This window comes from Coffea eugenioides, chromosome 11, assembly GCF_003713205.1.
Source record: "Coffea eugenioides isolate CCC68of chromosome 11, Ceug_1.0, whole genome shotgun sequence".
NCBI classification, from domain to species: Eukaryota; Viridiplantae; Streptophyta; class Magnoliopsida; order Gentianales; family Rubiaceae; genus Coffea; species Coffea eugenioides.
This window is the reverse complement of record NC_040045.1, coordinates 44,956,753-45,017,700: the sequence shown is the minus strand read 5'-3', so window position 1 is coordinate 45,017,700 and position 60,948 is coordinate 44,956,753. Positions and strand designations below refer to the sequence as shown.

The 60,948-nt window shown below is 36.8% G+C and overlaps 6 protein-coding genes across 7 annotated transcripts; 3 read left to right on the top strand and 3 right to left on the bottom strand.

Moving 5' to 3' along the window:
• Window positions 1–798: 798 nt before the first annotated feature.
• LOC113751454 (carbonic anhydrase 2-like) lies at window positions 799–7,573 on the bottom strand. 2 transcript variants are annotated; one of them, XM_027295471.1, is made up of 10 exons: window positions 7,417–7,573; window positions 7,106–7,178; window positions 5,022–5,083; window positions 4,406–4,546; window positions 3,276–3,324; window positions 2,988–3,104; window positions 2,531–2,584; window positions 1,942–2,027; window positions 1,277–1,382; window positions 799–1,099 (listed from the first exon to the last, which is right to left on the bottom strand). In XM_027295471.1, the coding sequence occupies exons 2-10, from the start codon at window positions 7,160–7,162 to the stop codon at window positions 935–937; spliced, it is 837 nt and encodes a 278-aa protein (XP_027151272.1). In that variant the 5' UTR covers window positions 7,163–7,178; window positions 7,417–7,573; the 3' UTR covers window positions 799–934. The 2 variants fall into 2 exon arrangements, with proteins under 2 accessions (XP_027151272.1, XP_027151273.1); XM_027295472.1 differs by lacking the exons at window positions 7,106–7,178; window positions 7,417–7,573 and adding an exon at window positions 5,547–5,731.
• A 1,788-nt stretch (window positions 7,574–9,361) lies between these two features.
• LOC113751699 (uncharacterized protein At4g28440-like) lies at window positions 9,362–11,753 on the top strand. Its single transcript, XM_027295804.1, has 2 exons — window positions 9,362–9,566; window positions 11,255–11,753. The coding sequence occupies exons 1-2, from the start codon at window positions 9,362–9,364 to the stop codon at window positions 11,443–11,445; spliced, it is 396 nt and encodes a 131-aa protein (XP_027151605.1). The 3' UTR covers window positions 11,446–11,753.
• Window positions 11,754–23,654: 11,901 nt separating this feature from the next.
• Window positions 23,655–26,178, top strand: LOC113753550 (polygalacturonase-1 non-catalytic subunit beta-like). Its single transcript, XM_027297729.1, has 2 exons — window positions 23,655–23,853; window positions 24,045–26,178. Exons 1-2 carry the CDS (start codon window positions 23,779–23,781, stop codon window positions 25,896–25,898), a joined length of 1,929 nt encoding a protein of 642 aa, XP_027153530.1. The 5' UTR covers window positions 23,655–23,778; the 3' UTR covers window positions 25,899–26,178.
• A 9,640-nt stretch (window positions 26,179–35,818) lies between these two features.
• LOC113752697 (polygalacturonase-1 non-catalytic subunit beta-like) lies at window positions 35,819–37,727 on the top strand. The gene is made up of 2 exons (XM_027296777.1): window positions 35,819–36,944; window positions 36,975–37,727. The coding sequence occupies exons 1-2, from the start codon at window positions 35,819–35,821 to the stop codon at window positions 37,679–37,681; spliced, it is 1,833 nt and encodes a 610-aa protein (XP_027152578.1). The 3' UTR covers window positions 37,682–37,727.
• Window positions 37,728–45,433: 7,706 nt separating this feature from the next.
• On the bottom strand, window positions 45,434–46,914 carry LOC113752696 (transcription factor bHLH168-like). The gene is made up of 3 exons (XM_027296776.1): window positions 46,795–46,914; window positions 46,180–46,473; window positions 45,434–45,559 (listed from the first exon to the last, which is right to left on the bottom strand). The coding sequence occupies exons 1-3, from the start codon at window positions 46,912–46,914 to the stop codon at window positions 45,434–45,436; spliced, it is 540 nt and encodes a 179-aa protein (XP_027152577.1).
• A 7,499-nt stretch (window positions 46,915–54,413) lies between these two features.
• Window positions 54,414–55,281, bottom strand: LOC113751037 (transcription factor bHLH168-like). Its single transcript, XM_027294886.1, has 3 exons — window positions 55,172–55,281; window positions 54,759–55,073; window positions 54,414–54,626 (listed from the first exon to the last, which is right to left on the bottom strand). The coding sequence occupies exons 1-3, from the start codon at window positions 55,247–55,249 to the stop codon at window positions 54,534–54,536; spliced, it is 486 nt and encodes a 161-aa protein (XP_027150687.1). The 5' UTR covers window positions 55,250–55,281; the 3' UTR covers window positions 54,414–54,533.
• Between the last annotated feature and the right edge of the window lie 5,667 nt (window positions 55,282–60,948).

Below are 60,948 nucleotides of genomic sequence, written 5' to 3'. Positions count from 1 at the left end.
ATTTTGGAGTTGGTGAAAATATCACATGCGCTAATCTTGAAGAACCGCAAGAAATAGGATCCGATACATTTAATACTAGAGCTGTTTTGCTGGAACTTAATGGAGTACGGGTATAGGGTCGAGTTAGTGGTTATTTTTATTTAAAAATAAAATAATTTTCTAACTACTCAAATATTGTCAATTTGGAAAGTTAAAAGAATTAATTGTATAATAAAAAAGTAAACAAGTTTATTTAAAAATATATTTAGTTATCAAATAAAAATTAAGTAAATGGTAAAGTTTTTTTAAATGAAGATTCTATGTATAAATGCTGTTAAATGCGTACATACACTTTGTTTTAAAAATAAATACCCACAATTATTTTGAAAAATCAGATTAGCTGAACAATTTTCAGTTGAACCGGTAGGTTAAATGAATTTGATCGGTCAAACTAGAGACCCCCTGGCTTGATGCTTGATCATTGGGCCGACCAGTACAATTTGCACCCAGAGGCTTCCTTTGATTCCAATTCCCAAGATACCTTCCGGTTTAATTGATAAGCAAATTTGGATAATCTTTTGTTTGGCTTATTATTAATTTCTTCAAATGAAGAAATAAGAGTCACAAGTGGGACGATGCGAATCATGGTAATGTTTGGAAACAACAAACAAAAATCTCTGCCAGCTGTTTGGTAGACTATCCATGTTTTGACTAACTAGAAAAACAAAATCCTTAATCGTTACTTGCATACTTGTGGAAATGTTATAGTGTTGTTAATCATCATCAGTTCAATTTTTTTTTCGTTTTATATGTTAGATAGTAAACTTGGATTCAATAGAAAATGATAAAAGGAAAAAGGAAACATTTATCCTTGTCACGAGAGCAGAAGCTACCCATTGTTCATGACAACACTATATGGCAGTACAATCTTTTACGTGAAAGACGGCAAAGCTTATTATATTGTTAAGGCAGGCAGCAGGTTAAAGTCAAGATCCCAAAGCTCAAAAGAGCCCTTAACGAAGTCGTAGTGTCCCCCTCTCAATGCTAGCGTTTTCTTGGCAACAGCCTCTCTCACAAAAGGATATGTCAACAAGTTCCCCAACGATATGTTCACTGCCTCCTGTTCATTGACAAAACAAAAGAAGAATTTTTTTTTTATATAAAAAAAAATTAGCTGTAAATCATTCGAAAATAATAACAGCTTAAAAAGGAACGTCAATACCACATTAAAAGAAAGTAAATAAATTAATTTCGAAATTTCTAATATCAGTATACGTGGCATGAGCATTTCAGTTACCTTCTCCAAATTTGTGCATTGTTCTGCAAAATCCAAGCCACTGCAAGTTGATTTAATCTTGGCCTTGGCTGGCAAGCAAATTTTCACCCAGTCCTCGATAAAATCACTGTTGTTCCCAAGTGTGAAAATTAAAATTAGTCCGGATTAAGTAGGCTAGCTTTGTGACTGAATCATCACCAAGGATTACGCAGCCTGTGATTTCCCCACTCAGTTGCTTACCCCTTGTGATTATTTATAAGGCTCCGATCCTCAAGAATGAAAAAGAAAATAAAAGGAGAAAAAAAGAAAGAGAGAACTTGCAAACTTAGAGAGCAACATTTAACTAAGTTGGTGAGAGTACTAGTAAGGACTAATTTTACTCGATAACTAAGAAAAACTAGAATTGGTTTTTAGACAGAGACAACAATTAACAAAGCTGATAAGAATTGTTGCTGTTCTCATTCCGATGTAGTACTTGGAAAAAAGAGAGGTAAAAAAAAGGAATTGTTGCTGTTCTCACGTAAATAGCACAACAATTATATGATCCGTAGTCTCCTCCACTCGTAGATGTAGTAAAGAAACAAAAATGATAAATAAATACAAGGGTTTGACATCTCCAGAATACCCACATGAGTCGGTCTGATTAATACGTCCACAAACCCCAAATAAAAGGCAGAAAGAGTTACCTGGAAGTGGTCCCATCATCAGGAATGGACATCAGCCCCTTTATCCCTCCACAACAGCTATGTCCTATAACCAGAATGTTCTCTACCTGACAATGATACTCCCGATTTTAAAGGCCATAACAATATATAAAGAACAAAATATGAAACAAGAGAAAATCGAGATAAAAGATTCATCACTTTACAAAAACTTCACTTCCATCACCAGTTCATATACATATTGATTCCAAGGCGTCTGGGAGGGAATGTGAATGACAAATCCACTAAACAAGCTGGAAACTAGCTCTCCTTGTGTGAGTTGGCTATTAGGTGAAACGTTAAGGTATTGGATCAATTGGAGGTCAGAAGTTCAAATTTTTGCACCCAGAGTAAAATTCAAAAGATGTGCGATAATACACTCCTTTAGTCTAAAGGTGGGATTTTTCTCCACTAGTTCCCCTTGGCCTCGTTGGAGTTTGCGGAAGTTGGCTTCATTCCTAATTTTTAGTAATTAACAAGTTACCTCGACAGGAGATCTACAGTTGTTATGTACCTAACGAATCAGACGTGCACAAATAAAGTGGAATACAAACAATATATTCATGCGTTTCACCTTGAGATGCAGCACTGCGTATTCAACAGCCGCGCCTGCTCCAGAATATTTTGTCTGTGGCATTATTGATAATGATTAGCGAGACAAACATTAGTACAGGTCTAAGTACAAAAAAAAGGGAAGGAAGGACGCTTCAAGAATCAAAATTTAAAGATATGTATGTATTGGTTAAGGAGAAATATATTACAAAATGAAGTCATGATATTTACTTTTTTTTTCCTTTTATAGAAATACATGTAATTCCAAACTATATCATTAAAATTACAAACAACAAGTTCAAAGAAAAGGAAGCCCTACTGTCCTGTTGTTTAGTAAGTCGAAAGGTCAACATGGCACAGGACGCTGTGTAAATTCAAGAAGTCTTAGTCCTAGACGATTATGTATCGGATAACATTAACCATAGTTAGCATGCAGAAAACATTAATATTATGTATCGGAACTAGTCAATATTATATACCTTATCATATGGAGGGACCATATTAGCAATGTTTCGCACCACAAATGCCTCCCCTGGTCGAAAATTGAGGATAACCGAAGGGCAAACTCTGGAGTCGGCACATGCAAAGACCATGAACTGCGAGTAATTTTTAGTAGTATTAGAACAAGTCTATATCAACTCTAAAAAGCCAATGTACATATGAATCTAAGAAGTCAGATAAGGTTTTTCTTTTTGGTTCCCCGAGCCCAGCCTTGTTTTACGTCCAATTGAAACGGTTAGGTATACCAATTTAACAGTATAACTAACCTTGGGACTTTGACCTTTGGCAAGTTCACCAAACAAACCAGGGTTCTTCCTGTAGAGCAAAGGCAATTTTATTATCATTATTACCTAAAAATGTTTGATCAAGTCATGGAAAGGCAAATTCAGGCAGATTTTTCTTACACCCACCAACCCCCCCTCCCCTCCTTCCCAAAAAAAATAAATAAAAATTTTCAGGCATCATTTAGACTACTTGAGACCGTCATTCTTCGGTTACAAGTCAATTATACCAATTACGATTGATTGCGTCCCCCAAGTCAAGTTTTTTTATTTCCCCTCTATTTTGTTCCTAAAACACATCACACGTTTAATAAAATAAAAGGTTACTAGCCAATTCTCGATCACCATTCCTTTCTTCATCGAGAATGTGGAACTCCAATAGTGGTATGTTCATTCAATCAAAGTGGCGACATATAATAAAGTAATGGAACAAGAAGAAAAGTGCCTTTTTTATACATCCTCTCTCGTCTAAGCTTTCATGAAGCAAGTAAAGCAAGCTGTTCTTACTAAAACACATCACACGTTTAATAAAATAAAAGGTTAAGCCAATTCTCGAACCATTCCTTGAGAATGTGGAACTCCAATAGTGGTATGTTCATTCAATTGGCGAGTAATTGCCTTGTCTCTCGTCTAAGCTTTCATGAAGCCTAGTTGTTCTTAACAAAGTTCTCAAACCGAACATTGGAAAAAAAAAAAACCCGAATTTTGATGTTTTTGTTTCTTAGAATTCAGACACCAAAGCTTTACAAATTTCAGACAACTTTACATTCTAAAACTAAAACTCGACATGTTGGAGTCAATCACTTTAACGACAACTTTAGGCTTAGTGAGGTACAAATCAGCAACAGTTTCTCTCTAGTATTATCCTCCATAACTTTTGGAGCATGAGTAGAGTACAGACCAGAATAAAGTTCATATTCATTCCACCACATATAAAAGCCCGAAGACAGAGACGCAACCAAAATGGGGTTGACAACAAGTGGATAAAAATTAAGGCCTACATTTTCAATCAATGACAAATACACCAGCATATCCCAAGAATCTATGGAATTATAATATTCTACAAGAGTTCTCAAATTATTATTATTTTGTTAAACTTATTTGAGCGCACTTACTCGTAGATCTCTTTCTTGAAGTGTCCAAACCCGGTTTTGATCCTCTCCACCGGGTCAAACGGCTTCTTGGCGGTGGCTTCCAAGTCAGCCGTCAACTGCCTTATCTTAGCGGCTGCCACGTCCTCAAGCTGTTCTTTCTCGCTGCCACATTTCACAAACATCAAGATAACGGAAATGCCGGCCAGTCAGAAATTGAGACATCAAACAATACAATACGACCCATCTGTGGGACCACATTATTATTTATTACATCAAACTTACCTAAGCTGTCCCAAAGTCACAAACCGTGAGGTCCCACGTGGAAGATAAACAGAGAAGAAAGGAAAAGAAACGAAGACAAAAAACAGTTGAAACTCGGAAAATAATTTTTACTACTTGGAAAAAATGGTGCACGGCAAACCTATGACGCTTAGTAACGTTGCCCGACGGACTCCTTGGTGAATGTGAAATGAAAGTACCACATCTTTTTGTGAACCGAATGCGAAATGACAGTTCAGGACAGGTTTTGATAGAAATTTCACGTGGGAATTGCTTTGACTATCTCGGTTGGGATCCCAACGATTTTCAGAAAGGACAGAAAGGGAAAAAGACACTGGCAGGCAGAGCAGGCAGGTACCTGAGAAGCTTCTGCAGCCCAGCAATGGCTTCCTCGTATTTATCTTTCCCCATCTCCCCTGTCTGCAAAATGCAGGATTACTCTTTTCGGAAAGATTCAAACAAAAAAATTATATACTCCTCATTTTCCGATTTTCGTGACTTAGAAACATGAAATTCGTATGCCTGAGCTCTTTATATGAAGATCAACAAATATATATATATATACTTCATATAGATGCGTTCTTATGTAATTATCTGCTTTTTGATTACCTAAGTATAACCTAAAAATTTCTGAAAATTTTTGCCATAATCTATGTAACTTCAACCATTTGGACATGATATCTGCTTGCGTATCTAACATGATATTGTATAAGCTTTTCAAATCTTTGGGTGTATTTTCCTCTCCCTTGGGAATAAGATTGTAATATCCACCCAACGTTGAATAAATTAGGAAAGCAGAGGAATACTCCATAAATTTGGAGAAAGGTGACTTACACAGGACAAGATGGGATATCATGATTGCATGGGGGGAAATGAATCTTACCTGTTTGAGAATTCTGATTCAAAATTCTGAAATGGGGGGTATGGAAAGGTTGCAGCAGAGACAAAGATGATGATGGGGGATTTTTTGGTCCTTTCTCCGCTGGCCTGCCCGGACTCAAGGGAGACGGAGAAAGGAAAGAAACAGACGGCTAGGACACGGCTTCCTTCTTGCCTTCTTGTTTAAAAGTTGAGCTAAAGAGGCCCTGCTTTTATAGAAAGGATTAATCATGGTTAAGGAGATGGCCATCGGAAATTCACCTCTGGTTTTCCCAAAATAGTTAGTACTCAATCGTATTGTCCTAGTTAGTAATATGCTTTTTTTTTTTAATTAATTGTTATATGTCACAAATGGAACACTGGGGAGGGAGGGATGGATGGATGGATGGATATCCGGAATCCGGAAGCCATTGTGGACGGAAGAAAATTTAATGCACGGATGAAAAGTGGATGGTAACTAGGGCAGGTGACTGCCGCTGTCATGTCATATACGGGGCGGTCAAGGTGTGTCTACGTGTTTGTTGTATTGGTCCAACTTCCTTCAGTCGCTGGTGGGATTAGGATTTAGGAGCCCCTTCAAATTAAACCTACTTAGATAGCAAGTAGATCAGCATTTCTTGTGCTGCTTTGTCTTTTATTTTGTTTCACCATGAATGGAAGTTTTTTGGACGAAATGAGCTGTAGAAATGGACCTTTCGCCTCCTAATGGACTTTACTCAGTCATGACGACTAGTACCAGAAATTTCATAGTTCATCCTTCTTATTGATCATCAAGTACCTACTACAAGTCTTTCACGTGAAAACTGCGGTGAATCAATTAGTCTTTGGATTGATGAAATCGCTACCGTGTCCTTGGTAAACAAAAGGCTTACGTACCCAAAAAACTAAGTCGCATCTGCCAATAGAGACTCCCTATCCGGACAGCAGTCCTCTCTAGACCAGACTACAAAGGCGTATTGTTTGGGACAGTGAAAGGACACCAAGTTGAAGATGAGCGATCCCCAGAAGAGCCGGACGGCCCTTCCCCATTTTCATAACATATATTCCCTACTCATAAACAGTAGTACCACTGTACACTGTCAAACTGCATGGTGCAAGAAAATGATAGCATAGGAAATTATAAGCCACCGATTCAAACGCAATCTCCGCCCGCGGCCCACGCACTCCCTCACCTTTGGTGACTGTAGTATATATGCAATAATTCTTGAATAGAATAAGCCGTAAGGACTTGGGTGGCCTCTGGGCCTTTCCCTGGGGCAGGTCAACCATCAGTTATCACTTCACTAATCAGCCTTTCCTGGAGGACTGGTTGACAGCACGGCAACGAGCCGCAATTTGACATAATTAAAAATTGCTCAATTTGGGTTCTTGATATTCAACGTTACAGGCTTTTTTCCTTTTAATAAATGTAAGTGGAAATTGTGATCGATGATATTTAATTTCATTCCAGAAGGGCAAGATTGACATATAGTCAAAAGATTATTATGACATTAAATTAAGCTGGAGTTTTCACAATAGTAATATTACTACCACGGAGATGGAGGGAATTGAAAAGGTGCTTACCACCACAGGCTTTCTTGAACAGCATAGCCCCATAAATTTCCTAAATTTTTCAGCCATTCTGAGTGAAATCTACCTGTTCCATTTTTCAAAGTATAAACCATTAGAAGAATTTGTTATAGCCACGAATTCTGAGATAATCAAAGGACAATCAAAGTCAACTATCATGCTCTCTCTCTCTCTCTTAAATTTCAGGTTCCAGTGTCATGCACTGATGCAAGCAAATGTACAACTTAAAACAATATTCATTGAAGGGCAACATTAAGATGCTTCCCAGTTGAAAAATTAGAAAGAGACAGAGAATGGAGAGGCACCTAAAAGGGAGTCAAGTATGCAGCTATTGGCTGTGCAGGAGTGGTGGAATGGCCGTCCTCATGCATGCCCCACCGCTTACGGTTGCTGCAGCACCACCATTTGAGACTCTGGGAAATTAAAAAACGCTCATTTCTGTTTTTGGGCCATTCTTTGTTTTATTTATCAGTTTTTATGTGGTTATGGTGAGGCTTTGAACATTGGACAACAGCTACAGGCATTGAGAAGGGGTGTATTACAGACAAATTCAGAGAATTTGGAGGTGGAGCTGCGTCCTGGATAAAGAAAGCGACAGGACTGGTGATTGGATTGGAATCAAGCCTTTTCTCTTTGCAAAATTCTTTCAGACCACATAAACCTGTGATAGAATTTGAGAACTGACAAAACCTTTGATCAACTCACATCCTGCTAGTGCTAGAGCTTTGTTTACAGTATTCGTTTCGACTTTGGATTGGATAAACCTTAAATCACGCAGCTACAACATCCAAGATTTTTTTTTCTTTGCCTAGCTAGCCATCAAACAATTATCGCCACTCAAATTTCTGATTGAAATTTAGAGCGGGGGATATCGGGGGGAGGTGGGATCAAACTAGAATGTTATAGCATCACTAAGAATAGCTAATAAGTTAGAAGTAGGAAAAAGAACCCCAAAATACCCATCAGATGACTTTGCATCAACACGAGATGCCCCCCCCCAAATACAAGGAAATAACATGATGTTGACATAACATATTCTATGTGCTCTTGGGCAAGAGTAAACATAAGGAAAAGACACAATTAGGTCTACTACTATAAAATTCGGATAATATATAGTATTTTATTTTCCTCCCTAATGGGGGTACATTTTCAAATAAAATATTTTAAATTTTTACAGACAAATAATGACTTGGGCCACATTTTATTTTGGACAACCCATTGTGCGTATGAATCCGGACTAACTAAATGCTGTGTAGTTTTCGAAGTGCAGGCTAGCCCAGTCCTTGACAAGGTAGACAATTCTATTCCTTTTAGAGTATGCGTAAACGCAAATGAATAAATAAAGCGAAAAGAAAATCTGTTTGCCTTCATGGGAAAAAAGCGGTCCTGCTTATCACGTTTCTCAATTGTCACCTGGGTTCTCTTTTCTTTTAAGGAAAAAGAGGTCTTCATAACAACGTTGACAACTTGTGTTCTGAGAATCACCAGCGGTCGGCCAGGTCACCTCAAACAACTAAACAAAGTGCTTGCGCCTTCGGATCTGATACACTTCTCCACTCCGCCACTCGCGTAAACGCAAATGAATAAATAAAGCGAAAAGAAAATCTGTTTGCCTTCATGGGAAAAAAGCGGTCCTGCCACGGTCACCTGGGTTCTCTTTTCTTTTAAGGAAAAAGAGGTCTTCATAACAACGTTGACAAAGAATCACCAGCGGTTCACCTCAAACAACTCAAAGTGCATCTGATACACTTCTCCACTCCGCCACTCTTAATTTCTGTTTAATTCTGTTCAAGTATGCATGTATAAATATTTCTCCTTTTCTTTTCTCTTTTTTTTTTCCTGGCCAGAATTACAGAGATCTCTGTATTGGAAGATCCCAACACGATCTTCGGACCCTTTTCTTGCCTTGATCGTTGCTAATCGTACCACGATCAAAATTGTTTCTTTTTATTCCTACTTTTTAGATTTGGGATTAATTTTCCACTCCCAAAAGCTTTTCCGGTAATTTCAGAAAATCGGATTTGTTTCTGCGATTTATGCCTTATCTGTTTGTTTTTGTTTTTGATCTTTTCCTCTCATTGCATGGTTTCTGTTTTCATTGATTTCTTATGATTTTAAATTTGGTTGCGTCTGTTAATTATTGTATGGTTATTTATTAGATGAATTGCAGGGGGATATGTGTTAAAGTTGTAATTTTTGTTCGTAAGCTGAGTCCAATGTTTTCATTCTTTATCTTTTCCATTGATAGGGATGGCTGAACAAAAGAAAAAGCAACCAGTTTTTACTAAGGTTGAGCAGCTCCGCCCAATGGCAAATGGGCTTAATCTGACTGTAAAGGTTGTAAATTCAAAGTTGATAGTTCAGAGGGGTGCTCAGGCGCGCCAAATGCGGCTTGCTGAATGCTTGGTTGGTGATGAGACTGGAATGATTATCTTCACTGCTCGGAATGATCAAGGTTCAACATTCATCTTCCTATATTTTGATTACTTGAGTTTTGCAACATTCGTCTTTCTATATCTTGATTACTTGAGTTTTGCACGTATTGCTGTTCCCATTATTATTTTAGGGTAACCATCATGCATGCGTGCTATTGTTTTTATTGTACGGGTGGTTCTATTTGAATAGTTGTTGACCATTTGCATGTTGGTGAAACGAGAGTAACAAAGGAAGAAAGAGCTGTGGTTAAGTGGTGATTAGTGTTTTCAATAAAACTTGTACTGAACAGAAAGAATAATAATGGCACGAAATGTTCTATTCAAGAAGGTACTGAGATCTTGGTGAAGACAAGAAAGGAACTTTGAGACGTAAGTTGGTGTGTTTGGTGGGAAATTGGCACATATCTTTACCTTTATAGGAAACTTTTGTCGGGGGATGTATAGGCAGTTTATGGTACATGTGGAGCACAAGACTTGCGTATTTGATGGATTGACAGGTAAAAAGGATTATGTTGCACCGAAATGATTGGTAGCAGGATATTTTTTGTCAGCTTGCTGTTGTCATTAATAAGTTCCTTATGAAGAGGCAAGCAATTAACTAGGGATTTTAAACTGCTTAGCAGTAATTATCTTATCCATTATCCTATTTATTTTTTGGGTCACTGTCACTTATCCATCTTCACTATTTACGTGAGGATTCTTTAATGAAGTTTAAGGAAAACCAGAACATTGTAAGACGTAGTGTGGCATGATTATGCTTGCGGTCTAACTGATGAAGAAGTAAAAGAAATATCTGGATCAGAATTTAAAAAATGCCTCCAATCTTCTGTTTTCCAAAAGGGTCATTTTGTTGTTCACGAATTCTTATTTACGTACTGAAATCCAATGGTGATGTTGTTTACTTTCTCTGGTTCCAATTTGGTAATTCTCATCAGAAGGTCCTTTTAAAAGAGACTGTTCTTCCATTTATGACATGCGCTCTTCGAGCTTTTACTAGTGAATGTGAGAGAGGCTGGAGTAGTGGTGTGTCAATTATACCGGAAGAAATACACTGGCATTCTGTGACGTGGGTTGGGGTTTTTACTCTTTGGAGGGGGGGAAAAGTTTTGTATTGCAGATTTTGTGGCACGTTAGCATGATTTTAACTTTGTCACCTATATGTCTGATTTAACTGTGTTCACCCGCCAGATGGTCTGAGATCCTTTATATCGCTTCTTAGATTGATTACTTTTATTGGGTATATCAGCATATGCTGATGAAAGTGTTCTTAATTAGATTTCAACCTCTACTTGGCCTGGAATTCATAACAATTTTATCCACTTCAAGTGTGATTTATTTATTGGTGGGCATTGAAGCAGACATGTCTGTAATCTGCTTTCCGGGAAGTTAAAAGTACGACGGGGAGGGATCTATGCAGCACTAGCTGATTACCTTTACAAGTAGCACTGCAGGAATCACTTGAATTGTTGAATATTAGTATGTAGCAAACAACTGCACAGAATACAAGTGTATTACTTGTTTTCTCTTCTGTTAGGTTATTGCCTTTATAGTATGCCTGTAGGAATGACTGGATCGTAGAAGACATGACAACTGGATTACTTGAATTGCTTCCTTTCTTTTGTCCCTTCCACCTAGAAACTGCTGAAGTTTTGTATTCATCAAATTGATTATTGATGAATTAACTGACAAGATGTGTATTGTACAATAGTTGATTTGATGAAGGAGGGTACCACCGTTATCCTGAGAAATGCAAAAATCGACATGTTCAAGGGATCACTGAGGCTTGCGGTGGACAAGTGGGGAAGGGTTGAAGTCACTGAACCTGCCGATTTTTCTGTTAAAGAAGACAATAACATCTCTCTGATCGAGTTTGAGCTAGTGAATGTTGTCGAAGAGTAAATTCCAGCATGGGAAAGGCTCTTGTGCAATAGAAGAGCAAAAATGGTAGTAGCATATATACTACCATGCTGCATCAGTATTAAGGAAAGTATTGGTTGTATCCAAGCAAGCTTTCTTCTTCAGCTGAGCATGCTGCTCGATGGAACTTGGGTATATTGGTAATCCTGTAGTTAGCCTGTAAGAACTTGCTTTTATGAGCTTCCTTTCTGGTAACTATTTGCTTGTGTTATGACCAATGTGTCAAAATTTGGGTCTTGCTAACCTCTTACTATAAATTTATTGCTTAGCCGTGTGCTTCCTTTCTTTTCTTTTCCTTGGTTAATTTCCTTTCATGCTCCAGTTGATATGAATGACCTGAAATACCATTTATAGGGTCAGATATTGCAGGAGAGAATAATGGTAATTGGAGGTTGAGTTGTAATTAGAAAAGATCAACGGTAGGGCCTTTATTTGAGTCTTAGGTTTGGAAAATGTCTGATAGGTTTAGGTTTTATATGGCCGTTATTGGGTTTGTTTGCGGGTTTAGTCTTTAGCCTTAGATCATTCAAATTGTGCTCGTTACATTTCTGCCAGGATAAAGGAGGATGAAGTTGGCAGCATACATCACTCGTCATGTTCTTGAGGACAATTAGCAAAAGTTACAAAGTTGGATTGTAATCTGCCTCCCATTCTTGCGAGTGCGTCCGCGCATCTATTTGCCTCCCGGTAAATGTGGGATATTTTAACATGCCGCAGCTGCGAAAGGAGGGATCTGCAATCCGAAATGATAGAGTTCAAAAGGTGATTAGGATTGGCAACAGCTGTTAACAAAGTAATAATAGCTTCGCAGTCAACTTCAACTTCAAGTTGAGAAATTTTTAAGGAAAGGGCTATTTCTAGTCCATCTCGGATACCCCAACATTCCGCCAGCATGCTGTTTGTAGAACTTAAGTTTCTGCAGTTTGTAGAACTTAAGTTTCTGCAGTATCCTTTAATCCAACATCCGGAGGCGTCTCTGATAACACCTCCAGCTCCCGCTGGACCTGGGTTTCCTAAGGCTGAGCCGTCTGAATTGAGCTTGAACCAATGGAGGATTGGAGGAATCCATCTGATAAGAATATGGGATTTTCTGCGAGGGGGGTGGCCAGAATTTGGGCCAAGGAGGATGAAGTTGGCAGCATACATCACTGGTCATGTCAGAGGATCTATTGGGTTTCAAGCCCAATCCTTTGGGGGAGGAAATTGAAAAGGGATTGTGGGCAAACTGGTTCAGCCTAAGGGTGTGAGGCTATTACTAGGTCACGACCCCAAGTCCATCAGCCAAACGAGTCCCAAACTTTTTGATATGCAAATCCAAGCTGAAAATATATTGTTAGTTATTGACCGTAAATTTCTATGGTAATATAAGTCTGACATTAGAGTACAGCTTGATGAAGCGAGAGGGCGCGGGGTGCGGATCGGGTTTCCTTTAATAAAGGCCCACCGTGTATTGTGTAAACTGAGGCCCACTACCCATTTAACTCCCGGACATTCCGGGGACATGGTAGTGGCAAATCCGTCTTGAAGTCCCTCCAAGCCAGATGAGCAATAAAGACAAAAGGGACACTTCGAAAAGAATAATAGACATCATCATGACGATTGCCAAAACGAATATAATTGTGATAGGCAAAATTAATTTAATTGCTAGGACATATGCATCCACGGCCCTAACGACACCTTTGGTAACTACTGTTGCAACTCAACTCTTAGTTGGAGAGTGAATATGAGTATGGATTTTATTTATTTACAAAAAAAAAAAAACAGGTTTTCTTTGGATTATATTTATTTAGTAAAACATTTTTTTTTTGACGGAGTAATTGTTATTGGCAAAATTAATTGTTAGGAAATGCATCCTTAGTCCCTACCGACGCCTTCGATAATTACTTTTGCAATTCTTAATCAGTTGGAGAGTGAGTGAATACGAGTCTGGATAGTGTATTTATTGAGAAAAAGAGGTTTTTTGGGATTGAACATCGTGAGAAATTGGTAACTAAGAAAACGAAAGGGCAAAGTCCCAACCGACGCTTTTGATAAGTGTTATTGGCGAAATTAATTAGATTGTTAGGAAAAGCATCCTTAGTCCGTATCTAAACCTCTGATTAATTAATTTTGCAATTCTTTGTTGGAGAGTAAGTGTCTGGCTCCCCTAATTCCGTATGCCATTGAAATAAACGGACCACTGCTTTTTACTTTTCATGCTAATAAATAAAAAGCGAAAGCACTGAAAAAGTATGCATGAAGGAAGGAAAGTAAAAAAAAAAAAAAAAAAAAAGTTAAAAGCAACGTCAGAATCTAAAACTTTATATATTCTCCATTGACAAACGTGGATAAGTTAATAAACGGGAGGGATACTAAAACAGATTGCAGCAAAATTTGGACACGGTTACGTCATGCAAATGCAAGAGCAACATCATATAGGTTCTAATATGTTTAATCCTCACTAATTCTTCTTCTTCTTCTTTTAATTTGTTCGAACGATTTGGATAGAAAATTAGTGTTCCTGTCTGAATGATTTTGAACTTTGAGTTATGTCTCATGATATGAGAGATCACATTGTTCAGTACGTTTCTTGACTTTGTTTACTCATATTCCAGTGAGTATTTGTGGACCTTTTAGGCCAGCTATCGGACTCGACATCTAAGAAAATGGCCGTGAATCAAGCTGCTGCTCATTAATAAGATTTTGATTAGATTGTTTCAAGTTCCCCGCCTCCCTCTTAGGGTATGTTATGGTATGTGGTGCGGATCATCAACTCTGCTGTCGAGTGACTCGAGTATTATTCCACTTCTCTCCTTGTTTCTTTTTACAAATTTTTATCATCATGATAAAGGAAACAAGCACGCCCCATGGAAAAAGAAAATTCAAAGGCATGATAATGAACAGTTCAGCGTCAGTGATAATGATTTTTCAGAAAAAATGTTTGGGGTCCAAGTTTTATTCAATAATACACGTACCTGCTGCCTGAATAATTGCACTTGCCACCATCAGTTATCAAGTCTTCTTTTCTTTTTTTTTGTGCTAATTGCATGAGAAAAGCCATATGCTCCAGTCCTGGTGCTTTCATGTTGGATCCCACAAAGAATAACATCCGGTGTCGAAATGATTTGAAATTATCGTAAAGGGGTACACAATCTTCCGCCCTGATGGGCTTTTCGTTTTCTTGTTTAGACTGGATCGATGCTTGTGCGAAATTTATTAAACGAACCCATGAGGTGCTACTTTTGATCAAAGAATTATTATGCTCATCCCCCAATCCTGTGTATTCTTGCCCAAATAAAAGGCAAAAGCAGAAGACGCTTTAAAAGATGCATAGATGGCACGTTTTTGACAACCCTAAGAATGATGTACTAGCTACTATTTGAAGTTTGTGTTCTTCTCTTGAGCAAAAATCATGGACTGCGAATATTTTGTGGGTTGGGAGGTATTATCGACAACCATGTGCTACTACTCTGGAAGAGCAACTGTATAAAATGCTGAAAAAGGCGAACCAGCGATTGCATGTTATCTGGTTTCATTTTTATGGCAATCCGACTCTGAAATATGACCAACCTTGTTGTACTGCTCTAAGCTTACCTCACTTGTCCTGGTCAATTTTCATCTCGTTGTTTAGGCAAAAAGATCACATCAATCAGCGGAGCGCGAAGATTCTTGAAGAGAAATTATGTGTGTTTTTTTGTTTTTGTTTTTGGTCGGTCTTTGTTGTAAGTGATTAGTCCGGATCATGCTACTTTTCCTGCTGAACTGGCTTTCGCATAGAGTCAAATTACTTGAGCATAAACCTTGTAAACTTTCAAGGCCATCGTGCCTAAAAATGTTTACTACTACAACATACAGTGCTTGGGAACAACACAACAATAATTTGAAATATAAGGGTTGAACCAAGTAATCATTAATTGTTCTGTGTGTGAGACACATTTATTAGCACTTCTGTTATGTTTATGGATCTTCCTCGTCTGCTCTCTCCCTTCTTTGTCATGTTGGGTCCTGAGGGACACCTCATAGCCACTGAGTTGGAAAATAATCTGCGAGCCAAAAAATATATGATATGATGTGGGAGCCAACTGCTATGAACAATATTTAAGCCAAGTTGAAGCTGTAATGATTTTGTCCTTTACGGAAAAGATGGATGTGCGATGAACATGCCGGATTCAGAAGCCAACAGCAACATCTTCGAGGATGGAATCTTAATTGTGGCTATGTGTTTTATAGTAGATTCTCTTAACCAGATTATCTAAATGGACCAAAACTTCAGGACTGCGTAGTTTTCATCAGTTTCCGCTACGAATCAAGAAAAAAAAAACATTAAGCAACTGATAAAAACGATCCCTTTTAGTTTTAGAGAATCAATCTCCTAGTACGATATTATGACACACAATTCATGGATTGTCATGAGACACATACCTAGATTGACTTGCATCTGCAGATTTTTGTTTAATATTATCCTCCGAGTTTCATAAAATAAGGCCAACTAACTAAACAAGAGTAAATGCAGCACATATACTTCTTCTTGGCACATAATCCTCATGTATTTTACTATAGTATGAAATGAATGTCGGGCAAAAATTACAATCAGACAAAAAAGAAAAAAAACAAACATGTAGGCTGTCCTACAATGGCTATTAATTGTTTATAATGTTTAAAAATTAGTTTGGTGAATCTCTGTCAGGTTTAAGCATTGCCACTTGCACCATGTGGAGTTGCAGTCGCAGCTAGCTGTAGTTGTTCCTTGGTTTGGGGGGGATAACAAATGTTATTCAGTTATTTAGAAGCCAAACAAGAAGCATCTTCTTGCGTGACAAGAATCTCAATCTCTTGATCTTGGGCTGGCTTAATTTGAACTTTGAAGTCAAAATCTACAATAAGCTTGTTGATACCTTTTGTTTTAGGGTCTGATCGATAAAAACGATAAAGGAAACAGAAAATGATTGTTACCTTAAATTTAGTAAAGAAATGATGCCATAGAGCTTGTACGAAGATTTGATAATACAGGATTGTAATGCTCAGAATACATCATGATCAATGGCGATTTCAAGGTCAAACTCAACAACCTATATCCATTCAATAAAATAAGCTGGTGACGTTTTAATGTGTTTTCAGATGGTACATCTGGGAATTGGGGTTTTTTTCTGGTTGATATCAGTTTGAGGGGAGGGGGGAGGCCTCAAAGAGGGATGGGGCCGGGAGTGGCTGAAGATGAGAGTAGCTATTAAGGGGAAGTTTTGACAGATGAAACGACAGAGATTAAATGTGGAGACTAGGCGGGAAGATGTACAACACAGTAGCTGCTGCAGTTGTCTAGGACCAAACTGCACCAATGAAGAGGTCAAATCAGTTCAGATCATACGGGCCAACTCAACTCTTGTTAATGCGGTCCTAAACGTTGTTTTGCGGTAGGAGTATATAAATACGTAGTACATATGATGCCATGTAATGCGTAAGAAAAACAGAATCCCCATCTCTACTTCCTAGAACACAATTGAAAATTCTGTCGTCCAATCAAACACACCCATTTTTTAGATTCATACCTTCTTGACGGGAAGAATTTGGAGAGATTTATCATCATAGATTTTCACTTTACCCGAAAGCAATCAATGATGATCACAGAGAGTGGTTGTCCGTCAGTAGATGCCACAACTAGATCGTACGCGAATTACCGGCTTTTATTTCCGTCTGAGGATTGTCTGCAGAAGATTCAATGTCGCATTTGCTAATTTTGAGGCTACCAACCCCAAAAAATTCATAGGCGAAATTGTAAACTTGTTCGTTTAGGCTGTCATAAATTCCTTACCTGCAATGTCCAAATACAGGTTCCTAAAGCATGCAGATGAAGCGCTTAATGATGCCCGCATCAATCCTTCATGTTAAGAACTACTAATCCAATTCCTCGAAACAATTCATTAGTATCTACACCAAGAGTTCGGTGACCCTGTTTCAGGACATAATCCGCTTTGTTTCTTAAGTGAGTTGATTGAAACCTGATTGCAGTTTCACTGATTTTATTTATCACTAGGAAATTTGCCCCTTGTGCACGGCCACATTTTCCTTGTCCTAGACTTCGTGCACGCCAATATACTTTTCTCTCAGCCTCTAAGCATGAAGGCGAGGTACCAAATTTGAAAGGCAGTTCTTCAATCGAATGATGTATCCTTAGTCGGACCAAGAAAACGGTTGTAATAGCGAAAAGTATTTGGTATCCGAGGTTGCAGAATTGTATCTTTTCTGATATGGCACTACCTAATTACATGTGTTAATATCACGTGTATCTGGAAAATGTGCAGCACCAGTGAGGTCTACCTACCATTTACCAAGAAAACCTCTGAAAATAGCATGGCAAGATTTAGTTACTTGTAAACATTTTAGATTCTTGGATTCCAACTCAATTTTGTGCCTTTCCCTAGATTAGATTGGTACATATCACAAATACATCGTACGTTATCAGTGCTGGGATAATAGGATGATGGTCGAAATGCAGAATTTACATTGATGGAAAGCCCTACATGTACAGACTACAGAGTAGTGGTTCAACACCATCTTTGCTAATTGAATCGAATAGCAGTAGTGACATTGAATAGTCCCATGTGCACCGAGCAAGCAAAGGACCTGTTGAAAAATCTACGCACTGTCGGATGGATCAAGATGAAATGGCTAGCTTTGTACGAGAGGATGGATGCTCATGATGATAAGCACGGCTGAAGGGACCATTCACAGTAGTATTTTGGAAAAATCCCCCTAATAAACTGAAGTAAAGTATTGGTTCATCTTCAAAGCTAAAAGGGACCATCTTTTTTAGAAGTTTCTTCTGGATTAAGTGATTCCAAAATAGTTAACTCTTTTCTGATGGGCCAAAAAGAAATGGCGAACTTCTTTAATAAAAAAGATTCGTTGTTCACAACTTGAGAGGTTAAGATTTTCAAGGGCGAGATGCTTCTGTATTATCTTTGTCTGAACCGAACCTTTGCAGTGGACAAAAACTGCATGTAAAGCATGTGAATGCCTGCTAGGAAATGGTTGAAGCATATGGGAATTAATCAAGGCTCAGAGGTACAGTGGACTAGGTGAATATAATAGGATGTACGAAAGCAATCAGGAACCATAATTTTGGAAAGCAAATATGAGGAGCAATTGGAACATTGCTGGCTTTATCAGCGAACTTGGAAGCACATAATTGTCCAAGTTAGGAGTGTTCAACTAATTTGAATTACCATATGAAAGAAGAATCTATGGATGCCTGATGTGAACTCAATGGTATCACACTATTTTCTAAGCCACCAGATGCTTCAGAGCCGACTAGATTAGGGGTAATTTATTCCCACCTAACCATTTGTACTTCCGCAGAAAAAAGACATTAAAAGAGGTCTGACAATTTCAATTAACTCAACAATTATCTCTAATCTTCGCATCTCTCTAAAACATGTCACCTGGCTTCCATGTTCAAAGCAGCCTCCATTTTCGTGCAATTGCTCAGCAGCAAACTTTTCATGCAAACATATGTTATTGTTGTCTCTAAAAGATTGCTAGCTAGAAGTAAGGATGAGATACTTCACTGGTCGTATTTGTTGCGTGGATTAAAAAATGAGGATAAATCTTGGATACATTATTGATAATGTATACACTATCACGTCAGAGTTATATTAACATATGCGTAAAACTTGAATTTCAAATTTAAATTTAGATCAATTATTATGCATCTAAACTTGAAAGAGTACTATATATGCTCTCATTGTTAGTATGTAGAAAATTAATCTAAATACCAAGAAGATACATTTTGTAAATTGGCCACGTGGTGAGTACATTTAAAATATGTCAACCAGCAAAATAAAAGTTTGGTATTGTGAATAAATCTTTCTTAGCTTTTTCTCTCTCTCGAGCAATTCGGGGTTGACAAAGGGCAAGAAGCTCTTTGAGTAACTAACTGTTTGCTTGAATCAAAAAACGTTTTGATCAGCCTAATCTTGCCTCCAACCGTGCTTCTTCTCTTGCATGCTTCTACGACATACGCAAAACATCAAAATAAGACGCAACAAACCTAGCCCGCCCAGCCGTATAGCCAATTGGTGTACGAGTGTGATGATTTGACCTCAGAAAATAATAGCAGGCAGGCAGCAACATTAATGCTAAGACCTTCCCAGATACCGATTGTTTGATTACCTCCCGATGAATTTGAGCTTGTTTTTAATTTCTGCTGCTTCAGGATGATATACAATAATTTAAGTTAAGGGACAATGGTTTGTTAAAATGTGGATAATGCCATGAATGCATGTTGTTGTATCAGATAACCATCCAGCTCTGAACGATTATGACGCTGCAGCCTTGGATATGTGGATATAATTGAAATAGGAGTATACTACAATTTTTATGGCGTAAGATCTCAAATAGCCCCTTTCGCATGCTAGTAGCCGTATGTAAGATCGAAGAAAATTACCAAACAGAGTGCAAAACCGGGGAAATGATCCACTAATAATTTTGCTTCTCCTAATCAAATTATGAGTGTTCAAATTGCTTCGTAGAGAATAGTACACATAGTTGAACATAGCCACAAGTTTGTCTTTTGGTTGAGAAAGTCAATGACTTGCACATGAAAACAACTCGGGATTTCTTTCTTATGAACGTGGCTAAGAGATAAAACATTATTTTGTTTTGCTAATTAGCAAAGAAGAAAAGATATCTTGCGAGGTAACGATTATTCATATGTATAAGTTTCACTTAATTGAGTCAACAAAGCAGGGGATTGATCGTTGTTAGCTAATACCCTTGATGCGATTCAAGAGAGAAAGAGCATGGTTTCAAAAATTGGAGATGTAGACTAGGAATTCTTAAATCTTTCCTTTCGAGATGAATGATTTTTGTGATGATCAGTGCTACTTACGTGCCGTTTTCCACTGAGAATATTAATGCTTCTTTGAGGACATTGAACGTCAATTAAGGTCTCCAAAAATTTTTTTTTTTTTTTGGTGCAAAATTGGAATAATCACTAAACTATTTAAAATGTTATAGTCAGGTCACTAAACTTTTTCTTTGGCCAAAAAGGCCACTTAACCCTTTAAAATCGATCTTTTGGATCATGTTGACTAATTTAACCAGTAAACCAATCAAAATGAAGCACATTTAACCTGGTATTCTAGGTTTTCAGAGGTAAAAATGTCCTAAATTGTAAATCATTTCCGGTCGGCTTAGCAAAGAGTGACCCAAAATACCCGTTTTAAGGAGTTGAATGATCTTTACGGCCAAAAAAAAAAAAAAAAAGGGTTCAATGATCAAATCTTGCTATTTTAGATAGTTTAGTGATCGTTCTTGCCATTCACTGCGGCAAAACCAGAACGGAGTCGAGACTCGATGGCTGATTTCTTTGTCAACCAAAGTTTTCAGTTCACCAAATTTAAGTCGGGCCACGAGAAAAAAGTTGCAGCAGAACTGGAAAACTTGAATAGCCCTGCGATGACAGTAAAAAAATATTTCAGGATCCAAATATTATCCATAAATCCAACCATAAGCAGGATTATATCTCACCACACAGAATCTTTTGCATTCCGTGATGAAACAGTATGTTGAAAACATTTCTTATCACTTCACTATCATATCACTCTTCCTTTCTGTTTCTCTCCTTTAGGGTGGAGAAAGTGGGAGTTCTTTCTCGCTTTTTGGGTCGAGTTAACAACTAGAATATATTCTTCCAAACTTAAATCCATTAATCCCCTGTTAGTTCCATAGCTGGAAGTAGATAAACAAAAAGAGTTATTAATTAAAGTACTGAGAAGAACATATCCTCATTTATAGACTGCTCGTCTGAATTGATAGTTGCAGGTTGTAAAAATGCTGGCTTGGTTTGTAAGCCAAAAAAAAAAAAAGTATGGGAACAATTGAACAAGCAAGTAGAGAGAGAGAGAGAGAGAGAGAGAGAATAAGAAGAAGAAGAAGGAGAAGAAGATAGGTCTGCTCCCCCGAGAATAAATTATAGATTTTGGCATTGTCACGGGTTTTTGTCCCTGGCCTAGATGTACAACACCAAATTTATCACCATTAAATGTATATGATGCATATAATGCAAATGGTTGGGAAGAATAGGAGCAGTGCAGTACTGGTGAGTGGACTTGAGGGAGTGTGACTCAAACTTCATGAGTGGATCACATAAAGTTTGAGAAACAATTCGCTGCATAAAACAAAAAAACATTAGAAACTAAACGCGTTAGGATTGTTGTGTGTGTGTGTGTGTATATATATATGTCGATGGAAAACGCTGCCAAGCAACCTCTGCTGCCATCTGCGATCTAACGCGGCTTCTTTGAGTCACCAACAATTTTCACCTCAACTGTGACTCCTCTCAACTTTAGGCCCCACCTTTTTTTTTTTTTTGGCTTAAGGGATGACTCCTAACTCTACGTAGAGAAAATAAAAAAGTTTTAAAATTGAAGCAAAAATGCTACCGTAAGGAAAATAGAAGAGTTTCGAAGTCGACCTAAAAATCTTTATCATAATTAACTAAAAAAGTAATGGTTATTGTTAGGGGCAGAATGGTCTCGTTACCAGGATCATTCAGCTTTTTATCTCCCCGATTTGGTTGAAAAAAGGAAAAAAAGAACCCGACCATGACTAACTAATATAACCACCTTTTTTCTCATCTCAATCCCAAATTAACAAGCCACTCCAACTCACTCTCCCACGCTTTGAAGTTTGAGCACAAGGAAGGCCTGCACAAGTGATAATCCTTCGTGTTAGGAGTGTGCAACGAATTTGAATTCGAAATTTTTCGAAAATTTGACAATAGAATTACCGACCGAATTCGATTTCAAAGTCACTAGTTCGGAATTCGAATTCAATTCCAAATTCACCGAATTCGGAAACCTTTTTCCCTTTTTTTGCTTTTTATTAGATGTATTGTTATGTAATATAAATTTTATATTACATATATTATAAAAAAATATTACTATATATAACAATATATATATTATAAGACGAAATTGAAATCGAAAATTTCTATTTCTATTTCCGATTTCAAAAACTCCAATACCGAATTCGAACCAAATTCGCATAATTTGAAATCGAAAATTTCGATTTCAATGCGGAATTTCGAATTACTAATTTCTAAAATTCCGAATCAAATTCGAATTTGATCGATAAATCGAAATTTTTTGATTTTGCACGCTCGTACTTTGTGTTGCTAAATCTGTAACAAACCTAGCAACGACGCCCCCGTTTGCAGTTTGTGAGCAAACGCTATAAGATTTCATTTCTTTGGTTTGTGGCTCTCAAGTGACGTCTTGAAGTTGTTCGTGCGTTAACAAGACAATTTACTGTCTGAACTCAATTAAAAAGATTACTAGTAGTAATGAAACGAGCAATGATGAAAAGCATATAGTTTGTGTATCGTAGATTAACTTATAATTTATTCATCCTTATCGCAAAAAAAAAAAAGAGTAAAAGTGGCCCCCCATTCAATCATGCAAGTATTTGCTACATTAGTTATGTGTAAATAAGAAAGAAAATATAGAACAGCAGCCATTTACTTGTGCGATACACTTGCTCCAAACCTACATACATTTTAGACTGCGAATGACTTTTCTTCCAATGAAATTTGAGATATCTAACTCACGACTTTTTCAAATTTTGATGTCTAAACTTTACTCACATAGGATCCATCCATCATCAGAGCTTTGCCTGGTGATTTTTATTACTTTCAGTAACTAATCAAAAGTTAGTGAATAAATCATCGTAATATGTTTTGTTTTTTGCAAAAGCCTCCTGTTTGACTGAAAAGTAGAAACCACGTCAACAGTTCTGACACCGAGAGGGTATATTAGTATTGAAATTGTCTGCTAAGCTCAGAGGAATAAAAGACTAACAACGCTGAAAATAGAAAGCAAAAGTTTCTGAATTCTGTGAATCACTTGCCAAATCTTATAGTACTAGTAAAAGGTAGTAAAAATATTCTGTTGCGAAAAACTCGATCTAACCGCGTCGTCATAACGCGAAGGCATATAATATGAATTTAGAAAGCGAAAGCATAGATTAGTTCCTTAAACCAAACCACTAGCCTTAATTAAAAACTTAACAAAACATTTCGAATTTCCATAAAGCAAAAGGAGCAAAGCAAATTCTGCCACAAGTCTCCTCTTTTGATTTTTGTTACCTTCCCTCCCTTAAAAACATATCATAATTCATAACCCTGCTATTTAAAGCCCCCACCACCGCAGTCCATCCTTCGCTGTTCAGTTCCGTGCCTCAAAAATTTTGCAGTATAAAAGCTCTGCCTCCAATCCAAAACCATAACATTCTACCCACCCCTTCCTTCCTCTGTTGCCACCTTTAAAGCAATCAAAAATGCTCAAGCCCGCTACTGCTCCTCCCTCCCTCCTCCTCTGCCTCCTCTTCTTGTCCATTGCTCCATCCTTCAGTGTAAGTCTGTACATCATCTAACCTTAATCTTTTTTAGTAGGAGTACAATTCTTTTTCTATTTATCTCGAATTTGTATCCATGTATTTCCTCTGTTCTCTGAATTTGCACGCGTGGACAATGTACATTATTACTAATCAATCTGTAGAGCCCACATAACTGATATGCCATATTAATCGGCGTGATAATGCAGGTGGGGATTGCCGGAGCAGGGAAATCCGGGCGGAGGTTGGCCGGAGATAGCCCATTCACGGCGAAGGCCTCGTTGATTCGTTACTGGAAAAAGCAAGTGTCCAATGACTTGCCAAAGCCGTGGTTTTTTCTCAACAAGGCCTCGCCATTGGACGCCGTGCAATTGGCGACCTTTTCAAAACTCGCCGATCAAAACTCCTTGCCCGCCCAACTCCCCGCGTTTTGCTCCAAAGCCAATCTCATTTGCTTCCCCGACTTGTCCCCCAGCCTCGAAAAGCACACCGGGGACGTGAATTTCGCCTCGTACAGCTTCCGGAATTTCACCAATTACGGCACCAACCGTGCCGGAGGTGTTGACTCATTCAAAAACTACACCAACGGTGAAAATATCCCCGTCGACGCCTTCCGCCGATACAGCCGTGACTCCGTCGGCCACGACGACAAGTTCACCAATTACGCCCTCGACGCCAACGTTGTCGACCAGAGCTTCACCACTTACGGCACCGCCGCCACCGGCGGGACCGGCGACTTCAAGAACTACAACGACAATTCCAACGTCCCAGGCCTCAAATTCACCTCGTATTCGGACAGCTCCAATGGCCGGAAGCAGGGCTTCAAGGGGTACGCAACCAATGCCAATGCCGGGGACGAAGGTTTCACCAGCTACGGCAAAAATGGTAATGGAGCGGAGAACGATTTCACCAGCTACGGCAATAACTCTAACGTCGTCGGCTCCAACTTTAAAAATTACGGTGAAACCGCGAATGCTGCCACCGATAAATTCTCCTCTTATGGGTCCAACGGGAATGTCCCGGAAAACAATTTCAATAATTATGGCCCCGGAGGAAATGCTGCTACTGAAACTTTTACCAATTATCGGGATCAGTCCAACGTGGGAGATGACTCCTTCCAATCTTATGCAAAGGGGTCCAATGCGGCCACGGCCAATTTCGTCAACTACGGTCAATCTTTCAACGAAGGATCCGATAGATTCACCAGCTATGGCAGGGATGCCTCGAGCCTGACCGTTGGCTTCAAAATATATGGTGTGAATAACACGTTCAAGGAGTACGCTAAAAGTGGCGTCACTTTTGCGAGTTACAGGAATGACACCAGCAGCAGCAGCTCCACAGCCAGTTTGGCCGCAGAGAAGGCGGGTGCTAGTGGGAAAAGGGTAAATAACAGGTGGGTTGAGCCCGGGAAGTTTTTCAGGGAGAAGATGTTGCGGACTGGAACTGTGATGCCAATGCCCGATATCAAGGATAAAATGCCTAAAAGGTCGTTTTTGCCCCGGGTGCTCCTGTCGAAACTACCCTTTTCCACCAGCAAGATCGGGGAATTGAAGAAAATCTTCCATGCAGCGGATGATTCCAAGATGGCGGGGCTGATGGCGGATTCGCTGGGCGAATGCGAGAGAGCGTCGAGCCCCGGGGAGACCAAGCGGTGCGTCGGGTCGGGGGAGGACATGATCGACTTTGCAACTTCAGTTCTGGGTCGAAACGTCGGCGTTCGGACCACTGAGAACACCCAAGGCTCAGGTGGAAACATCTTGATCGGGAGTGTCAAGGGAATCAACGGTGGAAAAGTCACAAAATCAGTGTCCTGTCATCAGAGTCTGTTCCCGTACTTGCTCTATTACTGCCATTCAGTTCCTAAAGTTCGGGTTTACGAAGCGGATATACTTGACCCAAAGACCAAGGACAAAATCAACCACGGAGTTGCCATCTGTCACGTGGACACGTCAACCTGGAGCCCCGGTCACGGAGCCTTCATTGCTCTGGGTTCGGGTCCTGGTAAGATCGAGGTTTGCCACTGGATCTTTGAGAACGATATGACTTGGACCATCGCCGATTGATCCAGATTCATTTGAGAGTAATAAATACTCTACTACTAGTCCAGAACTAGACTACTAGTCCAGTAATCTCATCTTTGTGACGGCTCTGATCAAACCAGTGTGTTGCTAAAAGCGAGCCCCTGGTCTGGTTTGTGCTTGGTAAATTCCATTTACTCCTCTCATATTATATATATTCAAAAAATTATGTTTACGTTCGTCAAAAAGGATTTGTCAAGTTCAACTTTCTTGAAAAGTACTACTAGTAATTAGTGCTCTGTTATTCAATCATAAGTTGCTTTCATGATATGCAGCCATCGTTTTGATCATTTTCCTATTCCGACGGAATCCATCCCCAGCGTAATTTTGTGCTTATTACAACAATAATATGTTTATTTGACGGTACAATGTTGACAACAAGCAAGCTCGTCAAGTGATATTTGCACTCTTAAAGAATAATTTCTTTTATAGTCTAACATTTTATTGCTCGAAAGAAAGAATGTGTTGTACGAGAAAATCATTTTGAAATGCAAATATATATGTTTTGAAATAGAAATTATTTTGAGTTTATGACATGTGCGTTCATTTATTCAACGCTGATAGTATATACATTGTCAGTAGTGTATGATTAATTAAAAAATAGAAATTATTTTGAATTTATGGCATGTGTGTTCATTTATTCAACGCTGATAGTATATATATATATCATATATATATCATTTGTCAGTAGAAAAATATTATTGTCAGTAGTATATATATATATATATATATATATCATTTGTATGTTTTTGAAACGCCACTTTTTTGGATAGGAGTTTTTGTGATGATTTATTTGGATAGGAGTTTATTTAAAATAATTATTGTAGCACTTTTTGTGATGTGATGTATGTGAGATAAAAAGATGATTGAAATTTGTGAAGTAAATTATTTTATTTCAAATCTTCCTGATCCAAACACACCCTGGATGGATGCTGACATTCACACACAAGTGTGATTGGGCCAAACGTTTGCTAGCTTTGATGGTAGGCTGGCAGCAGTAGCCATATTCTACGGTACAAACAAAGTTGAGAGTGGGAAGTGATTTGTATGGGCGACGAGTCACACTTATGCTGCTGGCCCCTTTCTTGTGTTGTTTTCGCGTAAATGCTTTTGTTGCCTGCGACCCATGCAAAGATAGATAGACAAGTGACCATGCACGGAGCATTTAAGGACAGTTGAGAAATGAAGTTCCGGAGTGCACACCAAATACCATCTGAATCTGAATTCTGACCAAAGAAAGATAAAAATCAGATTGTGAAAAAGAGGCCACCGCAGCCACACTACGCTGGAGGACTAGAAACCAAAATGATATGCAGGACTGTACTACTACTACTAGAAACTCTTTTTATTTTCGTTGTTAGTTTTTTTTTTTTATGCTAAAGACAAAATGATACTATATAATTCACGTGTATAAAGCTTTTGTGGCAACAATTTGGTGGTCCTGAGACCGCCAATAGTGTACTTCTATAATGCATGGGATAGGCCATGTGCCAGCTGTAAGTGTTTACTGCCTTTTCTTTCCTTCTTCTGTATTGCTTTTATTTTTATTTTCCTTTTTATTTTTTTTTTGGCTCTTCATTTAGTAGAATCTTTCAGAGTTTTATATTTATGGTCAGGAATTTTTCCATTCTAAATAGTTCTTTATCTCTTTTGAGTGGATGCGTTTGGAAAAATTCATAAATTAATTTCCTCGTCCAAATCATGGATGAGTTAAGATGGAAGGAATTATAAATAGGTTGTCCTCGTGAATGTAAGATCTCTCGCTTCCGCGCCGCGGGAGGAAGGAAAAAGAAAAAAAAAATCATATCTGCTGGCCATCATCTCATATCATTTGTTAAAGAAGAACGGCACAGAGGAGAGGAGAAGGGAATAGACGTAATTATGACGGATTTATATATATTTTTTTGACAATAATTATGACGGATTTAACATTGCGGCTCTACTTCTTTTTTTGTTGAGAAAACATGAATGCCCGCGAATCTTTACCTCTTCCATTGCTCCACATGATAAAGGACAAATTGTACTGCCTTCAGAAACTTGGAAACAAAATAGCTGCTGTATATATATATACCTCTCTTTCATTTTTTTTTTTCTGTCGTTTTGTGAACTTTTCCCCTCTTGCTTTGCTGAACAAGCTACGAGCTTTAACACAAATTATTCCTCACAAATCATCCAGCTTGTAAAGTCGCACCATTTTTGAAGAAAGTTATTTTATAATAATGCATATTAAACTCTCTCTTTTTTTTTTTTAATAATGTACGCGAGAGGATTTGAATTCAAAATTTTTTACTTACACTCTCTCCTTCCTTCCGAAGACTCATCCCTCTCCCTATACTAATGCAGTTAGCAAAATCAAATCGCCTTGCTAAGCTTTTGCCAACGCTCAAAACTAAATGCAGTAGAAATGAGCCTGTGAAAGTCATTAACAAGGTTTATTGCTTTATGCACGATGACGTTTTGTAGATTTGCTGTGCATTTCCTTTTATTTGTTTTTCAAGAGCAATATTCTTTAATGCAATTCTTCTTCTTCTTTTTTTTTATCCATATCATACATACCTGTGGCCCTGGGAATTGCGCTTCCGAAAACCCACTTGAGTTTCAATAAATTTTATTAAGCAAGTTAAGTCCAATGCGATGTTTCATGAGACCCAAATGTAAAATTGAAAAGGACCACATGATTGCAACTGATGGAGGGTGACCCTGAGAAGTACCTTCGGCTGTGGAAAGAGATGCCCGTTTAAGCGGGGCGGGCATGGTCCAGACTTCACATATAGAGCCGGAACTCGCTATAACCTGACCGTAGTCCGTACCGTCAAGAAATTTTTTTTTTTTTTTCCAAACGGCAACATCAGATTACTCATAAAGAAACGATACAAAGTCAGAGCCTTTGCCCCTCCAAATCTGCTTGAGCTAGCTCCAGCAGCCATGCTGGGAAGTCACACTTCCATTCAGCAATATCTATCAATTCTATAGCACATTTCGATAATTGATGACTAATAGAGTTGTTTGACCTTCTAGTGAAGGAAAAACAACATTTATCAAATTCAGTTTTCAATCTCCATATATCAGCCAGTATAGTAGCTATACTAATCTCCCCTTCATATGCATTGATCTTATCTACCACCAGTTTTGCAGTCAGATTCAAACTCCACCTTCCTCCATCCCTCACGCCTGGCCAATACCATTGCTTCCCTGATCGCCAAAGCTTCCTCAACTTTTGCTTTCGCACAGCTTGTAGTTGGACACGCCCAGGATCCTATCAGCTTTCCATGCCTATCTCTTGCCACCATGCCCCATTCAGCTTTGCAGTTCTTCCTGTTCAGGGCTGCATCTGTATTGATCTTGATCCTTACTGTCAAGATTCAGACGGGTCAATTTATTATTATTATTTTTTTATCAAATGCGTTTATGGAAAATTTTTTCTTTCAAAAAAATTTGTTGCGCGCTAATCATAACTTGATTTAGCCTTATATAGCATGATTGCTCACACATATGCAAAATTTAGGAGAAATTTAATAGGTCCCGATTGAATTGTTATATTTAGGAGTTTTTATAAAAATACGTATACTACTAGCTAATTGGTGTATGTGTAATAGGACAACGATTGAAAAATATAATTTTGAAAAATGTACAAATTTTTCTTTAAAAAGTAGCAATCCAAACAGAGTCTCGAAATTTAGTACGCTGACATTCTACTACCAACACTGCTGTACGGGGATAAACCTAATGGCGCATTTGCTTACTGCATAAGATGGGTTGGGTTTAAACAAACTGAGTAACTAATTATCCCATAAACGAGTTTCATAATTTCATGACTTTAGGTCTTGTTTGGATTGCTTGTTTCCGTCGGAAAATATTATCGTTTTCCGTGAAAACACATTTCCCTATCATATTTTTTCCTCACATATATCAAATCGCTACAGTAATTTTTTCATGAAAAATGACGGAAAATGCAATACACACACAATTTAGTCTTTCAAAATTTTTAGTATGCAAAAAGCGTTACATCCTACTAATGCACTTTACATTTGAACCATATATGCACACGATCAGTTCGGGTTTAGACAAAACCGGAAGGACCGATTATTAATGCGTGTCCTCCGCATGATTAATTAGGCTGTGGGACGTGACATTTATAATTTTACGAACTTGAAATCATGTCCAAGTTGCGATGAGAGTGAGTTGCTAGTTACGTTGGCAACTGGGGAAGGTTCCACAAATTGGTTTCCACAAACCTGCTACCTGTCAGTGTTTCTGCGTTAATGCTTTTCTGCCAAATTTAGATAATTGAATTCAACCAACCATTTAATAACACGTGCATCTTTTAAAGTTTTGAGGTAGAGGGTCAATTCACTCAACAGCTACTTAAAAGAGCAGCATTATATACTCAGGTCAGGCAGCCATTTTCAATGCATTGAATGTTGATTGTAGCAATAATTATTGGGGGGTAAATTGTCAAAAGGTAATTACGCGTTCAATGCACGTGTCCTACAATGTAAAATATTCAAGCGAACATCAAACTTGCACTTTCCAACTCAATGAAGGCGATTACTTGAGCGAGTGGAATTAAAGATTGGGATGAACCAAATCTATAAATGTTTTCGTCTTGAAAAGTAGAATCAATGATTGCCAGAGAGGCCAGCTTCAGTCTACTTACATAGCAAGTACCGTTTTGGATAGGGAAAAAGAAGTAGTACTACAAATTAAGCTGTTTTAAATCTCTTCAGGTTTAGGCCCTAATGTTTCTTTCATTCTTTTTTTTTTTTTTTGGTGCTAATTACCTTTTCCTTTCTTGTGTTGCGTCACATTATACGCTGAATATTGCAATGTAGACTTGAATGAGTATAATAAGTATTGGGTGGAAAGAGATTACTGTATTTAAGCCCTAGAAACTAGGAAGTCATAGCAAGCATATATAGCTTCTTGTATTTTTTTTTTCACTTATGATTTTGTTATACTTTATCATTATGTGATGCAAACGCGTGTGTTTTGACTCGTTAATCTAAAAGGGATATCTTAATTTCGACTTAAATGCTCATACTTTATTTACATTTTTTGTCATATTCCTATAGCACTTAACTTAGGATATCACATTTTAACCACAGGTTAGGTTCTGATATTTTTGAGTTCTACGCTAAATTAATTGTCACTTATGCGCATTGAGCTATTTGTAAATTTGTTGGATGGGAAAAAGCGGGAAAATATCCTATGGATTTCCATTAGTTTATTGAACACGATTTTCATAATTTAGTATTTCCAAATTTTGCAAGTCAATAATGTAACTAACCGGGGAAGGTTTCCCAAAAATTGTTTCACTGCGTGAAGATACCTACTCCCTCACAAGTGTCTGCCTTTATGAGTTTCTTCCAAATTTGGGTAAGAACGGGGGACTGTAAAATAAATATTATAGTCCGACCAACCATTTCATTAAAGTTTTCAGGTACGGGGTCAATTCCCTCAACAGCTAACTGTGGAACACAGGATATGTTTTTTTTTTTTTTTTTTTTTGGGTACATTCTATGCTATTTATACTAATGAATGAATAAGGAACAAAATTGTCAAGCAAGAACATTAATTAGATGTAGGCGTCCTGCGGTGCAAATATTCCGGCAAATTAACGTCAAACATCGGACCCATTAATTGAAGACGATTACAAATAGTGAGGAATTTAAGATTCGGAAAAGAATCAAATCTATCTATGGTTGCTTTTGTCTTAAGCCTCTCAAGTTAAATATTCGCTTCAAGAATCAATAATGATTGCCAAGTGGCAGCATTTAGTCCAATTACATTGTACTCTTTTGCAGAGGGCCAAAAAAAAAAAAAAATGTACAACAAAGCTGTTTTAAATCTCTTCTGGTTTTAGGCCCTAATGCTTTTTCGGTCTTGAGCAATATTACGGTCTTGTTTTCGTTTGTTTTAGATTTTGCATATGCCGATTATACAAAGTTATTATGAAAAAATAATTAAAGTCATAAAAAGTTACTTTTTGATAGATTTTGAAATTTAACTTTTCTGGCTATTTAAAAAGTATAATCTGAGGAGAAAAATAAATGACGACATAAAAAAACTGATTATTCAAAATCAAAATCTATACAAAAATAAATTAATTAATCAACAACAAGTCCTATAATTTGTCCAACAATATACCTGTGACTTAGGCGCATAATTGTAGCTAGGAGCTAATTGTAAATTTGTTGAAATAAGGGACTAGTCGGAGAATGCACAAAAAATTTCCCCTACAACATAGGCTGGAGTTGGAAGCAGACCAAATATGGCAATTGATAACGGGGCATTGGGCCAGTGGCCCGTGTGGGAGCGGACCGAATGTGTTGTTACCCTTAGTTAACGCAACTGATCGTTTCCCGCTATTTTTTTTTTAAGCCCTCCCACCCCTTCTCTACACCTCTCCAACTATCTAGCGCAGAAATCGAATTCTGAACTTGAGTTCCCTGCTATACACCTGAATTTTGTGAATCAATAATATAAGGTAATGAAAGTACTTATTATACCCAATAAAAAAAAAAAAAAAAAAAAAACCTAGAGAATGAGTACTTCCATTGACGTGATGCTATTGATCTTTTATTTTCGTTTAGAAACCTGTGTTGTAGTGATTTATCAAAATTCAGAGGAAGGAAGATATAACTTTTAAATGCTAAAAGAAAATAATAATAGGATTGCACTAGAAAGGATATGCTAATAGACCTTCCCAGAATGGTATTTTGCTAACTTTTATCACTGGATTGGTTGCACGCTGGGCTTATGACCCAATAATTGGGACATGCAAGTGATGGGCCGAAACCGCAATTAAAGCTTAAAACATGAGAAAAGACGCGCGGTTGGTTTTTTTTTTTTTCAGAGATCACTTGTGGTATTCTGAATCACCAGACTAATTTACACGTGTCCCACACCAACCTGTCCAAGCCGTGTGGGTTGTTTCACTGGGGATTTAATCCTTTACAGTGGTACTCACCTAACTAAACTACTACCAACAGATCAAAGCCCGTGTGGGTTGTTTCACCGGGGATTCGATTCTTGGCAGTGGTACTCACCTAACTAGACTACTACCAACAGACCAAAGCCCATGTGGGTTGGTTATCGTGACTGATTTATGGCAAAAACAAAATCTCGATAGTCCAAAAGTTTGGAAATGATTAATGATACCAGTTCATAGGAAGTTGCAATCGGAGGATGAACAAATGCTAATGAAATCAAAAGAACGTACACATGAGTAATTATATATCCTAGACAGACAGACAAAAAAAATCTATATACAAGTACAATACCAAGGCGTGAATGATATTAAATTATGGTTGTAAACCGTGTGCCTGGCTGGCAAATATTCTGTTAGTATAACATATTCCTAGCATCATCAATCTCAAAATCATAATGAGTACCACAATAACTGTAGCACGCACTAAATGACTAAATGACCTAGCACGCACTACCAAAAAGTAGCTAGTACTCCCTCCGTCCCACTTTGATAGTTCTAGTTCTTTTTTCACACAGTTTAAGAAAAAATAATTAATTTTGTTGGAACAATCAATTTAGGTAGTTATTTTTCTAAAATGCCCTCACATTAATTAGAGTATAACTTTATGGGAACTTGAATTGATGGTAAAAAAAGAATCAACTCTTATTAAATGGGGTAGGTTTATAGTAACAACAACTTACATTGAATAAGGGTATTTTAGAAAAATTAAAATACAACTACATTCTTCAATTGGAAAGTGGACTACAATTTGGGACAGACGAAAAAGGAAAACAGGACTATCAAAGTGGAACGGATGGAGTATAATTTTATGAGCAAGGGAAATTTTTCCAACGTGCATGGACTTAAATTAAAAGACCGAGTTAATTACAATTTGTTCCCTTAAATTTGACCATTTATAACACTTTACTCCCCTGAACTTTAAATATATATATATATTTTGCTCCCTTTCTTGACTTAGTCAAATGTTAACGATGAATTCTTCATCCAAATTTTTAACAAAATGACATTAATGCCCTTATATAATAGTTCTAGAATAATGCTACACTTTGAATCGAAAATATGAAACATCTTATCAGAAAAAACTCAAAGTCACATGATTTAAAAAAGTTAAAAATAAAAGATGGTATAATACCAAAAAATTGGAAATTTGTATGATGGAGAAAAAAAGAATTTAAAAATTCCTAAAATATCTGCACAAGTTTTTCATTGATTATCTTTCTTCCTTTAAATTGTAAATGGATTAGTTTTGATTATTTTCATCTGCCTTGTAGCTGTCACAAGATTTTAACTAGTCAATAAAATGCTATTTGGTAAATTTATACCACAATAATACCTTGATTTGTATTTTGTTTGTATTTTACATTTTTAAAAAACTAAAAATTCTCTAAATATGTTTTTCAATATATTTTTATTTTTGACCATGTTTTTATCTCATATAAAACACATTAAACAATAAAAAATATAAGCAAATAATTTTCATTCCAAATGCATTAATTTATTTTATTTCATTTAAAATAAGTATTGCTATTGGCATTGCGATAAATACATTGAGTTGCTTTTACTTCTTTTTTTTTTGTGAATTATCTAATTCATTTTAGTGCTAAAAGATCGAAATGTATAGCACAGTTGTGTTTAGATGCATTTATCAACTATTAAAGAAATAGTTATTTATTATGTTACAATCATTATGTGTGTTTAAGAATTAGCCAGGTATATTTTTGGTCATGAAAATATAAGCTTCATCTAAACCCATTAAAAAGTTGATCACAAGGGCTAAAGTGTATATATTTGGAGTTTAAGGGGGCAAAGTATTGTAAGGGCCCAAGTTCAGGTGTCAAAGTGTAATTAACCCTTAAAAGACAGAAAAATTTGGCATGGTGAATACAGAAATCAAAAAAGAATACAACATGTGATCTGCATGGGTAAAAAGAATACAGAAATCAAAATGGGTAAATAGTTGTGATCTGCATCTCTTCCCTTTGGCTTACTCTCCTTCCCATTTCATCATCCCCGACGCCACCTACCAAGTAACAAAGAGGGGGAAAAAATTTTAAAAGAACTTTTCCCAATGCCAAATTAAGTTCCCAACCACGTCAGATAGCATTTTTTCGCAACGGATCTTCTGTCTCACACTTTGTGTCATTCTCTATCCCATTTTTTATTATATTACTTTTTCTCCTTCATAAACATCATGTTTTAATTCTTTTTTGTTTTCTTAAGATCCAATAACTATTAATTGAGTAATACACAAAATTTAACAAACTCAAAAAAATCAAAATGCATAAAAAATGAGATTTTTTATGAATTTTCTGTTGTATTTTTTAATTTTCTATTATATATTACTTTTTTGAAGTTGTTGTATTTATTTTTTACTTAATTAATAGTTATTGAATCTTAAGGAAACAAAAAAGAATTAAAACATGATGTTTATGAAAGAGAAAAGCAATATAATAAAAAGTGGAACAGAGAGTGGCACAGAAGATTCGTTGCGGCATTTTAGGATACCGCAGAATATAGGAAGTGATTTAAGTGCATTAAAAAAAAAAGAAGTACTAATAATCGTTTCTCATATTATTGGAAACCACAGCTTTCACTATAAAATCAACAATCCGATGCCGGAGATCAAGCGCCCCTGTATTCTCATCCATCACCATACACTCTTCTTCCTTTCTTATTACACACTTACAGGATAAAAAAAAAGAGATCAAGCGATTACGAAAGAAATGCGCAAGCCAATCTTCTTCCTACTTCTGTTTTCCCAAGCAGCATTTTACAATGTAAGCAGCGGCAACCTTAGTAATTCCTATCTCATGGTCATTCTTGTCTAGGAAGAATGTCCAACGGCAGCATAACACCTTCAAGCATGTTTTTTTTTGTTTTGTTTTGTTTTGGGTGCATTCCTTCCTAGCTAACTATGATGATGCAGGTGGGCTTGTCCGGATCGGAGACGGATGGTCGCCTGAAGCTGGCCGGAGAAAACCCATTCACGGCAAAGGCTTCTTTGATTCGTCGCTGGGGAACCCAAGTCACCAATGACTTACCAATGCCAGGGTTTTTCCTCAACAAAGCCTCCCCACTCAACGCGGTCCAAATGGCAACTTTCTCAAAACTACTTGCCGATCAAAACTCCTTCTCAACTCAACTCCCAGCCTTCTGCTCCAAGGCCAACCTCCTCTGCTTCCCGGACTTATCCCCGAGCCTCGAAAAATACGGCAACGACGTTAATTTCGTTACCTACAGCGACAAGAACTTCACAAACTACGGCACCGACCGCCCCGGGGGAGTGGATACCTTCAAGAACTACTCCAACGACTTCCTCCCTCTCGACAGTTTCCGTCGGTACAGTCGCGGCTCCCTCGGCCACAACGACAAGTTCTCCACCTACGCCATTGATGGCAACTTGGTTGAGCAAACCTTCGACACTTACGGCACCACCGCCACCGGCGGAGCGGGAACCTTCACCAACTACCAGAATCTTGTCAACGTCCCCAATCTGAACTTCACCTCCTACTCCGACGATGCCAGTGGCCGGAACCAAGGTTTCACAAACTACATAAACAATGGCAATAGCGGGGAGGAAGATTTCAAAAGCTACAGTAAAATGGGGAATGGAGGTGAAAATAAATTCACCACTTACACGAATGACTCAAACGGCATTCTTTCGAGCTTTTCTAACTACGGTAAATCCGGGAATGGAATTAAAGATACTTTTACTTCATACGGGTTTGGCGGAAATGTGCCAGAAAATACTTTTACCAGTTATGGAGATGGAGGTAATGCTGCCACGGAAATATTCAAGAGTTATAGTGATAAAACGAATGTTGGAGCTGACTTTTTCAAATCTTATGCTAAGGACTCAAATGCCGCCAAGGCTAATTTTGCTAGCTATGGTCGGTCCGTGAATAAGGGTCCGGTTCAATTCACTTCTTACGGGGAAGGTGCCAAGAATCATCATATTGAATTTAAAATCTACGGTGACAATTACAGTTTCAAGAAGTATGCTAAAAATGGTGTCACGTTCAAGACCTATCTCAATGAAAGCTCGGCCGGTTTGGCCACTCTGGAGGCAGCTGGTGGCAGAAAAGTTAAACCTAACACTAATAATAAGTGGGTGGAGCCTGGGAAGTTTTTCAGGGAGAAGATGTTGAAGAGTGGAACAGTGATGCCTATGCCTGACATTCGGGATAAGATGCCTAAAAGGTCATTTTTGCCCCGAGTGATCGCCGCGAAATTACCATTTTCAACTAGCAAGATTCGTGAGCTGAACAAAATTTTTCATGCCAGGGAGAATTCCGGAATCGGTCGTTTGATTTCTGATGCGTTGAATGAATGCGAGAGAGCTCCTAGCCCTGGGGAGACCAAAAGGTGCGTTGGCTCCGGCGAGGACATGATTGACTTTGCAACTTCAGTGCTGGGTCGAAACGTTGTCGTGCGAACGACTGAAAATACTCGAGGTTCTGGGGGGAATATACTGATAGGTTCGGTCAAAGGAATCAACGGTGGGAAAGTAACCAGATCCGTGTCTTGTCATCAGAGTTTGTTCCCGTACTTGTTGTACTATTGCCATTCGGTACCAAAAGTGCGGGTCTACGAAGCGGATATACTTGACCCGAACACGAAGGACAAAGTCAACCGCGGAGTTGCCATCTGTCACGTTGACACGTCATCCTGGAGCCCCGGTTATGGAGCCTTCATTGCTCTGGGTTCGGGTCCTGGGAAGATTGAGGTTTGCCACTGGATTTTTGAGAATGATATGACTTGGGCTGTGGCTTATTGAACTTTGCACGAAATTTTTAAGATGGTTCTTAACTACGGGTGGGCCGAAAATGAGTTCCGGCGTTTGAACTCTCTCAATAAGGGTTCGTTTGGGGTAGCGTTAATCTATTGAAAAGTACTTTCCTTTTCTAACAGAGCTTTTAATAAAAGTGCTTAGTATGTGCTTACATGCTTTTAAATATATATTGTTTGAATATATAATTCAATAAGTACTTAGATAATATATAATTTGAAATTTTTTAAAAATATATTTATCTCTTTATTTAGTTGATAATATAGGATAAAATGATTAAATTAATTGTTCTATTTTTTTAAATCACAAAAGCTATTCTAAAAGTATCAAATTTAAACTTTTGCTAAAAGTGCTTTTAACATCAAAAGTTTCACTCCTAATTTTACGGAATAATATTCACTAAAAGCACTTAAAAGTACTTTTTTTTTAATCAAAAGTACCGCAACTCCAAACGGGGCCTAAATCTGATTTGTGGTTTTACTTGATGTTTTGTAATCAGAACTTCTGAGGGGAAAAAGAGAAATAGAAATGCAAAAAGCAAAGGAAAATTTATCTCTTTTTTTACCCAAAAAAAAAAAAAAAAAAACAAGGGATGAATGATACTTTACTCAGACTTGTTCCCTTTCCTTTGGTGGACTCAGGCTAACTACTACCTTTTTAATTTTTTCTTCTTGAGCCTCTAGTCTACTGTTAAACGATAAGTAGTCCAGTTTCTACATTTGTCGTGTACTGATAACCTTGATTTTGCTCCAATTGGACCTTTGGGCATTCAGAAGGGGGCCTAGTTTTTAAGGTCTAGGTCCAGTTTTCCGTTACCGAAGCAGAACTAAAGCCTGGGCGGCTTAAGCCCCAATCTGAACCGAACAGCACGTAGCAGAGAGCATAAGAATTTAAGGAACACGAAACTTGTGCATCCGTCGATTCTGTCCCTTGGTAGCAGGAGCTGCAGATAAAGAAAGTTCTCCTCTTTTTTTTTTTTTTTGAGGAAAGTTACATTAATAAACCTAATCCCAGAAGAAACTTCAAAAGCCGGCAACTTTTGAGCTCCTCCCTGGGACTTATAAACCCAACCCCAAACCCTCCCAAGAACCGATGTGGGATGGCAACCCCACAAGGGCAAGCCAGTAGGCCCGCTGCTACTAAGAAGTGACGACCCCCCACGAAACCCAGTATAACTATCCTATGCAGGAATTTACCTCTTGACCTTTTCCTAAGAATTGGCTTTTTTTTGACGAAAGTTAGATTAATAAATCTAATCCCAGAAGAAACCTCAAAAGCCGACAACTTTTGAGGTCCTCCCAAGGACTTCTAAACCCAATCCCAAACCTCCCAAGAACCGATGTGGGATGGCAACCCCACAAGGGCAAAAGAAAGTTCTCCTCAATCAGGGGCGATTGATTGCTAATGCCTTGTTTGGATTGCTTGTTTCCGTCGAAAAATATTGTCGTTTTCCGTGATCACATTTCGCTATCACCTTTTTCCCTCACATATATCAAATCGCTACAGTAATTTTTTCATAAAAAATGACGAAAAATGCAATCCAAACACAACCTAATTTGCTTGACACTTGCATGTGTACGCATCTTTCCGCATTATGTCCAGATCCATAAAATAGCAGTAGTGTATTGCATATGCTAACATGTGCTACAATCTGTTCTTTCTATAGCAACTCACATTAAAAGTTGCCCAGTTGCTTTTTCCATTTGGGTCTTCTACATTTAGGTTCTAACTGGTTAAAATGTCGTCGTCGGTCGCGTCAACCGCCGGGTGCGAAATGCAACATTTGATTTCCCTGAAATATTGGATAAGCATCACCAAGAGCCTGTCCTTTTCCTGCCACCACCGCCCAATTTACCTAATCGGATTATTCACACCATCATGAAGCACTTTCTTCTGTTTAGTAACGAACGGGCCGGGAAAGATCAGAGGATTAGTAGATCAGGGATCGATGCCCTTCACTCTATCTTCCTTCAGGAGATGGCCATTACGCTTGTTTTTTTTTTTTTTTCCATGGATACATTTATACTTCTAATTTGTCGATCAGCAATTTAAGGAACTTAAATGAGCACCTTCGTTCCCGAACTGAATTTCGTTACTGATTCAACTGATATAATTGGACTTAATTAGATTAATTATCTGTTAATTAAATCAACATCTTTTTCGTTTTTACCGCCATTGAAATGTGGAAGGCACGATTTTTTTTTTTTGAAGGGGGTGAAAGCGCTCAGGGGCCTTGAATAGGGCCTGGGAATTATTGAGTTGCTAAAAAGAAGAGCTTGTTGTACCCGTTTCATTCACGTATTGGTTTCGACTTTGTTTAGCTACGTTTGCTAATTACTCCTACGGTTATACTTTAGAGATCAGCATAAATCCTTTTCCTCGGGCAATTCTTCCTCTTTTACTTGTAACCCTCAGTATATTTGGACCTAGTAAGTTTTCCTTCAAGTCAAACTAAACCGATCAGTCTTGGACTCTGAATGCGATGTGTTTCGATTTTTGTTTTTTAATGGTTGTACGAGTGGTTCACGTGTCATTTTTCTTCACAGAAGATAATACGTACTTTTGGGCGGTTTGAAAATTTTCCACTTCACTTTCTAACTCAATTCTCCTCGAATGCTGCTGCATGCATTTACATCCATCTATCTGATAGCTCAGATAGGCAAGTCAATGGCAGCAATAGATGAATATGTTCCTACGCTATGCCCAGCTCTTGATGTTTCTTCACCAACTCGTCTTTTTGTTTCTTAATTCTTAGAGATTTCGGCTTCTCTTAAAATTCATAGGTAAGAAATTTTTCATCAATGACGTGAAAATAGAGCTACTTTGACTATGTATTGTATCTTCTGACCCCTTTTTTTTTGTGTTTTCAGAAAATTCATTTTTTCAATCATTAAAGTGCACAATTAGATATTTTTATTTGGACTAACTCCACATTGCACCTACGAACTTGTTTCCTAAATTTTAATTTTGTATATATTTAGACGCTAAACTCTCAAGTTTGGACATATTGCACCCTAAAATTTCAAGTTTGTCCAATTTCAATCCAATCAAGGACAATTTTAGTAAAATTAACAGCACAAAGGAGTCAACAAATCAATAATAAGATGCAGAAAGTGGTCAAAAGGTGCCCAAATATTGTGACAAAAATAAAACAACTCATTTTCATTAATTTATATAATCTTTTATTTCACTGATTTTGCTAACAATATTAGCGATTTATAACCATATAAATCAATGACAATGCACTGAAAGTGGTAAAAAAAAAAAGCTAAGAAATTGTACTTAGAACAAAACTATATAATTTTAATTTTATAAATGTAATTATTGATTTGATTTAAATGAGATAAACTTGAGAATAGAGGATACAAAGTGTCTAAAATTAAAATTTAGGGTGCAAAATGAAAAAATAGTACAAGTTGAGAGGTGTAAAGTGGAGTAAGTCCTTTTTTATTTTTATCATTCTAATGATTTTCATTTCACATATATCACATCACAATAGTGCCAAAGTGTTATTTAAAGAATTTTTTTTTGAAAAATTTCCTATTCAAACACATTGTAAAATGGGATGAGAAATACTCTTTTTTTTGCCGGAACGATAATATTTTTATAATATAATCTATTCTATTCTATTGAAAGAGTGAGTCCAAAGAGACTGTGTAAGGGACTAGCAGGTAAACAGACCTTACTAAATCAATGAATGGCCTGTCATTTCCTTTGAATTTCTTTTAACGCGGGTGTGATATATAGGTCGTGACTTGCGCAGACCCGAAGTACTTTGCACCCAGCCCAAGAGTTTTGTGAAAGACATACTCTTACGTTTATAGGTCGGATGTTGCTCGCTCCTCGGCACCCACCAGCAGATAAAAACAAGATGATATATGCGGGTCTACGCCTACCTTACTCGCAGATGATTAAACTCTAGAAGGAGGTGAAACATCATCTGTAACGCATTGAACCAATACTTTCTTGAATGGACTGCTTCACAAGCTCTCGTAACGGATTCGTAGGGACCTGGTCTGTGTACTAAGCCTCGAGATTCACTCCACCAGATATATCATGCGCGAGACGAAATCATATAAGCGTATTCGACACGACCAGCGGAACCGGTCGCGCAACTTCCGCATTTCAAGCTGGAACTCAGGAAAGAGTACTAACCTATTATGCCGGTCTATCGTAGCAAGGATGAACGATAGTAAGATAGGTAATGGCTCGTAACCAAATATATCCACTTCAGATCTTTGTACCATAAAGCCATTGATTCACATAGCAACGTCTTTGCTCCACGGCATGTCGTGCAATCCGGAAACTGTTCTGGGCCGCGGAAGCGCACTTCCACCTTGTCTAGAAGTCGTTTCTGGAGACGCCCTATGTATAGCTTCTATAGCATCTCTCGCTGTGATATTGAGAGATGTGTCCGCTCGTTGCAGATTCTCTCGCGTTTCATGGGTCTGCAGGTGTTTAAGGATTCCTTGAAGGTTTCTGGACGCTAACTACGCTGCCCAAGAGTCTATGAGTTGGTACGATGAAACCCTGCAGCAAACAAATCATAGATCTGATGTGAGTGCTACGCCTGGTGCGTGTCGTAGATATCATATTGTCGCTGGCAATCATCAAGAAGCACACGATTTGGACACGTAGAGAAGTGTCTCACTAGATATATCGACGAGCAGGTGTTGAGCCATGATGAAAGTTATGTGGGTACATGTAGAGAGGTTTTCCCACCAGTACCAACACACTTGAACTCCAGTGACGGGTTGTGATGATCACTAGGTTACGACGGTCGCAACCTCGGCGGTGTTTTTGGGTTGTTACAAAGCAAACGTCGTAATGAAATGTCATGGTTTTTTTTTTTTTTTCTTAAACATTCATATTATAACATAATAAAATATTACACGCTCAGGTAGTATTTACAATTTCACATCAATCCTATTGTACAGGCATTATTACTAGGTGTCTAGGCAATAATACTAAACCAAAATAAGCACGATGCATGTTAAGTAACAAGCGTCCAAAACTTTTTATGATAACACCCATTTATTGAGCATATAAGCCAGAGAACATACTAGAGGAATATAACAGCTCACAGCGCACATAAAAATTTATAGTAATAATGAGGAACAATGCTCAGGAAAGAAGATAAACTCATCAACCCGGAAGTTGAATGAAACCTTGAATAGGTTTCTAAAACATTATTTAATAAACGTCCCGCTATGAGCACATCATTATATCTAGCTTTCGTTACTGTTCAAGAATAATAGCGTTCGAAAGGTGATTTCGAACGAGACACGCATATCAAGAGCCACGTTTCCTTGTTTCCACGCGCGAGTGCATTGGTCAACACTTCTGTATAACTTCGAACTCCGGCAACTACTACAACCAATAGCAAAACTAAGCCTACCATTTCACTACTTCGATCACCTTCAACTTTAGTTTTCTCCTTCCTTGCTTTAAGATCTTCAATCCTTTCTTTTAGCTTCTTCACATAATCATACAAGAATTGTTTCATCAAAGAACTTTGCACGTACATTTTTTCACAATGAAATAATCTATTCCAATTTAGCACAGAAAAAAAAAGCGAGAAAAGATTTATTTCTATATTGCTGCTCAAACCATATGGTATCGGTATCCTTAAAGTTTCAATCAGTCAAAGTCAGAGTACCGGCCAAGCTTATAAATCCAACGTTATAGAAGCATGCAATGCGTGGTAATAGTTAGGGATGATAAGCGGAGGTAGTACTTTCGGATACCCCGTCCTATGGAGGCAAAGAAAGAGGGCGGGGTTTTTGGGGGAAGTGGGGGCGGGGGGGAATTTTTGCTTCCTCCCGCCATAAAACAGGAATAGGGACGGGGAACATTACCCTTTCCCATCCCCGCATAAATAAATTAAATAAAAAATATGCTTAAAAATGTGTTAGTTGCAATGTTTCAATAATTTATTTTGCTGATCCCTCCATCAATTAGGAAATTACTAGGTTCCTACTATATTTTCTCTTTTGTTCTTTGATTGATATCCAAGAAATGATTTGTGAGGGTTGAATTGAGGTTGCGACCTCAAGGTAACAAAACTGATTACAGTAAAAAAAATTTCCTGTATTTCAAAGTAAGGTTTTCGTAGCTGCTGAATGGTAGCTTTTTTGCTCCATCTCCAATTCTATGTAAAGTGCATACTGCTTTTGATTTCTTAATTCTTGTTGTAAAATAATGAGGAAAATTGCAGTAAATTTTATTATGCATCAAATTTGATTTCTTTTCCCATGAGCACCTCCAAGGAAGAAGCCAGACGGGAGGAGATTTTTGGCAATAGGGTAGGGGACGGGGGAGGGACCTCCTACTCCAAACCCGCCACGTTGCCATCTCTAGTAATGTTTGTCTGTATAGATTTGATTAAGTCTATCTAATAATTTTCTATGATATGATAATAAAGATTCAATATGTCAATTGTCACTAAATTTACCAAGGCACCATTTGGAATGAAGGAAAAGGAATGAAAGGAAAGTAGAGGATTTTACTTGAACAAAAAAGGAAGAAGAGTGGAGGAAACATAAGTCCATTTACCTTGTTTGGATTATTGAAGGAAAGAAAGAAAACTATCACGCGTCAGTTATATATTTATCCATAATTTAAATCTAATTTATAAACACATGATAGGTATTTTAGAAAATTTTAAACTTTTCGTTGATCTTGGTGTCCTTTTCCTCCATTTTCATCCACTTTTAGACAAAAACCAAGTAGGAAAAAAAAATTTATCTCCCTCTTTCCTCCTAATTTTTTCCTTCCCCTCCTCAAAAACCAATTCAACTATAAAAAATGTTATCCCTTCATTTCCTTTCCCTCCTGTTCCCCCAAGACAAACAACAAACAGTGCCCTAGATAAACTCGTATGGTATTGATAACTTTTTGCTTTTTTAAGTGGTGAAATATATTCGATCAATAACTTAGAAAGTACAGGAGTGCTTGTGATCCATTAACTTGATGCTTGGGGACGAACAGGGCGAACCTACCATTCGCCATGCTTTTACGAGTGATTTAAAAATGTATGAGAAAGTGTCACGTCGTCGTTCATTTTTGCAACACGAGCCTAAGCGTCCTTTTATTTTTCAAAGGAAACAAAAAGGTAGTATTCCTTTCCATACAAAATGGAAAATTTTATCTATGGCTATGATCTAGATTCTGAATCCCTCCCGTTAAATGTGCCTGGTTCAGAGATGAATTTCCTTTTCTTGCTTTCAAGTAAAATGAAGTAGAAGAAAGTAAGATAAGGAGAAAGAAAATGCATCTTTAGGTAATCAATAATGAGTTAATCTTGTATACAATCAAGCAATATATAGACTACTATGGTTAGATCCATATCACACATACAAAATTTAAATTTTAAATTTAAATTCATATTAATTGTCAAACATAGAAGGATGATAGTGTATACACTATCATGTATAGAAAATTAATTTATTAATAATACGCATAACATTATTTTGCAAATTACATACAAACACCATACATAGTTTCACATGGAGTGGGAAACAAGATGCATGGAAACTAACATTTTGCACTCCATTTTTTGTTGCTTACACTTTTATCATTTATTTTATCATATAGTCTAATAAATAAAAACTATATGATTAAAATGACAATTGAAATGTGATTAACAAAAATGAAAATCCAAATAACATTTCCCTGACATTTAAGAGACAACATGTAGTGCTCGTAATAGTGATCAGTTTGATCCACTGATTTATATCCTCATCCTTCAAATTGCAGTGGGCACAGAGTTCCCCCTAGGGCTGGAGAAGCAAATCCTGCAGCTGATAGTGTCTTCAACCTCTGGTACACTCTTGAAGTCTCTATACCGATTCTCGAAGAGTATGCCTTCAAACAAGAAATAACTATCAGCGAAGTGCTCATCTTAACCTTGTATCATGGATCATGGCTGTTTTACAGCTGATAATTGTATATGCAGTAGCTGTTGCTAATATTGTATTAACTTTTTTCTGCACAATTTTCTAAAAGGAGTCGTTTGAATAATTTCACGATCTTGGTTTAGTTTAACCTGGGATATAAACATAAAGCAATTTAATTAGTCTTTGATATTTAAAACTTCTTAGTTTTATCATATCATAATATTCCCCAGAAAAATAGTTGGGTTTTACTCTACGAAAACGCTGGCAGAAACCTCATTTAGCTGCCAGTATAAGGTCAAAAACCTAGAATTTCGGCTTCCCATCTTGACCTTCAGCTTAGAAGCTATGTAATCTCAAAAGATAATGTGATTAACGGACTATGAGGTGGAGAATGATGCGACCCTATATATATGTGTGTGTATATATACACACACACACATTAAATTACCTAAACAATTAATGTCACAAAGTAAAAGGGTTTATGATAATAATGCTACGTTACCAAGCGCCTTCCTTTTTTGATTCCATTTTCCAACCCACGCTACCACCGGAAAAGAAACAGAAACACGAGAGACAACGGAGATCAACCTGGGAAGAAATTGTATAGAAGATCCTGTTTTTCGAAGTTGAATAGTTTGCGCTCAGTACTTGAGCACCTTCTTCCTCAAGAATGCTGATGACTTCATACAACGTGAAGCCCTTCTTCAAGCTGGTAACCAAATTCACTTCAAGAATTGGACCCTTTTCACTCATCTCAATGGCTGGTAGCACCAAATCTTCTTTCAGCTCTTCCTTTTTTGCGTTCAGCTCATCTATCCTTTTCTTAAGATCTTTCACATAAACAAAAGATTGCTCCACTAGAGCAGGTAAAGTCAATTTCTCCTGCAATATTTAATAGTAAACACAACACCTCAAAATGCCTGTAGTCACACAAAGATCAATTACGTCAAATAATTAAGCTGATTTTGCCAAGAATTCTATCAGATTAACCAGAGAAAAACGACTTGGCAGGTGGAATTTTTTTTTTTTTTTAATTTAGGATTTATCAATTAGGATACAGCTTGTCACAATCTGCTTCTTAAGATACTCAAATTAAAAGACTCGAAAACTGGAATTTTATTTCGCCAATTGTTTACATTACTATGAACTCCGCAGTAAGTTCAAATTTAAAAAAAAAAAAAATCTTTTGACTGAAATGCAGACCTGGGAGGCAAGAGGTGGGAGGAGAGAAGCAAGTCGCGAGTAGAGATTCTTGAAGTGCAGCCTTCGAAGCTTCCCCTTCACACTCCGACCGATTTTGCATGAGACACCTTCAGGCTGCATCTTTAGTCCTTTTACAGTGCAGTGCCTTTTCTTTTTCTTTTTTGGGTTACTTGTGACTGGGGCCTGCATGATTGCTAATCACGAAAAACAGAGCTAATTAGTGCTGGAGAAGAATTGAAGTTGGATAATGAATTGTATGTTTATATAGGAGGAAGCACCGTTATTCGATGTATAAAAGAGTCCGCCTCTAGTGTGCATAACATTTTTGGAGAAAACTCAAGAAACTGCAAGTCAACCAAGTTGGAAACACCTGTACAATATTGAGCACGTTGACAGTGAAGTTTTCTCTCATTCTTAGAGCAATTAGATGGTTCGTGACTATTGAAAAAATCAGCCATCCGTGATGATGACAAAAAGTATTCGATATAACGTGTGTTCTACCTTTTATCATTATGCATGCCAAAAGGACTCATTGAGCAGGAAAGTTAGTAAATCTTTGTACATACGTTAACAAATACAAAGTGAAAGCTCATTCTTGTGCTAGTAATCGTGCCACTAAGCGTGGATTAACAGTATTTTTGAGTTGTAAGTTTTTTGTGTTGATTACATAATTGTGAATTCAGCCCTATATATTTTATCCGAAACAAAATCATTTACGTGTTTTTAATATAGTACTAAAATCCATTTGTTCTATTATTACGGTTACCATTTTGATTTGAAGTTAAGTGTGTTATCTTGGCAAGGTTTGTTTCTAATCCTCCCATTAGGGTTCTAAAACTTCTTTTGAAGCTTTCAATATTTGCCTTTACATGCCCCAACAATCTTGGTTTTAAGTTTGGGTATTACAATTTTGAAAATATTGACACAAAAAACATGCACCTACCCATTTTAGCCTTTGAATCGCATAGGCTGTGAGTCAAAAGAAGAATCAATTTTTAGTCTACTTCAAACATCAATCCAAACCGCAGTTCAACACACACACACACACACACACATATAGATATCTAGACTAGAAAAATCAAGTATATACGGTTCCTTTTTCAAATTTCACTTGTGCGTCTTGATTGCATAACCTGGGTCTCTCTACTTTTCGTAAACGAAGGATAATTTAGCAGAAATAACTACAGGCACTAAACTTCGTTCTTGTTTGCAGCCGTTTTTTATAAAAATTGATTAAGAAAGTGATTATAGAGTTTAATCACAGTAATTAAAGCTACTCTTTAATTAATCTTGTATTTTAGCTTTTTGGATTAGAAATTTATATACAGAAGAAGCAAATGAACAAAAAAGATTAAGAAAAAGACTGATTAATCAAATCAATTAAAATAACGTGGGAAAAAAAAAAGTCAAGAGTATTCCTTACTAAGAAAAGAAAGATGACACCTTACGTTTAAAAAGGGGAAAAGAAAGAAAAAAAGATGACGCCTCACTGCCGATTTGGGAGGAGCGGGGTATGGTACCATATGGTGTGAATCACGAGTATTAAGACTAATGTGGAATTTGGAGACTTTTAAGTCATCAGAAAAATTCCACAGCCGAAGGAGACGACAGCCGCATTTTCTGATTTCAAGCTCATGTCATCCCCGTCTCCGTCTCCGTCTCCGTCTCCCGGCCAACTAATTAATTGAATTCTTCATTAAGGGCCTCGACGTGCAAGTTGCAACTGTCTGCCGCGCATGAGCATGAACAGGCGAGCTCGCGATCGCAACTTTCTTGACACAAATTTTTATTACGCAAAAGATCGTCAGTGGTGCACGCGAGAGAGTTAAGGACTAGGACCCAGTAAGGGTCTGTTTAGTACGATGTAAAACATTTTCTCTGGGAAAATAATTTCATTGCAAGTCATTTTCTGGAAGTAGTTTTTGTTTTCTTTTTAATTTTCTATCTGTTTGGTTACTTTGGGGAAATATTTGTCCCTACGAGGAATTAATTGTTTCTATAAGTTCGATGCAGATGCAATGGGATGTGCAATAAGTCAGATTGCATTTGCGTGAGAGGAGAAATAATATGGAATGAATAGAGGCGCAGAAAAGGATTGATTCGATGTTTTGCTAAGCGATATTGTCGGACAATCCCCCTAGAACAATTTTCTATGAGCCTTAGGGCGTGTTTGATAACTCTAATTATCGTTGAAAATTAATTCGTTCAGAATTTTTTTGAATTCAATATGTTTGATAACCAAAATGCTTTATTATTTAATATATTAAGCACTGCTTAATTTGTGTACAAAATTGTAAGTGAAAATTTTTCACTGAATTTTCTGAATTGACAACACATACTTATATCCGACACACACACAAACACTCGTGCATGTACATGCTCTATCTTATACACACACTTAAACGCCACCTCCAAATTAAGAGGCCCCGAATTCAACTCCTCCTATTTACATTATTAAAAAAAATACCACCTCTAAATTCTTTCATTATTTTCTCTCTCTCACGCACAAATAAATGCTATTTAAAAAAAAAAGAAAACAATATTTGTGCGATATTTCAATTCAGTATTATAATCCAGTTAGTTATCATACACGTACAATTTAAATAATTTAACAACTTAATATTTTTTGCGCTTAATTTTCAGAATTTAGAATTTAAATTTCAGATTTCGATTTTGTCAAACAAGCCCCCTACACTCTTTATGTTGATAAAGTAAGTAAGGCCAAAAGGAATAGGATTAGAGGGTGGAAAATGACTTTAGTACGTTTATAATTGAAGTTATTTTACAAGTGCAGCATGTGTATATAACTACAGTCAGCCAAATTGAGAGATATATCTGCCAAAATACTCCGTGGTGCAGAGAATTATTGACCATAAAAATGGCAAAAAATGTGAAGCGAGAGACACCTAATATTTTAGATTAACCGTTTATATCTCACCATAAGATATATTCTCATACATCTGGAGTTTGGATCAATATAATCGACTTCAATCAACGAACAGCACTAGAGTCTCAGAAATCAACGTTGTGCATTCAGAAATTAGAATACCAAGTTGTCAAGGTTAACTGTTTTTCGGCAGGGTCGTTTTCAACCCCACTAGTAAACTTGTTCTTTTAGAACAAAATTGCATATTATCATTAATTTTCACCATCCTTTATCTTATCAATATTGCAATGTAATTATTAATTAAATATAAATAGGACAAACTTAAAAGCAAAGGGTGTAAAGTGTCCAAAATTAAGAATTTAGAGTGAAAAATGTCCAAAATTTAAGTTTAAGGTGCAAAATGAGAAAGCGGTACAAGTTGAAGGGTGTAAAGTGAAGTTAGGTTTTTAATTAGCCCGCATGCCCTGCAGATTTTCTTAAATTATAGTACTACAATTGTACCATATGTCTCTTTAGTCACCGGCGTGCGTTAGGAACATTAATTATTTCTAATGTTTGATTTTGAAACGAAAGCCAGGGCATTGCGGCGTGTGGGGCTAAATCAACGGACCAGATTAGTCGCTGTCGGATTTGGCGAGGTAGGAATTAAACGGTTGTCCCAAATGCATCATTGACCAAATATGGTGTATAACAAAACGATAGTTTTTATTGAAAAAGCTTTCATGCACCAAAAAAATATGTAACACGTTTTACGAATCGATTTTTACACCAATTCCTACGATTTTTAACATATACTAAAACTACAAAACTGCAACATCGGCTGCTGTATCCGTTCTTTTGCTACTCAAACCGGCGCCATGACAAATAATAATAATAAGGAAGTCTACCAGTGAATAAACAATAATTGGCCCAGACTATTCAAACTCGGACAAGTGAACAAATTCATCTTACGTTCGTCTAAATACCAATAAGAATACTACACCATTACTTTACTATAAGTAATTGAGGCTAGTTTAGTTTGAGATTAATAATATGATACTAGTGTATTATGAAGGATGCCATGTGGTATGATGTATGTATGTATATATATAGTAGACTGTGTGAAATTTCGGTGAGCTAAAGTTACAAAAAGCCTACAAGAAGTATTTAATACTCCCTCCGTCCCATTTTAATAGTCCTGATTTTTTTTTCACACAGTTTAAGAAAAAGTAGTTAATTTTGTTGGAACAATCAATTTAGGTAGCTATTTTCCTAAAATGCCCTCATATTAATTAGAGTACAACTTTATGGGAACTTGAATTGATGGTAAAAAAAGAATCAACTCTCATTAAATGGGGTAGGTTTATAGTAACAACAACTTACATTGAATAAGGGTATTTTAGGAAAATTAAAATACAACTACATTTTTCAATTGGAAAGTAGACTACAATTTGGGACAACAAAAAAGGAAAACAGAGACTATCAAAATGAGACGGAGGGAAGTACCTTTTTGGACTCATCTAATGAGTGAGACTCGTATGAAATTCATATGTTAATTTTTAAAAATGTAAAATTAATTAAGCAAAAAAAAGTGTGTAGACATATGGTAAAACAATAACTATTAGTATGTGCATTCATGATAGGTTGGATTTGGTTCAAATATAGATACTAACGGGTGTCTACTACCTTTGAACAAAGCCCTATCATTTTCAGCAAAAGTAATTCTGAGTTTGGGAATTTTGTTCTCCTAGTTATGATTACTACATTATTAAAGCACCAAGTTTACGAAATGTCTCGCTACTGTAATTATCATTGGTCACATGGTTCAGAGGAAGAAAAGAGTATTCTTCGCTACTTGGTGCAAGAGGCAAGGTTCAAGCAATGTATCAAAGAAGTTAAACAAATTAAAAGAATAAGACTACAATTTCTTATCTAATAAATTTGGATGCTACCTTGTTTGGATTGTAATTTTCTATACAAAAAAAAAAAAAAAATTTATATTTTTCGTTAACACGTTTTTTAATTACCTTTTAATCTTACATATATAGAATTGTTACAGTACATTTTTTTTTTCTACAAAAAGCCCTAAAAATAGCAATCCGAACAAGGTCTCAACGGAGAAAAAGGATATTGAAAGGACTCATCAATTTGCATATTTTTGGTTATAGACATTGAAAGATATATTCCCATGCGCACCTGTATATCATTGGTTGAATTGGTAAGCTCACATTCACCAGCCACGTACTTAGATACTCGAAGACGTTAAATTCTATCCCACGAAAACGTTTAATTTCAACTTAAAATGGTTTGACTGGGAACATTAACCCTTCCCCAAATGAGAAATCGGCAGCAATGCACTTGCATCATGAATTCACCATATGTTTGCGTAATCAGATAATTTTCGGATGTAATATGTTTGACCTTGTGTTATGCAGTGTTAATTTTGACCCTGAATGATTCTGCCAATCTGTATGAAGAACGTAGTTAAATAACCTTACCAATATTTACATGCTGCTCCTATGTCTAATGCCGAAAGTTCCTCCCATCAACACAACCATTTGATTTGGGAGTCGTTTGGGATTCCAAGAATTTCAATTTGTTAGAAGAGTTTATTAAGACGGAATACGAAAAGCAAGAAAATAAAGATAGAAAAGTTAAAGAGTCTTCCTTTACCCTTTTTGTTTTTGTGTTTTTTTTTTTCTTTTTTTGGAAATTAGGATATGACTGTTTAAATTAAAACTTGGCATGTCAAGTCAACCTCGAATTCTCCTCGTCCAAGCCAAAGCAGGCCGTATGTTGGATCTTGAGGCGTTTCGTGCACGCGTTAAATTAGAAATACTACTCAGATCAGAAACTTGCCCGCCTTTCGGCGCAGCCGCATCCCTTTCCGGTCCGGTGTCTTTTATCTTCTTTGCTTTTTTGTTTTTTGTTCGAAGGTTCGTTCTCTGTTAAACGGGCGACATTATTGTGTTCATACCCTTTTGTACGTGGACACTTTCTTTTCGTCTTTGAAGTAATACCTTCCCTCTTTTCTGTAATGAGACTCATACAACAACTCTACTTCTGTTTTACTTGTTCTGATACTTAGTAGCCGGAAAAAAACGATAGGCAACCGCCCTATGTATTGTTTGTTGGAAGGGGATTGAAATTATTGTGCTGTTCTCACAAAGCTCGTATTATATATATATATACTCGCCAACTGACTCAGACTTGGCAGTATACACCACCAGAAAACCCGCAAGCAAATGGAACTCAAGAAACTTCTAACGTAAACAAAGAAAGGGAAGGAAAAAGCAAAAGGAGCTTCGAAGTAGTGTAATGTAATTATATGGTTCAATATCTTGATGATTACAATCCAAAGTGAGTTCTTGTAATTAATAAGGCAGCATAACACGCGAATACTCTCATTGTCAACTCCCGCTATGCTATCCGAAGGCTGGGGCCAGACGGGAAAGGATTGAAGAGAGGAGGAGACAGAGGAGATGGACTGGAGAGAGACATTCGAGTAGGCAGAGGCCACAAGTGAGGGGACATCCAGAAGACACTTCACCTAAGCACAAGGAAATGAGGATTTACCGGGCAAATCGGTAGCCTGTTGCTCCAAAGAGTTGATTGACGACAGGCCCCCAGACATGCCTGCAAATCTCCTCTAATTTCATCATTTTCCTAAGCCAATAATATCAATCTAAAATTTTCTACCGTTTCAGGGGAGAAAAAAAAAAAAAAAGAGTAATATCAATCAGATCTATCCATGGACTTCAGAAAAATGGATTGTTTCGTCATTATACTAGTAAGTACATATAATGAGCTATCCGAAGGGCTGAACTAAAGTACTTGGAGATGTTGTGTGTCACGAGTTAAAAATAAGTTTAGATCAAAATTTGATTATAGATTCAAACTTTGATTCCAATTTATACCTGACACTACTGATAGTTACCAAAACCTTATCAAATCATATTTTAGGAAATCGTTCTTAGTTACAGGCCGGTGCGACTAAATGTTGCAAAAATGAGCCTCCACTCGTTTTTTGTTTTCTATGAAAGCAGATATCCTGCGTCCGGATCCCCTTCATGAGATCTATCTCTATCGATAGCTTCATTTGTTTATACCTAAATGACTAGAATGATATAAAATGATCTAGTTATCTCATTAATTTTCTCTTGATCTCTAAATTAATGTACTAAAAATGATATTCTTTTGAATATATTTTGACATTCAATTTATACGAAATATTTGAACGCCAAAAAATGGGTCAGAATTGTAACAAAATTTATAATGATTAATCAGATGACAAAATTTAATCAATTTCGTACAAAATTATATGTATAACTAATAGTACAGGTGATGAAATATTATGGATAGTGTTAATTTTTAAAAATAATTTCTAAATTAATTTTATTGAGGTGTAAAGGAAAGAACATCTTTCCAATATATATACAATAGAAAGGAGCCTGGTCCCTCAACCTCTATTTTCGATAGGAAAGGTTCTTGCAAGTAAGCAATCTTCAGTGGTTAACATGAAAAACTTAATTAGGAAGATGACTCGATCGGTTAAACGTCTAATTATGCTCCCTTCCTTGCTTACAAATTTAAAAGATTTGAGATTGATGATTGATACTGAGTAACATGACAGAAAGAGAACTCTTAATATTTTTTACCTGAGTAACACAGAACAATTCCGTTAAAAATATGTACAGGCGATTCTCGATGGAGATTCTCACAGAAGGGTACGTACTTTGATAAAAGAGAAAAAGTAGAGAAAGAAGCTATCTAGTACATATGTATAAGCGAAAATATGCAGTACTGCTAGCCAAGATGGCCTCTTAAATTTATTATATCATCACTCATATCGCCCCAGGCGGCTTAGTCCCCTTCAAAGGCTGGAGAAGAAACATCCTGTACCACCCAGTGCTTTCAACCTGTCATGCAATCTTGAAGTCTCTATTCCAATTCTCGGAGAGGATGCCTACAAAATCAACAGTCATATATCAGTGTTGAACGTACCCGAATGCGACTTGTGTGCGCTACTTATTTGAACAGCACCAGACATGCTGCAAAACACGCACGCACGCACACAAGAGAGCCAAAAGAGACGAACCTCAGAAGAAATGGTATATAAGACCCTGTCGGTCAACGTTGCATAGCTGGCACTTAGTACTTGAGCACCTCCTTCTTCGAGGATGCTGATGACTTCAGGCAGTATGAAGCGCTTGTGCAGGCCGGTTTCTAAATTCACCTCTAGAATTGGACCCTTTTCAATTATTTTCACTGCTTGCAGCACAATATCTGCTGTTGAACTACCAATCTCACCTTTGAGCTTCTCCTTCTTTGCTTCGAGCTCTTGGATCCTTTCTTTAAGATTCTTCACGTGAGTGAGTGAATAGTCCAATAAAGCAGGTAATGGTAAATTCACCTGCATTTGATAGTAGATGCATCCTAAAACACCTCAATGCTTCGTCTTCACGAACCTCAAGAAAATCGAATTAATAGGATGATTGAGTAAGGATTTACCTCGGAGGCTGGAGGAAGGAGAAGAGAAGCAAGTTTTGAGTACAAATTCTTCATTTGCTGTCTTCGGTGTCTCTCCATTACCCCCCGAGGAGTTCTTGGTTTCAAATTGCCTGCCTGCATAGTTGTTGTTGTTCAGTACCCTACTCTCTTGTATTTCAATTGAATTGTATGTGAGAAACTACCTTGTCTGTGAGGTGTACTATATATAGGCCGGTGCTCATGTCTGCCTAACAGCCTGCTTCTTGGGATAATGTAACACGATCCAAGTCAACCGAATGTGCATGACACGTGATCAAATAACAAACTAAATGAATAGCTTTGCGGCAGTTAACTTTACGGTAAACTACTTATAACCCCCTGTAATTTTATATAATATCAGACGACCCTCTAAACTTTCAAAATAGCCACATAATCCCCTTATAATTTTATGTAAAATGAAAAATGAACATAATACATAATCAGTTACGGTCCATATACTCAATGCGCTCTAAAAGCACATGTAACATCCTTATGGTTTGTATAAGTATTCAATTTACTCCCCAGTAATTTTGCATTCATCCACTCATCTCTTATACTTTGATATAAGATAAGTTAAATCATCGATTGATTTAACATTTAAATAAGAGCACTATTGATTATTTCAATTAACAATATTATATAAGTTATTTCTCGTCAAATTTTCACTTTATATAAAATCATAGGAGGGTGAAGTGGACATTTTGAAACATTAAAGGGATTATATGATAATAGATGAAACGATAGGGAGATTATATGTCATTTACCCTTAAGTTTATGATATTTGTGCGGTTGTATAATTATTGCATTTTTTGAATAATTTAGGAGTATACTTAGAGCTTTGTTGTTTGGATATATTTTACTCGTACACACAAATTTATAAATATTATTACATATAATAAAGTAAATCATATATATATTAATAGTATATACACTATTATCGTTTGATTTATGATATATATGCAAAAATTAAATTTTAAATTCAAATTTTTCATAGTTATCATTCATCTAATACTGATGGTATATAAAAACCTCAACAGTATATGTTACAATCTCCCAGAGAAATCAGGGTTGCCTAATAACCATATCCGCTTGTTGGTGGACCTGCGATTGACGGAATTATTACGCAATTCAGCGCTATCACTAGCTGAGGTCATTCGTGACCCATCCAACTAGTGCTATGGACAGCAATTTTTTGTTATATTTTTCGTAAACACATTGTTCAATCACCTTTTTACCTCACATATATTAAATCGCTACAGTAATTTTTCTATAAAAAATCTAGAAAAATACAATTCAAACACAACCAATCCGGATGAAAATCCGGTAGATTGATTTTGAAAATACACTTTTCTTTGGAAGCTTTTTTTACGTCAAACTATAAGCAATTCATCGCTGTCGCTAGCTGAGGTCATTCGTGAATCGTGACTCATCCAACTAGTGTTATTAAGATTGCCGGATGAAAATTCGGTAGATTGATTTTGAAGATGAAAATTCTTAAATCAAAACAAGGCAAAAAAGAAAATCTTAGATGCGAGCTCTCTTGCCTTTCTTTTTTATTATTTTATTTTTCATAAAAACATTGTGATTGCTTGTTTCTGTATCTTTTTTATTCATTTTCTAAAACAATTGAGAAAAGTGAAAAAAAATAAAAAACTATTGAGTTTGAGATTGAATAGTTGCATCGTAATGTATAAAAAGTCAGTTGAAAGTAATTTACAATTTTTCATATGTTTATCAAATGGTTCATTGATTTATCAAATTGCAAATTTTCTTATTTAGTCTTCGACAACGAAAGAAAGGAGCAAATTTGAGTTTTACTTTACTAGAGGATTTCTAAATAATTAGATGTCAATAAAGTATGAGTTGTTGATACTTGCAATGTAACTTTGTTAGGATATAAGCGCGGAACACACAATTATTGAGATATTAAGAACACAATAATTTAATGATAAATAAGTCACAAGCATGAAAATATTTAACGTGGTTCGGTTTCGTCATTGAGCCTACGCCCACAGAAAGAAATCCATTCTTTATTGTTAGAGAAAAATCTTATATAAGAATACAACTTAAATCTAAACTCAATTCTTGTATACCATCTTTCATCTCTCAAGAACCGTCTCTCACACCTCATGTATAGGGCTACATGTCACGTTCTGTGCCCCTTATGTGTCTCTTATGTAATATGTCAACCCACCTATTTATAAAGAGTATTATTTGGGCAAAACCCAAATAATATAGGAAACTAGTGCTAATTTGTAGACTTATGCAGAATAGGAAATAACTTAGACTATTTCAAATAACTAAACTAATTAGAAAACTAATTACTTTCACATAAAATAAAAAACCTGTTTAAAAGAAATTAAGCCAATTTTCTAACAAGTTTAATGTTAATGCAAATCAAATAATAACCTTGGACATGAATTGGAGTACAATATGAATTCTGCAAAACAAAAGCTGCGAGTCCAGCTACAAACCCGATAATTAGGAACCATGCAGTTGGGGAGCTTCAGTTTGCATTTGCACAATTCCCAACTTATTATCCTTTCGAGTTCACATTTACCAACTAATTCTCACTAAATTAAACACTCCCGAGCACGCATCCGTAAAATGCGAACTTAGGAGTCTCGGAACTTAGGAGTCTCGGAGACATCACATTCACAGAATGTGAACGCCTTCCTTCTTGGAACAGGACACTAAAAGTCAAAAACAAGCCTTTTTGTGGAATGATTTTGATTTTTCATGATAACTTTTGAATTTACCTCAAGATCACTCGCCTCATTAGTTTGACGATCTAAAAATACAAATCCAATTCTATTAGTAAGAGTTTAGCTCACTACCGAGATTTCCAATACGTGAAAGTTAGTGCTTTCAACTTGTGTTATTTAGTGAATATCCATGGTTCTCCTTCCTATTACTTTGCATGCGGATCTTCTTGTCTAATTCTAGTTGTAGAACTAAAATATTTTCATTTTATATTGTGCCCCCGTTGGAATAATATCCTAGCCCTACCACTGCCTCCCATGAAGTATATGATAATTTCACCTAATACTTCTCTTGTTTTGAACATTACACTTATCTCCCCTATTTTTGTTGTTTCTGAAATAAAAGCTTATAATTAAATAGCATAAATTTTGAATGAAAATTCAAAACTACCCTTTTGTTAAAAAAAAAGTGAAGAGAAAAGAAACAACTATGATACCTTTCTTTTCAAGTGTTAGAACTAGTATCACCACAACACCACTATGTGGCATAATCTCATTTACTATCACAATAATCACAATCCATCAGCAAAAAAGCAAAACAAGAAAAGAAAACAACAAAGAACAAACCATGATAAATAAATAAGTATAGTGCTGACGTAAATCTTTTTCTTTTCTTGAGCAAGAACTAACTTTTTTATTGATTAGAAAAAAATTAAATAATGACGTAGATTAGTACAAACTACATCAATGATAACTATAACAAGACAAGAACAATAGAAAGAGAACTTTTCTTTAAAAAAAAAAAAAAAAACAACAACAACAACAGCAGAGAGAGCGAGAGAGAATGTGACTTTTATTTCATTTCCTTTCTTTTAAAGTTTGTTAGGTCCTCTTATATTTGAGTTGAATTTTATGTGCGGGCTAGTGTGGCTTTTGTAGTAATAAGGGAGGTAAGTGTAATATTCAAGATAATGAGGGTGCTAGGTGAAATAATAAAACTCAAAGAAGGTTTCTAAAGCTATCCCTTTGGATTATACTATACTAATACGCGTTGATGAATTTTGGATTATACACGCGGCACACGTACAGGTTCATGATTTTTGCCCTCTTCATCTTATGTTATGTTTAAGTTCCAAAAGAGTCATTTTGAAAAAGCTTTAAGGTTTTTTTTTTTTTTTTTTTGGATCACTTGTAGGAGAAACATTTTCTTCGTCAACATGTAAGTTTTTTTTTTTTTAAAAAAAAAAAGATTCTGTATCAATTTAGTTAATTTTAAAATGCCTAATACATTTCCCATGCACTTCTTTATTCTTCGTATTTCGATTCAGCTTTTACATGAGCATCCAGTATGCATATGTTACTAACTTGTCTTGCAATTCAAAGTGACACTCAAAAAGGTTATTGAGTAACAACATAAAAATCAGTTTGCACCAAATTAAAAGATATGCCAAACTTTCCTCAATTTCTTATCTAGACGTCATTTTAGTCATTCGTGACAGTTTGCACTGCTTGGACTCCTGACATCTGCAATTATGCATATTGGAGAGTGGCTTCCACTAATTTCAATATTTGACTAATTGAAGTATAACAAAGATATCATGAATATGTACATGAAGTATACCGTTATCTTAGAAGTGATTATTAACAAGGGTAATTTGAGGGACCAAATGTGCGTGCAAAGGGTACAAAATCTGCTGTTTCGGTCCAAATGTGCGACAGGTTTTTTTTTTTTGGGAATAACATGCAAGGCAAAACTTTAGGATGGATTTGCTTTGCTTTTTCAGTTTAGCCTTTTACTTCAACAAAAAGAAAAGGATTTTTAATTACATCATTTCAATCTGCGTGCTTCAATTTTACAAGTAGTTCGATCTGTGTGAATGAGAATTTTATCTTCGGATGACCAATTACAAATTCTTTCCAAATTAATTATGGATGGCATGAGAAGAATCTTGCATACCAAGCATTGGTGTGTTGTCAATTATATCGTGCAATCCTTATGTGGACAATTTTGTTAAAGAACATAATTGACAGTTGTAGAAACACGGATCCAGCTGCCTGGATACTGTAACATTAGACTTAACTTCATGTACCACACATTACCCATTGTCCAAACGACTCCAGAGTCTCAAGTCAAGGAATTGCTGATAGAGATTCAAGGCAAGGCATGTTTATTTTTCCGCCTATAAGGACAAGATTTCATTCATAATCGTCACCTAGAGATCTCATCAACAAATAAGAGGGGCACGCATTAGATTCTTTGGATCGTGAGTCACTGGGAGTCTCCAATCAAGACCTGGGTCGGACATGGTGCAACCAATAGTACCAAAGGCGCCGCATTGTCTGATTTCTTGGGTCACGGCAACATCAACTATTACAAAACGCAGCTGGCTTGACAGCGGAGATCAATAATTCAAATCTTACCTTCCATTAAAAGCTGTCATTTAATGTGATTTCTATTAGATTTATATGAGTGCCTCTTGCACCCGTTTGATCAGATGGTAATTTAGCTCTCATCAATTTTTCGTGATTCTGTTGGGTCACCCCCTACTATAGATTAGAGTAGAAGTTTTCATCGATTTTCTATGATCCTGTTAGATCACCCATAATACATGTTAGAGTAGAAATAGACGTAGATAGAGACAATAAACCAAAAAAAAAAAAATTATTCAAAAGAAGCGGCTATCCTCAAAGTTCAAAGAACTATGCTTTTACCCTATGAAGATGGTAAACTTTCAAATAGGTCCTTGAGGCCCTTTGAGAAACAACCTCCTTTCGATTGATTATTTTCAACCGCTTTGAGTGGGAGTAAATTGCTTTTTAACCTCAAAATTTCTCCCATTTGCCAATTGGCCGGAATTTTTTTTGAAAGAATGGTTCCGTTTGGCAAATGAGTTGTTAGAGTATTTGTTTAAAATTTTACTATAGAAGTTGTAGGAAAATTTTTTAAAGTATATAAATTTTGAATGTTTTGAAGTGTATAGTTCAAAAATTTTTAAAATTATTGTAACTAAAGTTGTTAAAAAATTTATAACCAACAAATTTGGTCATAAACTTATT

What these genes read in the sequence shown, in the direction of transcription:
- LOC113751699 (XM_027295804.1), top strand. Translation starts at nt 9,362, where the DNA reads ATGGCTGAACAAAAGAAAAAGCAACCAGTTTTTACTAAGGTTGAGCAG. An exon ending in CACTGCTCGGAATGATCAAG is followed by an intron (nt 9,567 to 11,254) that starts GTTCAACATTCA and finishes ATTGTACAATAG; the next exon opens with TTGATTTGATGAAGGAGGGT.
- LOC113752696 (XM_027296776.1), bottom strand. Translation starts at nt 46,914, where the DNA reads ATGCAGCCTGAAGGTGTCTCATGCAAAATCGGTCGGAGTGTGAAGGGG. An exon ending in TCCCACCTCTTGCCTCCCAG is followed by an intron (nt 46,474 to 46,794) that starts GTCTGCATTTCA and finishes TAAATATTGCAG; the next exon opens with GAGAAATTGACTTTACCTGC. An exon ending in TCTATACAATTTCTTCCCAG is followed by an intron (nt 45,560 to 46,179) that starts GTTGATCTCCGT and finishes TCTTGTTTGAAG; the next exon opens with GCATACTCTTCGAGAATCGG.
- LOC113751454 (XM_027295471.1), bottom strand. Translation starts at nt 7,162, where the DNA reads ATGGCTGAAAAATTTAGGAAATTTATGGGGCTATGCTGTTCAAGAAAG. An exon ending in GATGATGGGACCACTTCCAG is followed by an intron (nt 1,383 to 1,941) that starts GTAACTCTTTCT and finishes TGGGAACAACAG; the next exon opens with TGATTTTATCGAGGACTGGG. An exon ending in AATGCACAAATTTGGAGAAG is followed by an intron (nt 1,100 to 1,276) that starts GTAACTGAAATG and finishes GTCAATGAACAG; the next exon opens with GAGGCAGTGAACATATCGTT.
- LOC113752697 (XM_027296777.1), top strand. Translation starts at nt 35,819, where the DNA reads ATGATGATGCAGGTGGGCTTGTCCGGATCGGAGACGGATGGTCGCCTG. An exon ending in CAAGACCTATCTCAATGAAA is followed by an intron (nt 36,945 to 36,974) that starts GCTCGGCCGGTT and finishes CTCTGGAGGCAG; the next exon opens with CTGGTGGCAGAAAAGTTAAA.
- LOC113751037 (XM_027294886.1), bottom strand. Translation starts at nt 55,249, where the DNA reads ATGGAGAGACACCGAAGACAGCAAATGAAGAATTTGTACTCAAAACTT. An exon ending in TCCTTCCTCCAGCCTCCGAG is followed by an intron (nt 55,074 to 55,171) that starts GTAAATCCTTAC and finishes TATCAAATGCAG; the next exon opens with GTGAATTTACCATTACCTGC. An exon ending in TATATACCATTTCTTCTGAG is followed by an intron (nt 54,627 to 54,758) that starts GTTCGTCTCTTT and finishes TTGATTTTGTAG; the next exon opens with GCATCCTCTCCGAGAATTGG.
- LOC113753550 (XM_027297729.1), top strand. Translation starts at nt 23,779, where the DNA reads ATGCTCAAGCCCGCTACTGCTCCTCCCTCCCTCCTCCTCTGCCTCCTC. An exon ending in CCATTGCTCCATCCTTCAGT is followed by an intron (nt 23,854 to 24,044) that starts GTAAGTCTGTAC and finishes GTGATAATGCAG; the next exon opens with GTGGGGATTGCCGGAGCAGG.